We start from the raw sequence: 72,089 nt of genomic DNA on the forward strand, positions 1-72,089 counted from the left end.
CATATTTGTATGCTAAAACATGCACTCTGAATGAAGAGACTCCCCAAACAGGCTTTGTATGAGCAACATGGCTGTTTATTCACCTGGGTATGGGCTGAGTCCTAAAAGGGAGTCAGTGGGGGGCAGAGGGATAGGCGTTGATTTTATAGGGGTTTGGGGTAAACAGCAGAAAGTTACAGAAGTAACTTTAGGGTTTTCTTTCTTTTTTTTTTTTTGCAAGCTGGGAGGGGGTCATAAGTTGTGGAGTCATGAGGTTGACCAAGGTTAGTTACAAAGTCCAATGGCCTTGTCAATTGAGGCTGGAATAAGAAACAATTGAAGAATGTCTCATGTTAGGCTCTGCAGGGGTTGATCATTCTTCCTTCCAGCTACTCCAGGTTTCCTAATTTTGGAGGACCCTCCAGAGGTGTATGTGTGGGTCACAAGGTTCACTATGCCTTCCATGGTGCAGTGACATTCCTGTGTTTTTATATTAGTAATATAAGGGGAAAATAAATGAAGAGTGGAGGGTAGTAGAATATTAGGAAGGCTGGCACAGAGGGGTGATGGGGCAATGTTTCTCAGGGCTTCTTCCAGCAGGACTGGGGGCGGCACAGAAAACTAAAAATGGGAAAGAATTTAGACTGCTGGGAGATCATGGGGCAAGGGGTAATATTGCAGGGTTGTTAGGAGGAGGATTTGTTGTATTGACTGATGAGTTACTGCTTGTATACGATTTTGTAGGAATTGAAAGATCAATCGGAAAACACAGGATCCAAATAAGAGAAGGCGAAAGACAGGTATCAGAGAACTAAGGATTGGAAGAAGCCATGACTCCAGTTAGAGAGTGTGCAGCCAGTCCAGGCAGGAACAGAAGAACCATTTTCCTGATTAGCAAGCTTTTGGGCTCTTTTAATTTATTGACGGCATCATACATGAGGTCCGACTGGTTTACACAAAAACAACATTCTTTATTTAGAACCTTCTTTTTCAGAAGTCAGTAAATGAAGACCTCTGCAGTTTTGGAGGACAAGTGTGGCTAGGGGATTTACTTGAGCTTGAAGTAGGGGTAGTGATTGAGTTAATTCTGCAATGCTAGCAGGGAAATCATTAGAGAGGCTACAGAAGGTGACGATTGAAGTGGTAAGGCCTGCTATGTCTGTGCCGAGTGCAGTAGTAATTCCTAACCCTACAAGTAAGGGGATCAATGGAATGGCCCGCTTGTGTTGTGTTGGAACCACAAAGGTAACAGGGAGGCTTTCGTTTCTGTAGGCAAACTGAATTTTGGGAACAAGGAAAACTAAGGTACAAGTGCCTGTCTAGTTGGTAGGAAGGCAGACGTAAGAAGAAGAACCACAGAGGGGAAAACATCCTTGGCTTAGACAGAACTGGAAGTGTAAACTGACAATATGAGAAACTCTGGGGGGTTGGGGTCTCGTACCCAGATACTGATGGAACCAGCAAGGACTGTGGCTGGTAAAGGGTAGCAGGGTTTGATAGAGTTAACTGTGTGGAGAGAGCTTTTGTTTTCATGGTGTATAAGGAAGCACGTGGTATCTATAAGTAACCACTCTCTTTCATTAACAAGATTGGGTCTGAGCAGAGAACGGGAGTGAGATTAAGAGTGAAATATCAGCTGTAATTGCCTGGAGGAAAAGCTTAAATCAGCAACTTAAAAGCAGGGCAGGTAAAAGTAAATGAGTTCAGTGAATTTGAGCACAGACAGAAAGAAAATAATAGAAACAGAGACTATCTGAGGTGTGGTTTAAGTAGTAGGGGAGACTGCATAAAGCTAGAGAAGGTGAGGGACTGAGGGCAAGTGTGTGAAACATGAAGAGGAAACCCAACTTTGGAGGCTGTGCGAGCTATGGAGGGTAACTGGGGCATAACCTGTGATTTTAAGGGATTCTAAGAGTGTTAGGGCAGCAGCTGCTGCCATGCATAGGGATGAGGGCCAGCCCAGGGCTGTGAGGTTAAGTTGTTTGGATAAAAAGGCTACAGGCCATGGGCCTGGGTCCTGTGTAAGAATTTCGACGGCACAGCCTTTTATTTCTGCTGTGTAGGCAGAGAAGGGTTGAGAGGAATTGGAAAGCACTAAAGTAGGAGCAGTTTTAAGGCCTTTTTTACCGAACAGAAAAAAGAATGGGGGAAGGATTTTTTGGTCTATGGGGTCAGCTAAGTTTCCTTTTGTAAGTTTATAAAGTATCCAGAGGCGAAAGTATCCTACAGTGCCTAGGAAGGAGAGAAGCTGCTGTTTAGTGGATGGGGTTGGGGTTTGGGAAATTAACTGGATACGGTTGGCAGGGAGAGCACATGTATGCTGGTGAAGGATTATACCGAGACAGGTAACGGATAGGGAAGAAGTTTGAGCTTTGGAAAAAAAGCATTTTTGGACAGGTAGGATAGGAGATTTGTAAGGAGGCTTGTAGGAATTAAAAGGTCATGTTGCAATAGACGGGCGATATAAAGCCTGTTGTGGGATGTGGTACTGGCACTGGGTGGGGTAAGGGTGGTTAGGTTTTAAGGGGATGATGAGGGGTGAGTGACTTGTAGCAACAGATGAGAGGTGGTGCCCCACACCCTAGGGTTAAGGTAGGGGGACATAAGGGGAGCTATTGAGGGAGGTATGAGTTTGGGGAAGAGGGTGGCAATGAGATGTGGTCATAGCCTAGGAACAGTTAAGGAGGCAGACAATTTTGCTAGGATAGTTTGGCCTCACAGGGGAATTGAACAAGTGGGGATGATTAGGAAAGAATGTGGAAAGGAGTGCTGGCCTAAATGACACCAGACTTGGGGAGTTTTGAGAGGCCTGGAGGCCTTGCCATCAATTCCCACAATAGTTAAGGAGGCCAAGGAGACAGGGCCTTGAAAAGAAGGCAGCATGGAGTGGTTGCCCCTGTATTGATTAAGAAGGGGATAGGACTTACCCTCGACCATAAGAGTTATCCCAAGTTCAGCGTCCGTGATGGTCCAGGGGGCTCTGAGGTGTTTAGGCAGCGTTAGTCTTCAGCCACCAAGCCGAGGAGATCTGGGAAGAATTCACTTCTGGGAGCTTTGGGTTGGAGCTCCAGGAGCTCTGGAAGCAGTGACGTGAGTCAGACAGTTTGACTTTCCGTGGCGGCTCCGCACAGACAGGGCAGAGCTTAGGAGGAATCCCTGGCTGTGGGCATTCCTTGGTCCAGTGGCCAGGTTCTTGGCATTTGAAACAAGGCTTTGGCCAAGGAGGTACTAAAGAGAAGTCTGGATGCTGTGGGTCTGGCAGTCTGAAACTTCTTTGCGCTGAAGGAGTGGGGGTCTGACTTACAGCGGAGCCAAGCATTTGTAATTCTGAAACATGCTGCTGCTTGGCAGCCTCTTCTCAGTGATTAAACACCTTAAAGGTGAGGTTGATTAGCTCCCGTTGTGGGGTTTGAGGGCCAGCTTCTAATTTAGGTAGCTTTTTTATGTTAAGGGCTGATTGGATGATAAAATGCATATTAAATGTTCTTCAGGGGTGAGGGTAGAAGAAAGGATGACATTTAAATCACTCCAGGTCAGCTTATAGAACTGGGTTAAGCAGTGGAGGATCTGATGAAAAGGAGCCTGATCGTTGGCCGATTTGGAAAAGATTGGATAAAGAGAAGGAACATGCATCCTAACTATGCCTTGGCCTCCAGCCGCCTCTTGAAGCAGGAATTGCTGGGCAGGGGCGGAGGAGGTAGCTGCGGGACTAAACTACCAGCTGGACCAGGTGTGAGGTGGGGAGGTGACAGGAGGGGCATAAGGAGATGGGGTGTGGGCAGAGGAAGAGGAGGGAGGCTCTGGGGTGGGGTGTTGGGCCTAGATTGAGGCCTGATTTGGACAGGAGGGGAGAAAAATGGTCAGAAAGGTAGATGGGCAAGGAGGATTCTGGGTTAGTGGTGGAGGCAGGGGGGGTGGACGGAAGGGAGAGAAGGAGCAGAGATTAGGGAATAATTGGAGCGTAAAAAATGCCTGGACATAGGGAATTTCAGACCATTTGCACATTTTATGACAAATGTTGTCTAGATTCTGCAGGATAGAAAAATCAAAGGTACTGTTTTCTGGCCATTTAGAGCCATTATCCAATAGCCAAGAGATATTGCAGAAGAAAACAAGACACTTAGGTTTTAGGTCAGGTGATACCTGGAGTAGTTTGAAGTTTTTAGAGCACAGGCTAAGGGAGAGGAGGAGGAATGGAGGGTGGGAGATTGTCCATCGTTTAAGAAGAGCAGCAGAGACAAGGAAAGTGAATGTGCAACCAAGCAGCTTAGAAGGCATCCCAGACTAAACCTTGGCATGAACCTGGGGAGAATCAGTCAAAGGGAGTGTCCCCACATTGGTCGGTCTCCTATGAGTGTGAGTGAGTGACCAGAACAGACGTCTACGCAATGATCAGTCACTGAGGAAAGACTGTCTTCCCGGTTCTGTAGGATTTTTTCCAGTCATAACCCTCATGGAAAGTCCTGTCTTTTTTGTCTCTGCTGAAAGGGAGAGGAAAATGAAACTCAGAGGAGAAGGAAGCTGACAGGTAGTGAGGAGGGCTAAGGAGAAGAGTTGAGGGAAACCGCTTACCTGATCTGAGGATGGTGAGTGGGTCTGTGGGCTGCTCTGATGAGCCTAGGGCATAGGTAGGTCTCTTCACAGAGAAAGCACAAGGAGAACAGGGACGGGGGTTTGGTCTCCTGTAGGAGTTCCCCCTTCCAAGGTTTCTGGCACCAAATGTTAAAACACGCTCTCTGAATGAAGAGATCCCGCAAACAGGCTTTATGTGAGCAACATGGCTGTTATTCACCTGGGTGCTTGCAGGCTGAGTCTGAAAAGGGAGTCAGTGGAGGGCGAAGGGATCGGAGTTGGCTTTACAGGTTTGGAGTAAACAGTGAAAAGTTAGGAAATAAATTTAGGGTGGCTTTTTTGTAAGCTGGGAGGGGTTTGTAGGTTTGCAAGTTGGGAAGGGGTGTAGGGTATAGAGTCACAAGGTTGACCAAGGTTGACTACAAAGTCCAATGGCCTTGTCAATTGAGGCTGGAATAAGAAACAATAGAAGAATGTCTCAGGTTAATTAGGTGCCACAGGGGTTGATCATTGTTCCTTCCACCTACTTCAGGTTTTCTAATTCTGGAAGGCCCTCCAGAAGTGTACGTGCAGGTCACGGGGGCTGCCGTGCCGTCCATGGCGTGGTCAGACCTTATACTGATTGTAATTTCTAAAAAAATAAAATGTGTTTTTGATAAGGAAAGATAATAAATGTGAAAATGTGTTTTTATTAAAGAAAATACTTAAAGTTTGATTTAATATAAATAAAATAAATAAATTTCAAAGGATATAAAATGTTGAGAGAAGAAAGACAATGTAAATATTGTAAAAGGTTATAAAAGGTTTATAAAAATCTTATCTTGTGTGGTCAAAGTTGATTGAGATTGGATAGATTTATAAGGTTTTATTAAAATATACTTTAGCATCAATAATACACTAATTTAAAGGTAGAATGTGGTTCATTTTTTGAATACTATTTTCATATAGTGTTATTAAGAAATAGCAAAAGATTTTGTTTACCTTTTAAATAAACTGCAGACAATTAATAGCAGAGATTTTATCCAATGCTGTCTCCAATAGGTTGATTGTTTTGAAAATTGATACTCCTCTCTATTGAAGAGTAAAGGTTACTGCTTTTTTGAACTCTTCAAATTATCTCTTTAGCTAAATAAGTATTATTTTACTGTGACCTACTACTCTATTTTGGTAAAGTGTTTTAAATACTTGATATTTGACACATTTCCTAAAATCCATTTTAAAATTCTAAATTAAGATTTTTTGACCTTAAATTTAACTTTTGGACTCTGGTATATAAAAATCATGTGGAAAGCTATGTTAAATAATAAAGGAAGAAATGATGTTTAACTTTTTATGGTTATATTTGTATAAATGTGTTATCACTATGTCTTCCAAAATTATATGAGATTCCCAAAATTCAATTCATATACATATTGGTATATGTTATGAGTCATAATTATAATTATTATGTGAAATTGTTGTATACCACAAAAATAACTAAATGTCCTTGTCAGTTGCGTCTTTCGCGAAGGCTGTTCTAAGTCTTGTCTGCATACAACTGTTTTACTTTTATTCTTCTCACAAAGTAGTTTATAATTATCCACAATCCAAAATTTGCATCTTCTTCAAGGAAACTCTGGAAAAGACCCTGACAATTATTCCTGAGTACAGGCTTTTGATAACTTTATAGACCATACTGCGGGACTAGGTAGAAACTTTCAAAATTCTAATTAAAAAGCTTATGTGTTTATGGAAATTGCTAACTACATCAAGTAGAACTATAATTACATGAAGTTATATGAAGTTACACTGATAGAGAACTAAAATAATGTTTATGGCTCTTTTTGCTTGAAACATTGATCATTCTCTTTATGTTTGTTTTCCAGAGTCAAGAAACTTATCATTTGTTTGTTTGTTTGTTTTGTTTTAGCTATTAATAGTTACAGCAATTTGGACAAAGTATGCTTTTGTGAGCAAAACTAAAACATTTACCTTTGTCTCTCTACCTGAGTTCTCTAGAATGCAGAAACTATCAGAGAGTATCTTTATTTTACGGCAATATAGTTATCTGTATATGTTCAATAAGAATATGTTTTCTTTTGTAACAGAACACAACTGAAAATGCTGGTTATTTCACCAAGGCTTTGACTGAATGGCATATTTTCAGATATGAAAAAATTGCTTTGAGAAATTGAATTTGATTTACAGAGCTGATAAAAACCTCCTTTCAAAGACTGGCCTGGCACCTTGTCTACAGGGTTTCCTTACAAGCTTCCTGACCTTGTGATATGTAAAGAATGTCCCTTTTTAACACTTCCAAGATCCACAAGATATTTTAGAATCTTAAGATTTTTGTGACCTCAAGATAAATGGAATTCACCCAATTTGAACAGGTGTCACAGGCACAGTCTTGGGTTTTTAGCCTCAAGGGACTTTTAAAAGTCTAATCTGGTATTTCTTATAAAAAAAAGTTCTAGGAAAGACAGTTAAAAAGAGCTTACATGTTCAATTGCTATTTTTGATGTACTTTATTCCAAAAGGAAAAAACAAAAAACTAAAGTTTATTTCAAAAACAAATTGGTATTAATATGTGATGGAAAAAGGGAACTGGAGGGAGAAATAATATGCTTTGGAAAAAAAAATACAAAATCTAAACTACTGTACACCTTTTATTAGATTCTAACCCTAGTCATTGTTTTTGAGTTTATTGTTTGCCTATAATTCGTGCTAAATTCTTTCCAAAGTACAAATGTCCAAACTAATGTTTCAAAATTTCTTTTCATTTTTCTCATTTGAAATCACTAGAAATTAAAACTGCCTTTTTTTATTGAAGCCCTGAAAACTGAAGCTAGACAACTTAATATAAACTTAGCAGAGATCACTACAACTTATATATAAACAACCTTCATGCCTGTTGATGTATGGACTACTCAAGTTTACTTGAACATCTGATTCAAACTACAGTTCAGGCAAAATCTTTCAAATTACCACTGCAATCTGAAGAGATTTTAGAAACTCTACAAAAACTAGTTTGTAGACTAGTCCAAACATTAACTTTGTTTTCCTTCTGTTTCCATAGAATTGCCTCTTATAAAACATCTGTTTGCCTGCATGATATATAAAGGCTAGCCCATCTGCAGTGTCACCTCCTGGATGGGACACAGCTGTTTAGCCAAACTGATGCATTCTCAGCACTAGGAGACTGATTTAAGCAGATATGAGATAATACACTTAAATTTGTTCTTTTCTTTTCTCCCATGTTTTTTTCCTTCTTGTGCCTGTTTATTTTTCTAGTCTAACAACCTCTAATCCACATCTTTCCACAGTAATGGATTAAGCCTTTTATGTGTGAAACTTCTAGGAAAATTCTATATAGGGTGAATAAAGTAGTAGAGGGAACTTTAGCTTCAAATATAGCTCCATGGTAAAATGAGTGTTTGAAATTAAAAGCACTTAGAGATCAGCATACTTTGGCAGAGTCTGTTCCCCTAAGACCAGAAGAACTCACCAAGGAAGACATTTGTTTTTTCTTCCTTTCCCTGCTATTTCATTATCTGTTGCACAAAAGGCAGGAATAGAATGACACCTGGACAGATCTTCTCACAAGATAATATCTGCCTCAGATTCATTCAGTTTCTAAAGAGAACAATTTACAAGCTAATCTCCATTTCTAGATCGTTTGATTCTCTCTGGCAATTATTTATTTCCCCTCCACAGAATTGACTGTTTCCCAGTTCTTCCCTCCCCTCTGAAATAAGAATATATAAGTGTTTGGGCCCCACTGGGATATTGACTAATCACTCTATGAATCTCTCTCATGTATACATAAATAAATTTGTATGCCATTCTTCATTTTAACCTACCTTTGACAGTTGTTTTTTCAATGAACTTTAGGAGGATAAAGGAGTTTTTTTCCTTGGCCCCTACACAAGTGAAATGGATTGATCAAAATAATTTTTTAATAAACAGAAATCAAAGAATATAACAGTATGGTGATTATATTAGCTTTCACTTTAAGACAACTTTTATACACAGTAATATTTTTAGTAGTAATTACTGTTTCATTGTCAGATCATTGTTATTTCTGTATAGAATAAGTTTTCTCCTATGGAACTGATTTGGTGACCTACAGTGATAAACCTGCCTTAACTGATTTTGTTAGCAGTGATGAATCTGTGTGGGTCTGCAGCAACATAATTGTTGCCTCCTGGGATGAAATAATTCAGCTGAAGTGTGTAAGGCAGAGTGAGAGACCAAGGCGGATTTTGGAGCAGGAATGAAAATTTATCAAAAAGTTTTAGAGCAGGAACAAAAGGAAGTAAAACATACTTGGAGGTGGACTAAGAGGGCTACTTGAGAGACCCAGCTGCTCCATATGACCCTTGGCTTTGGGTTTTGTACATCGGTATGATCCCGGGGTTTGTGTTTCTCCTCCCTTGATTTTTCATTTAGCCAGGCTCTCCCCATGCACAGTGGCCTGCCAGCACTCGGGAGTGACCACATGCACACTGTGTTTACTAAAATTGTGTTTTTGCTGATTTGAGACATTTTTCTTTACCAATCAGTTGTTTCTAGAGGGAGGTCAACTACCAGTTAAACTCTGCCATTTTGCATCTTTGTGTACATGCTTGAGCCCACTCTCCGAACTTCTGAGATCTTATTGGGAAGCTGCTGATCAACAGCTTCAGATGTATTCTTTTTATTTCAGGGGGGACTGCCTTTCCTTGGCACCAGCTGTGACCAATTATGATCTTAGATAGTTTAACAACCACCTACCACCTGGGGTAGGGGACCCTCTCCTGCCTTGCTCATGTCTGCCTAGCTACCTATTCTAATAATTTCAGATTTCCAGTGAAGTATTTCAGAGTCATGTCTTCTTCTTGTTGCTTCCAATAATAATAATAATAATAACAACTTTATATAGAAATCCAATCTTCAAATTATGCTTTTCTCAAGATTTACTACTTTTATTTGCTTTATTTCTGCTTAGCAGTCATACATTAATCTAAGTTTACCAACCATACTGTTTTTCTTGGGACTGAGGAATCCTGGACACAGTTCTTTCAGTGATAAAATTAGGATACTCTTAGGCAAAAACCAGGATGAATGGTCACTCTATCCTTACCCTTTATCTAAATATAGCATGGATATCTACCACTTTCTATCTCTAATCTTAAATACATTAGTTAGCTTCTTTTAGCTTCTTTGAGTTTTAGTTCTTATGTATAAAATGAAAGTTAATAATTTTCCAGGTTCATCCATGTCCCCACAAAGGACCCAAACTCATCGTTTTTGATGGCTGCATAATATTCCATGGTGTATATGTGCCACATTTTCCCTATCCAGTCTATCGTCGATGGGCATTTGGGTTGGTTCCAGGTCCTCGCTATTGTAAACAGTGCTGCAATGAACATTCGTGTACACGTGTCCTTATAGTAGAACGATTTGTAATCCTTTGGATATATACCCAGTAATGGGATTGCTGGGTCAAATGGAATTTCTATTTCTATGTCCTTGAGGAATCGCCACACTGTCTTCCACAATGGTTGAACTAATTTACACTCCCACCAACAGTGTAAAAGTGTTCCTACTTCTCCACATCCTCTCCAGCATCTGCTGTCTCCAGATTTTTTAATGTTCGCCATTCTTACCGGCGTGAGATGGTATCTCAATGTAGTTTTGATTTGCATTTCTCTTATGACCAGTGATGATGAGCATTTTTTCATATGTTTGTTGGCCTCACGTATGTCTTCTTTTGTAAAGTGTCTGTTCATATCCTTTGCCCACTTTTGAATGGGCTTGTTAGTTTTTTTCTTGTAAATCTGCATCATTCTCAGCAAACTGACAGAGGAGCAGAAGATCAAACACCGCATGTTCTCACTCATAGGTGGGTGTTGAGCGATGAGAGCACATGGACAAAGGGAGGGGAGCACTACACACTGGGGTCAGTTGGGGGGAAACAGGGGAGGGACGGTGGGGGGTGGGGAGCTGGGGGGGGATAGCAGGGGGAGAAATGCCAGATGTAGGTGATGGGGAGGAAGGCAGCAAACCACACTGCCATGTGTGTTCCTATGCAACAATTTTGCATGTTCTTCATATGTACCCCAAAACCTAAAATACAATAAAATAAATAAATGGGAAAAAAAAAAGTTAATAATTTTACCTTCATAAAGTTGTTGAAAGAAATAAAAATAATTTGGTAAAGACTCTAGCACAAGTCTTTACTCATAATACATGGGCAATATGTGATATGTCTCTGGATATTCTGTCCTATTCTTGGGAAATGAAAAACATTATTAGATACATATAATACATGAGGAGTCTAGAAAATGTTTATGAAAACTGCATAATATGTGGAAACGATGGATGGATTTTATTTTATTTTTTTTTTGCAGCAAAATAAATTCTAATAAACTTGTCATAACATGTTGAAACATGATCTACATAACAGTATGATTGGTAATCCTAGATGAAGACATGACCTATACGTTGAAATCAAGCAAATCAAGGTGACAAATCTTGAGAAGAGCAAAATTTAATGATAGATTTTTAAATTATTTGAAATTACTTTTCTCACTAGAAGCAACACAAAGCATAAGACTTGATTCTGAAACACTTTACTGTAAGTGTTAAACCTGTTAAGGCAGGTTTATAATTATAGGCCACCAATTTTAAACCTCATATCCATTTGAGGTAATAAGAAAGATAAGATATCATCTTCTGCTAAAACTGAAGAAAGAACAAACATCAAACTTATGGTGAAGCTTGAGTGAAAGGAAAGTGAAATTATTGATGCTTTACAAAATATTTATGAAGATCATGCCTCAGAAAAATCAGCAGTTTAAAAATAGATAGTGTGTTTTACAGGATACAGCAATGTTGAAAATAAAGTCAATAGCAGGAGACTATCCACAACAATTTGTGAAAAATAAATTTATCTTGTTCATCCCCTCATTGAAGAAGAGCAACAATTAACAGCTCAAATAATAGCGAACAATATAGATGTCTTAATTGGTTTAGCTTATACCACTTAACTAAAAAATTACAGTTGAGCAAACTTTATACTTGATGGGTGCCAAAAACATGGTGCCCAGTCAGCTGTAGACCAGAGCAGAGCTTTCACTGGAAATTTTGAACAAGTGAGATAATGATCATAAAGCATTTAAAAAAAAAAAAAGGAACCAGTGATAAAACATGGCTTTACTCGGACTGTTCAGAAGGCAAAGCACAAGAAAAAAAAATGGTTACCAAGAATTGAAACTAGTCCAGGCAAAGAAAAAACAGACCAGTCAAGAACAAAGGTCATGACAGCAGTTTGAAAGGATACACAATACATTTTACTTGTTGATTTTCTGAAAAGCCAAAGAATAATAACATCTGTTTATTATGAGAGTGTTTTGAGAAAGTCAGCCATAGCTTCAGGAGAAAAGCAAACAGGAAAGATTCACCAGAGAACCCTTCTCTACCACGACAATGTTCCTGCTCACTCCTCTCATCAAACAAGGTTAATATTATGAGAATTTTCATTGGAAATCATTATACTTACACCTTAAAGTCCTGATTTGGCTCCTTTTGACTTCTTTTTGTTTCCTGATGTTTAAAAAAGAAATCTGTAAAGGAAACCCATTTTTCTTCAGTTAAAAATGTAATGAACCATTGACATGGTTAAATTCCCAGGACCCTCAATTCTTTTGAGATGGATGGATAAAATTACTGGTACCATCACCTAAAAAAGTGTCTTGAACTTGATGAAGCTTATATTGAGAAATAAAGTTTTCAGTATAAATTTTTATCTTTTAATTCAATTTTCCACAAAAGTTTTCAGTATAAATTTTTCTCTTTTAATTCGATTTTCCACAATTTTTGAGTCCTCTCGTGAATATCCTCCAAAATGAAAGCAAATAAAAATAGAAAATCTGTGCGATAAAGATAATGTCAGTTCTCAGGAGAAATAAGATAAATTATAAGCACATAAAGAAATAGAATTACCCCAGAAATAAAAATAGATATGTTCTAGAAGACAGATTTTATTTTTATTTAAGTGACCAAGAAAACTATAGCAATAAAAGTAATGTTCATGTATGGTATTGGTAAGAGTATTAGAAATCAATATTCTTTGATGGAGATATAAATTTACATCATCTTTATAAAGGCTAATAGATACTATATCAAAGTTTTCAACAAACACATCATTTGACCAATAATTTCAATAATAGCACTCTCCCACAGCATCACTTGCATATGTAGCCATAGATACGTAATCAACAATTTTTATTTCAGCACATTATCTAAAAGTAAAAAATTAGGAAACAACCCAAGAGTTAAATATATTATCATGACTCTAGTTGCCATACTTTGAAATACTACAAAATCATCAAAAACAGTGATATAAGTCTATGAGGAGAAAAAAAAAAAAGGAAGAAAAGGGGCCGGGCTCAGTGGCTCATGTCTGTAATCCTAGCACTTTAAGAGGCCTAGGCAGGTGGATCACCTGAGGTCAGGAATTCGAGACCAGTCTGGCCAACATGGCGAAACCCTGTCTCTATTAAAAATACAAAAATTAGCTGGGCATGGTGGTGGACACCTGTAATGCCAGCTATTCAGGAGGTTGGGGCAGGAGAATTGCCTGAACCCAGGAAGTGGAGGTTGCAGTGACCTACGATTGTGCCACTTCACTCCAGCCTGGGTGAAAAAGCAAAGCTCCGTTCCAAAAAAATAAATAAAGAAAGAAAGAAGAAAAGGAAAGAAAAATACTACATATAAATAAGTATATAATGAGATATAAGATTCACAAATAGAAAAATATTTCTTCTGAAAGATTGTATGCATATGAAAGACAAAGAAAGAAAGGAAGACAGAAACAGACTGACAGTTATCTAGCAATATGCACCATAACATTTGAAGTTAATTTGCATTGGAGAATGGGACTGTAAAACAGGAAAAATATTTAGTGTTGTACAATCCATCAGGTGCCACATAGCAACATTTCGGTCAGGCATAGACCATATATATGATGGTGGTCTCATATGATTGCAGTGTAGCTGAAAAATTCCTATTGCCTGTTGACAAAGTACGCATCATAATGTCATAGCACAATGCATTATCCACGTATTTGTGGTGAGACTGGTTAAACAAACCTACTTTACTATCAGTTATTAAGAATAATACTGTTATTGTATATAATAATTGATAATAAGGTAGACATGAATACATTATTAACTTGAAGCTAGCTTATAGCAGGAGAAAATGTTGTTAAGTATAGTACACAATACTTGATAATAAATTACTGTTATTTATCTGTGTATTTGCTATACTTTTAATCATTATTTCAGAGTATACTACTTTTACTTATAGATATAAAAAGTTAGCAATCAAATAGCCTCAGGCAGATTCTTCAGGACATATTCCAGAAGAATTCATTGTTATCATAGGAGATAACAGCTGCATGTATTTTATTGCCCCTGAAGACCTTCCACTGCAGCAAAATGTGGAGGTGTAAGATGGTAATATTGATGATCTTGACCTGTGTAGGCACAGGCTAATTAATATGTTTGTGTATGTTTGTGTCTTAACTGCTAACAAAAATGTTCAAAAAGTGAAGTTAAAAAAACTTTAAATAGCAAAAGGCTTACAGAATAAGAATATAAAAAAAGTATTTTTTACATCTATTCAATGTGTGTGAGCTTTAAGGTGGGTTATTACAAAAAAATGAAAAATTAAAAATTTCATGAAGTAAAAATGTTAAACTAAGCTTCCTTCATTATTAAAGAAAGAAAATATTTCAAATAAATTTAGTATAACCTAAGGGTACATTGTTGATAAGTCTACAGTACTGTACACTAATATTCAAGGACTTCACCTTCACTCACCACTCACTCACTGACTTACCCAGAGCAACTTTCAGTCCTGCAAAAGCTACTCATGGTAAGTGTTCTATACAAGTGTACCATTTTAAAAATCATTTATACTATATTTTTACTGTACCATTTTACATTTAGATATTATGGATACACCAATATCACTGTTTTAAAATTGTATACAATAGTATAGTAACATGCTGTATAGGTTTGTAGCCTAAGAACAATAGGCTCTACCATATGGCCTGGGTGTGTAGTAGGCTACACCAGCTAGGTTTGTGTAAGTACATTCTTTTGGGGTCTGACAGGCAGACCCTGACCCAACAATGGATGGATAAATTCACTCAGACACAGAATATAGTGAAAGGGTGGGCTGAAGTGTCTGGGGCATTCACCCTAAGGACTTAACAGCCACCAACTCTGACACTCTGGCTTTCCTGGCCTTTATTCAGCACACATTAAATGACAAAGGCTTTGAGTCAACACCACTACTGGGTAAAGATTAATGGCCACGTTGGAGGCCTAAAGCAAACACCATTGTGGGTAATGAACTTCTGCCAACCACCCTAGTAGGAGGCAGTCAAGCACAGATGGGCAAAGGTTGGTCTTAAGACAATAAGCCATTAGATAAACTCCTTTGCATTCCCCTGTTAACCGCCCTATTCTCCAAGCCTCAAGATAAGAGAACTAGCCACCTTCAGCCCATTCTTTCCTGAAGCTATGTAAACTGCCTGGCCTTCCAAAGGGGTTTTGTGACTATTTCGTATGGCTATGTCTAATATTTTTTCCCTTAATATTTTTGCCACCATCCTGACTGAACTACCACATGTTCTATGATGTTTATACAACAAAACCACCTAACAATGCATTTCTCAGAACATATCCCATTTGGTAAGTGACACATTACCATACTTAAATTCTTATATATTTAAATTTTTACCTTATGTATATATTACTACTATATTTAAAAGCAAAAATGATGTCCTTTCCAAGAAATGTTTTAAATGCAATTTGCCAGAAATTTGTCAGAGTTGGGCCTCAAAAAGTGGTGAGAAAATGAAGAGATATCCATTTTGTTAATTAGTTTACATGAAGGTGGGTCATGTGACAGCCTGTATAGGTTGTCAATGTATATCTTAAATACTTTGCTCCACTGGTCTGCCATGAAGTCCTGCCTTGATATCTGGAAGGTATGATATCTAGAAAAACAAAACTAAAACAAAACTGGAGCAGAAGTCCAAAGAATAGATAAGTTTTAAGCATTGGCATGAGCTTCAGAGGGTGAAGGTAGTGATGTGGACTAATGGAAAAGGGAAGAGTGTTTGGGCAAAGTTAATGGAGGATCATCAAGCGTGAGCAAGGCCTTCAGTTCCATGCGCATAAATCAGGTGACATGCCAGAGGGCAAAGTCAACGCTCTTTTATACATTTTTTCCCTAGAGAAAAGCCAGTTATATTCATCCTATTTCATAAATTCATTTTTTTAATTATGATTTTAATTTCTGTGAAAACAGAATATATCTTTCGGTTAATGATATCTTCCATTTCATCAGTCAGACATAGGGATGTTGTGTGAAAACTTATCTTTGACACCTCCTGTGAAGAAAAATCCTGCTTCAAAGAATCTTAGAATTAACTTATGAATTCAATGCTCACATTGTTATTGAAACCGTTATTTTAAGCGTAAAGGGTTCTTTCATTTTAAAACATGTAAATGGCAAATGCTACATTTTATGTTGAGGGTTTAAGGTTTGAAGAAAACCTAATCTGTTTTGAAACCTCTACATACGTCATCTCATTTTACTTTAATCACATCCCTGTGCAAGAGGTATTATTATCCAAACTTTCTTAAGAGGGAAGTTTTAAACTGAAAAATTGGGTGGTGAAGGTTAGATTTGAACCAAAGTGACTTGTCTTCAAACACCAAGTTCTTAACTGTAAACTCTACAAAATACTATTAATAAAATGTGTTTTGAAATAGCAGCAAGCAAACTATTCAATATTAAGCTCACTTTAACTTGAGTATCTGCCTTGAAGTGGGCACAGTGCTAGGGTATGGGCCTATAAGAAAGATAAAGACAAAATACTTAAAGATAGCAAATGGGTTATTTCCATTCATTGCAAAATATGCTTGTGAATGGCCTACATAAGAAATGAGCTAGCACTTAGCCTAGCCAATAATAAGTTGCAGTGATTGAGTTAATCTGTTAAGAGTTCTTCATAAAAATGTAATAAACATTTTGTGGTATATGTTTTTCTCACATGATCAAGCGGAATTTTTAACAGGAATGAATATCTTAACTATTAGCTTGAAGCTAGCTTTAACAGGAAAAAGTATTATCAAGTTCTGGTTGGTTTTAGGAATTAATAAACTGCTCTGGCATCACATCAAATACCTTCAAGTGAGTTAACTTGGTATCTCTTCCGCATGCATCCATGTCTGTAATCTAAGACTTTGTTTTTCACGTAACAGAGAATCTTACAATGATCCCCTGGTGATAAGCTTCATTATTAGGCAGACATGTTCATGTTGTGTATGTTATATGAAATTTTTATATGCCTTTTCTTTATTATAAGTCCACAATTACTACGCAACTGTGAGACATAAAACCTAGTATTATACTTGCAGAGTGATTTTGGCAATTATCTCAATCTACATGGAAAGGCAATATGAGGTAAAACACATTTACTTTGGCAAATGGAATGCTCCAGTAGATATTACAGTTATTTGTAAATGTCTGAGCAAATTTAAATTGTCCCTTTCAATTTATATACATATTGAAGAATCAAATCTGTTGATTCTTTTGCACTGTATCGCAGTAGTACAATGTCTCATAATTATGTTTTGGGCTCAGAACTACCAGGAAAAAATAAAGTATAAAGTGGCCTTAAATTTATAATAACCTGTGTTGGATATATGTAGAAAACCTCTCATACATTCTTAAGTTTTCAAAGGTAACTGCACATATGTATTGGATTCTTTCAAATTTTGAATTAAACTATATTTTAACAAAACGGAGAAACATCCTTGAGAAATCAAATTTATATTAACATCATATTTCAATTTTAAATGCTAAAACCTCTTCAATAAAGTTGAAATGATCAATTTAACATTTTAACTACATACCACATAAAAATATTTTAAATAGCTAAAATCAATCTAAAGCCAGAAATACTAAAACCCAGATCAGTTATTTCTGAGAGGAAATGTATTCATTTCTTAGCACTGCTGTGACAAGTTACCACAAACTTCATGGTTTAAATTGCAATGTATTCTCTAGCAGCTCCAAATGCTAAATTTCTAAAATAAAGATGATATCAGGACCACTCTTATTCTAGAAGGTCCAGAGGAGATGCTTTCCTACTTCTTCCTGAAACTGGTGGTTGTCATCATCCTTTTCCTTGGCTAATGGCATATTACTTAAATCTCTGCCCATGTCCTCATATTGTCTTTTCATTTTTGTGTCTTATTCTCTTCTATTTCTTATAAGGACACTTGTCATTGGATTTAGGACTTAAGTCCCACCTAGATCATCTCCTCCTCTCAAGGTCATTTGCATAATCATGTATTGCAATACATACAGTAATATTAACTGTTTCTCTACAGAAGACAGTATTCACATGTTCCATGGACTGGAAAATTAATATTTTCTGAGGAGTTATTTTTTTTGCTCACCACATTAAAGGATGCAAAATTGGCTCCCATTTTTCTCATTTCTTTTGTGAATTTTTGCACTAATCATTTATCCTCCTTTTTCACACAAAACATTACTACAAACAGTAACAGCTATATTTATGTTCTAATAATAAATAATTCTATGAATTGAATAATTTAAAAATTACTAATTACCAATTTCAATCTTTAAATTGCTCAAAGCTAAGTATCAACAGCTGCTACATTTAACCTTTCATCTTCAATCGTCCCAAAATATGGTTTATTTGAATTTAGTCTTGATTCGGTTCATTCTTCAAATAAATTATCCATGTAACTTGCTGAGAAATGTAAACAAATATGAGATAATAACAGCAAGGATTTATTGCATATGTATTAATGTATATGTGTGTTCCAAAGTCCAGCATATAAATGTAACATCAAAAGCCAATATCTGAATATTATCTAGATTAAAAGTGAACTACAAACTCCTTTAGTTTATAGGAATAAATTTAACAAAAGGAATGCATTTGGAAATTAGGAAATAAATTTAGCAATTCGGGATAAATTTAGCAAAAGAAATAAGTGCAAGACTTGTAGATAGTCTGAAAACTACAAAATGTTTGTGAAAAGAAGTAAAGACCCAAGTAAATGGTAAGAAATCCTTGTTCATCAATGAGAACACATGGACGCAGGGAGGGGAGCACTACACACTGGGGTCTGTTGGGGGGAAATAGGGGAGGGATGGTGGGGGGTGGAGAGTTGGGGAGAGATAGCAAGGGGAGAGATGGCAGATGTAGGTGATGGGGAGGAAGGCAGCAAATCACACTGCCACATGTGTATCTATGCAACAATCTTGCATGTTCTTCACATGTACCCCAAAACCTAAAATGCAATAAAATAAATAAATGGAAAAAAGAAGAAGAAGAAGAAAAAAAGAAATCCTTGTTCATTAAAAAGAAGACTTAGTATTGTTAACATAATACCTCCAAATTGATCTACAGAGTTAAAACAATCCCTATTAAATTTCCAGCTTTCTTTTTTGTAGTTACTGACAAGTTGATTTTAACATTTATGTGGAAATGCCAGGGATACAGAATAGCCAAAATTATAGTAAAATGAAGGACAAAATTGGAGGACTCATAATTCGTGACTTAAAATTTGATTGCAGTCCTGAAGCGGTGGCTCACACCTGTAATCCCAGCACTTTGGGAGGTCGAGGCAGGCAGATTACGAGGTCAGGTCTTTGAGACTAACTCGATCGACATGGTGAAGCCCCGTCTCTACTAAAAATACAAAAATTAGCTGCCTGTGATTATGCGTGCCTATAATCCCAGCTACTCGGGAGGCTGAGGCAAGAGAATCGCTTGAATCTGGGAGGTGGAGGTTGCAGTGAACAAGATTGTGCTACTGTTCTCCAGTCTAGGCAACAGAAAGAGATTCGGTCTCAAAAAAAAAAAAAAATTGACTGCAAAGCAGCAGTATGCATGTGAATATGGCACCAGCATGTGTAAACAGTGGAATAAAATGAAGAGTCCAAAAACAGTATCAGATGGAGAATATTATTGAATGGAATATATATCCTGTTGATATAGATTAATGATATAAAATGGAAAATCCAAAAATAAACCCTTATATTTCTGGTCAACTAATTTTAAAAGCAGTGTCAAGATAATTCAACAGGGGAAAGAATAGTTTTGTATCCACAAATGGTACTACATGGAGCAACTAGAGATCTACATGTAGAAGAATAAATTTGTCCCCTTACCTACTATATCAGAAAATAATTTTAAATGGATCATATACCTAAATATACAAGCTAAAACTGTAATAGTCTTTGAAGAAAACATAAAAGTAAATCATGACAATGTGTTAGTCAGTTGTTTCTTAGATCTGACACTAAAAGCACTAGTGACAAAATAAAATACTGATAAATTGAATTCTTCAAAATAAAAGCCTTTGTGCTTCAAGGTAGATCATCAATGAAGTGAAAGGAAAACCCACAGAAAGAGATAATGTTTGTAAATCATATATCTGATATTGGAATTTTATTCAGAATATATACAAATCATAACTCAGTAATAGAAAACAAAGTTCAATTAAAAATGGGCAAAAGTTGTCTCTCTCTGTCTTTTTTTAGTCTAGCTAAAGGTTTGTTGATTTTATCTCCAGTAAAGTATCTTCTTATTTTATTAATCTTCTGTATTTTTTGTCTCAATATCATTTATTTCTTCTCTTGTCTTTATTATTTCTTTCCTTCTACTAATTTTGAGGTAGGCTTGTTCTTGCTTTTCTAGTTCCTTGAGGTGCAGTGTTAGGTTGTTTATTTGAATCCTACTTTTTTGATATAAGTGTTTATTGAAATAAAAATCTCCCTTAGTACTGCTTTTACTATATCCCATAGATTTGGGTATGTTCTATTTCCATTTTAATTTGTTTAAATAAATTTTAGAATTATTTTTTCATTATTTATTGGCCCATTGATCCTTCAGAACATTTTGTTTAATTTTCATGTGCTTGTATATTTTGCACGGTCTCTCTTGGTATTGATTTCTAGTTTTATTCCAGTGTGCTCAGAGAAGATACTCGATATGATTTCTGTGTGTGTGTTTTTTAAAATTTGTATAGACATCTATCCTAAGATATAATCTGTTCTAGAAAATATTCTATGTGCTGTTCTGTAGCAGTTAAGTGAAATGTTCTGTAAATGTCATTTAGGTCTATGAAATCTAGCATGCAGTTTAACCTTATTTTGTTGTTGTTGATTTCCTTTCATTTCTGTTCATTACTGAGAATGAAGTATTAAAATTTTCTATTGTTATTTTATTGTAGTCTTCCTTTAATCTATTCATGTTTGTTTTATATATTTAGGAGCTTAAGTGTTGGTTGCATAGATATGTATTATTTTTATATCCTTTTGCTGAATTGACTCTTTATCATTATGTGGTGATCTTCCTTATCTTATTTTAGTCTTTGATTTGTAGTCTATTTTACTTGATATGACTATAGCTACTTCAGATCATTTTTAGTTTTTAATTGCATAAAATATCTTTTTTTAATCCTTCGCTTTCAGTCTAAATATGTAGAAGATATAACAACTGAGACCTAAGAAATACAAAGACTTATCAGGGACTATTACTATATGCCAACAAATTGGAAAACCTAGAAGAAATGGATAAATTCTTGGACATTACAACATATGAGACTCAACCATGAGGAAATAGAAAATCTTAACAAGCCAATAACTAATAACGTGATGGAAGCTGTAATTCAAACTCTCTAATCAAAGAGAACCCCAGGACCTGATGGACTGACTGCTGAATTCTAAGAGCTGATGCTAGTCTTATACAAAATATTCAAAAAAATGTAAAAATGTAGGAGGAGGGAATACTTCCAAACTCATTCCGTAAGGCCTGCATTACCCTGATACCAAAACCAGACAAAGAAGCAACAATTAAAACAATAACAAAACTACAGGGCAATATCATTGATGCAAAAATTCTTAATAAAATACTGACAAATGGAATGCAACAAAACATTAACAATATGATTCATCATGATCAAGTAGGAATCATCCCAGGGATGCAAGGATGGTTGAACATATACATATCAATAAATGCAAAACACTACATTAATAGAACAAAAATTATGTTATTCATTCAATAAATGCTGAAAAACATTTGATAAAAACCTCCCTTTATGATTAAAATTCTCATCAAAATAGGTATAGAAGGAAAATGCTTCAAAATAATGAAGGCTCTTTATAAAACACAGCCATCATGCTGAATGCGGATAAGTCAAATGCCTTTCTTTTAACTGCTAGAATAAGACAAGGGTGCACAATGTCACTGCTGTTATTATCATAACACTGGAAGTCCTGGCTGAAGAAATTAGGCAGAGCAAAGACATAAAGGGCATCCAAATTGGAAAAAAAGAAGTCAAATTAGCTTGGTTCACAGACAATGTGACCTTTATAGAGAGAAAACCCTAAAATATACATTAAGAAGCCATTAGAATTGATAAATGAAACCAGCAAAGTTGCAAGATATGAAATCAAGATGTGAAAATTGGTAGCATTTATATGCCAAGAGCTACCAATCTGAAAAAGAAATCAAGAAAGCAGTCCAATTTACAATATTTGCAAAAAGATGAAATCCTTAGGAAGCAATCTATCCAAAGAAATAAAATATCTATTAAGGAAAACTATAAAACTATGATAAAAGAAATTAAAGGAGACAGAAAAAATACTCTATGCTAATAGAAGAATTAATACTCTTAATATAGCAATATTACTCAAAGTAATTTATAGATTCAATGCTATCTTTTTCAATATGCCAATGACTTTTTTGCAGAAATATAAAACAAATTCTAAAATTTGTATGAAACCACAAAATGCTCCAAATAGCCAAATTAATTTTGAACAAAAAGGCAAAGTTTGATGCATAACACTACCCGATTATAAAATTTACTACAAAGATGTAGTAAACAGAATAGCATGGTACTGGCATGAAAACAGACACATAGGCCACTGAAACAGAATAGAGAACATAGATATAAATCTACACATTTACCACTGACTCATTTTAAAGAAAGGTACCAAGAACTTGCAACGGAGAAAGGAGAGTTTTTTCAATAGTGTTGAGAAAAATGGACATTCATATGCAGAAGAATGACACTAGGTCTTTATCTGTCACTGATATGATTTGACTGTGTCCCCACCTAACCTTATATTGAATTGTAGCTTTCATAACTGCTATGTGTTGTGGGAGGGACCCAGTGGAAGGTTATTGAATCATGGGGGTGGTTTTCCTCATACATGGTGGTAAATAAGTATCACAGGATCTGATGATTTTATAAGGGGTTTCCCCTTTTGCTCGGCTCTCATTCTTTCTTGTCTTCCATCTTATACGACATGCCTTTTGCCTTCCACCATGATTGTGTGGACTCTTGAGCCCTATGGAACTGTGAGTCCATTAAACCACTTTTTTACTTTTTGTAAATTACCCCGTCTTGTGTAGGTCCTTATCAGCAGTGTGAAAACAGACTAATATGCTCACCATAAACAAATCAAATAAAAATATATTAAAGCCTGAAACTATGAAACTACCAGAAAAAATATCAGTCTGGGCAAAGATTTCTCTTATGTGACCTCGAAAGCACAGGCAACCAAAGCAAAAATCGACAATTGGGATGCCATCAAGCTGAAAATCTTTTGTACAGCAAAGGAAACAAGAATAAAAGTTATTAGACAACTCATCACATTGAAGAAAATATTTACAACTGCCCATCTATATAAGGAGATCAAACAACTCAATAGCAAGAAAGAAAAAAAGAAGCTGATTAAAAAATGGACAAAAGATCAGGAGAGATATTTCTCAAAAGAAAACATACACATGGCAATGGGTGTATGAAAATAATTCTCAGCATCACTATTCATCAAGAGAAATGCAAATTAAAACCACAGTGTGATTTTATCTCACCGCAGCTAAAATAGCTTATATTAAAAGATAGGCAGTATCATATGCTAGAGAAGATGTGGAGAAAGGGGGAAGCCTCATACACTGTTGGAGGAATGTAAGTTAGTACAAACACTATGTAGAACAGTATGGAGGTTCCTTTAAAAAAACTAAAAATAGAACTTCCATTTGATCCAGCAATTGCGCTATTTGGTATATACTTAAAAACAAAAGGAAATTGATTTATCAAAGAGATATCTGCACTCCCATGTTTATTTCAGCATAGTCACAATAGCCAAAACATGGAATCAACCTCAGTGCCCAGCAGTGGATGAATGGATAAAGAAGCTCTGATATACATGCACAACGGAATACTATTCGGTCATAAAAAACAACAAATCACTGTTATTTTCAACAACATGGATGGAACTGGAAGTCCTTATGCTAAGCAAAATAAGCCAAGCACAAAAAGACAAATATTACATGTTCTCATTTATAGGCAGGAGCTAAAAAAATGGATCTCATGAGGATAGAGAGTAAAGTGGTAGCTACAGAGGCAGAGAAGCGGAATGGGGAACGGAGATAAAGCAAAAACAAAAAAGTATATACATGTTTTATTACCACTGGACTGTACGCATAAAGATGATAAATTACATATGTATATTTTTACCTCAAGAAAATGTTTTTTTAAATTGGGGAAAATACATGAATAGGTATTTGTTCAAAGACGATACATAAATGACCAATAAACCATGAAAAGATATTCAAAATCATTGACTATTAGAGAAATGCAAATCAAATCTGCAATAAGATATGGGTCCGTATTCACCAAGATGTCTATAATAGAAATAACTGGCAATGATAAGAGTTGATGAGAGTGTTAGTGCATTTTGCATTTCTGTAAAGGAAGAATTGAGACTACAAAATTCATAATGAAAAAAACGTTTATTGGCTCATATTTCTGCAGTTTGTACTAGAAGTATAGTGCCAGCATCTGCTTCTGGAGAGGCTTCAGGAAGCTTACAACAATGGCAAAAGGCAAAGGGGAAGCCACATGTGTATTGCATCGTGGGAGAGGGAGTAAGAGAGAAAGGTGGGGAGGTGTCACATTTTTAAATAACCAGTTCTCACATGAACTGATAGAATGAGAACTCACTAATTACAACAAAGACAACACCAAGCCATTCATAAGGGATCTACTCCCATGATCCAAACACCTCCCACCAGGCCCCACCTCTGACAATGGGGATCACATTTCAACATGAGATTTTGAGGGGACAAATATCTAAATGATATTAATGAGGATATGAAGAAATTGGAACCCTCATTCTCTCTCTCTCTCTCTGTTTGTGTGTGTGTGTGTGTGTGTGTGTGTGTGTGTGTGTGTGTGTGTGTGGCATACTTGCTTTGGAAAAAAACCCTGAGAGTTCTTTAAGCTGTTAAATATAGAGTTCTTAGCATACAGCGATTCCATGTCTACATTTATACCCAACAACAAAAAGGTATGACTGCATAAATATTGGTACAAAAATATTCATAGCAGAATTATGATGATGGCCAAAAAGTAGAAATAACCCAAATGTTTATCAACTGATAAGTGAGTCTTGAAAATATGGTATATTCACACAATGCTTTATTATTAGGCAATAACTAATAATGGAGTAATAATGTCCACTACACTATGGATGAACCTTGAAAACAGTGCTAAGCAAAAGGTACTAATTACAGAAAGAAAACATTATATGATTCTATTTGTATGAAATGTCCTGAATAGGCAAATGTATATAGACAATAAGTAGATTTGTGCCTGCTAATGCCTGAAGGCAAAGGTCGGGGGTCAGGAGATGGAAAGTGACTACTAATGACAGGGATTTTTTTTTTTTTTTTTTGAGGGGTGATAAAAATATCTTAAAATTTGATGGTGGCCATATGTTCACAACTCTGTAAGTGTTTTAAAGGTCATTGAATTGTAAACTTTACATAGAATAATTTTATGGAATGTGAATTATGCCTTAATATATCTATTAATACAAACCAATAAAAAAATTAAAGCTAAAAGACCTTCTTAGAAGAATTTTTTAAATATGAAGTTATTATATGGACTTTTTGTTTCTTCTTCTGTGTCTTGATTTTGTTTGTTGTTTCTTTTTTGTAGCATAGGCCAAATTGAGGAATAAGGAGCAGGATGGAAACTGATATTTTAAAAGTTCAGATAAGAAAGGTAATTTGAATTTTCCCCTGGGACGTACTGCTCAAAGTTGCATCATAAAACTCTGTCATTGTGCACCAGAGAATAGTTGGTGTGAGAAAGAATATTACAAATAATTTTAGTAATTTATGTTTAAATATGAAAATATGGCTTTTCTTGTTTAAAAGGTTACCTGTTACATGCAAGTCACCTGATATGGGAAACCTTGAGGACAGAATAGTGAGAATTGCATCCTTCATTGCAATGTATCCCAGGTTATGTGCACTTATATGTCACACCCCCAAACTTTAAGGAATTGAATCCACAAAGAGTATATGACACCTTAAAGTAATTATTATAAACAAATACTTCACATAAGCATACATAAATAAGAAGAGGATAGTTCTGGCAGTCTTAGTATAAGTTGTCTAATGGAACCATTATGAAATTAAAACAAGTATAATCTATTGAATAATAGTTATTTTTAACATTTTACCAAGAAAATTTGAAGTTTAAAAATGCTATGATGTATTATCTACTTTAATACAAAATAGAAAAATTGATGAACCTAAGAAGTGAATTAACTTCATAATGTAGAGCTAATTCAATGCAACACATAATTTAAAGTCAGAAGTTTTAAGGAGGTTGTCAATATAGTTAACTAAAGATGAAAAATGACTATTGCCATCCTTTATAATGCCTCTTAATAAGATGAGAATTTATCAGAAAGGTTTTTTACTTCACATAGGGATCCTGGTTAACTGTTCATGCAGTACTTTAGATGAGTTAGAAAAACTTGACTATTCCACATTTGTGGACTGTAACTGTGATAACAAGAGAGAAGCCAGGAGTATATAACAGAGATTTTGAAAAATAAATTGAATATGTAATCATTCCCTTTAAATCAAGGAAATCATTTTTAGAAAGATAAATCAAAAGCATATTTTTGAAAAAAAAATATGTTACATAGAAAGTATTTCTTAAAATGCATGTTTTTAAAATGTTTCCTTTGTTAGGCAGTCTACTACTTAAAATTATGCAGAACTTTAAAAATAAAAACCTAAATGCCCATGGAAGATAGATCGAATAAAAAAAATGTGTCACATGTACACTACGGAATACTATGCAGCCATAAAAAAGGATGAGTTCATGTCCTTTGCAGGGACATGTATGAATCTGAAAACCATCATTCTCAGCAAAATGGCACAAGAACAGAAAGCCAAACACCACATGCTCTCACTCATAAGTGACTGTTGAACAGCGAGAACACATGGACAGAGGGAGGGGAACATCACACACTGAGGTCTGTTGGGGGGTAAGGGGTAGGGAGGGATAGCAGGGGGTAGAGAGATTTGGTAGGGATAACATCAGGAGAAATACCTAATGTAGGTAACGGGGGGATGGAAGCAGCAAACCACCATGGCATGTGTATACCTGTATAACAATCCTGCAAGATCTGCATGTGTACCCCAGAATTTAAAGTAAAATAAATAGATCAAAAATAAATAAATAAATAAATAATATAAAATGTGCAAAATTAAAATTAAAAAACTAACAGATGTATTCTGTGGGGCAGGGAGCAGAAATTTTGGAAACAAATATTCTATTCTTTGTAAAAATATTTCAAATGAAAAGTTACAGTAGATTTTGAAAATGTTGTGAATAAAAAATCCAGATATTTGAGATAAATTTTTGCAATTTATCTCAAATGTGATATAAGACTGAAAAAGATATTAAGTTATTTAGAGTGCACAGTGAAGGACACGCTTCTTCCATTTGATATTCTGCTATATATCTTTTTCGTTTATGATAGTCAATATAACCAGATACGCAATTAATCGAAACTTGGACATTAAACATTTAAATGCAATATCACAAAATTATTATAGCAAAATTGTAATTAAAAATGTAGCATGTTCAATCAGAGAACTATGTGAATTTTTAGCATTAATAAATATCATTAATATATAATCTAGCTTTATCATATCCATTAATAGTTTGTGCATGTCAGATATTTATCACATATTAGTGCAAAAGTGCATGTTTACAATTTACATACCTAAAAAATACAAAACCTGAGTGTAGTACACTACATTATTATTCCTTAAAATGTAATGTTCTTCCCAGAGGGAATTACATATTGAGGACCTATTGTTACCAACTTTTATTATGTGATTTTGGACAATGAAATATGAGTGGTATTAAAAGACATTTAAAGACATGAAGTAAAATATGTGTATTAGGTTCCCTGACTGCCTTAACAAATTGCCACAAGTTTGCAGCTTAATATAAAAGAAATTTATTCTCTCATAGTTTTAGAAGCTAGGAATCTGAAATCTAGGCATCAGTGGGGTTGGTTCCTTCTTTGGAGACTCTGTGGAAGAAACTGTCCCATGCTTCTTAGATTCTGGTGGTTGAGGAAAATCCTTTTCATTACTTAAATTTCTGTATCGATCATTACATAACCTCTTACTCTGTGTGTGTCTCTGTCTTCTCTTCTTTTTATGAAGACAACTGTCTTTGAATTTAGGGCCATACCTAAATCCAGGATGATTATACCCTGAGATCCCTAACTATATCTGCCAAGACCTATTTCCAAATAAAGTCATATTCTGAGGTTTTCTGTAGACATTAATTCTGGGGGAATTCTATTCAATCTACTACACCAAGTAACTTGTATTAGATTTCTGGGGCTGCCATAGCAAAATACTGCAGACTGCATGGCTTACACAGCAGAAACTCACTCTCTCGCAATTCTGAAGTCTAGAAATTCAAGATGAAAGTGTCCGCAGGTTTGGTTTCTTCTGAGGTCTTTCTCGATGGCTTGCAGATACCTGGATCTCTGTGTCCTCACATGGTTGAACTACATCCCTGTTTGTGCCCTAATCTCCAATCCTTATAAGGTCATGAGTCTTAAGGGATTAAGGTTCACTTTCAGAACCTCATTTAACCTTAATTGCATTTTTAAAGACTCAATCCCTTTACACATTCATATTCTGAGTTACTAGGTATTAAACTTTAACATACAACTTTTTGGGAGGATGTAATTCAGCCATAACATAACCAAAGAATAATGAGCAAAGAAATTTGACAAAAGATAAACATATATGAATGACAAATAATTACATGAAAAAGTTTTCAATGTCAGTAGAATTAGAGAAATGTAAATTACATCAAAATAATAAGGACTTACTCTTCTAGATTTAATATATGAAGAGTTTTGAAAATGTCACTCCCGTCTGTATGACAAAAGAAAGCTGAACAAATGGAAAATTAACACCTTTTCTTGGACATGCTGGAGAACTGATGTTGTAGAACATACGATCATTGGGAAATATTGAGAGACAGATGAATCCTAACAGTTACAGCTGAGACTTGCTAGGGAAGCTCAATGACAGCAGGGGAGATAGAAACAAATACCCTAAAGGAATTTAAACCCACTTTCTTGAGAATTACCATAAACATTAAGTGGAATTCAACTCCTGGGTCAAATTAACATAAATCCTCAAACTAAAAGCTTGTCTACTTCAGTTCCTATTACTTACAAAATGTCACACTTTGCACAATAAAGTCTCTTCATGATATTTCATTTTGAATTACACATTGAATAACGAGAACAATTATAGAGAGAATCTCTACAGACCTTGGTGCTATAAACATTAGTCTTTGAGTATCTGAGGAATCACATTCTTAGAAACATAGAAAAGGTCATGCATATTATTTGAATCATACTGAATTAAAACCCTGATTCCACTACATGACCACATGCATTGAAACGATAAAAATAGTCACTGGTACCCTTATACCTATTAAACTTTAAGAAGATGTGTTAGCATTCCAGCACTTAAATTGTTTATAACTCAATGGTAAAAGGCCATGTAATTAATTGTTAGGATATCTCCATTATTTGATTGTTGCTTTTTTGTTTGATAATAGACAGTAAGATTTGACAAATATTTCCTAAAATTGTAATTGCTGGCTTTATAATGTCTGTCATTCTTCTCTCATAGTTTCAAAGTGTAGCATTTTAAAGATATACTAAACTGTATTCATTTGCTAAATAGCATATTTCTCCTCAAAGGTCTTTGTACGTTTCAGAAGATGATACTACCCCATTATGACAGAACCACTTGCAAACTGAGGCCTCTACTTAAATGTCAAACAATAAATATATACAGTGTGTATATTCCTAAGCCCTTAGCGTCAGCAAGAGAAACAACTGAAGTTTCTTCTCTCTGAAAGTGACAGAGTATTCCCCTGAACTTACTACTATATATATATACATTTTTTAAAATTTGAAATGGAATTTCAATCTTGTTGCCCAGCCTGAAGTGCAATGGTGCGATCTTGGCTTACTGCAACCTCCACCTCTTAGGTTCAAGTGATTCTTCTGCCTCAGCCTCCCAAGTAGCTGGGATTACAGGAGCCTGCCACGATGCCTAGAAAATTAGTATTATTTTTATTATTTTATTTTTAGTAGAGAACTGAGTTTCACCATTTTTAGTAGAGACAGAGTTGGCCATGTCTCGAACTCCTGACCTAAGGTGATCCACCTGCCTTGGCCTCCCATATTGTGTGCTCTTATATCTAGTCCAGACCTCACATCATGGCTTTGTAGTTTCTATATTCTTTAGAAGGAATTATCATTTGAACCTAGAAACTTCATTGCCAGAAGAGCAGGGTGGGTTCATTTTCACCAATTGGCAACCACAGAGGTGGAAGCTCAGAGTGCATGCTGTCAAAAGCCATTTATATTTTATATTTAAAAGAGTTCTAAATACAGCAGATTTAGCGAATAATTGCACTAAAATTTCAAAAATCACCACTACATATTTTTTAACCAAAACCCACCTGTACCCCAAAACCTATTGAAATTTAAAAAAAAGCAAAGACAAAAACAGCTACAAATTCCTGCAGAAACAGAATCACCATCTCCAAGGGACAGGTCTTATACTTTTGAGCCAAATGGAATTTTTGCACAGCCTGTCAAAGGATGAGCATTCAGAAACTCTGCTCTGTATCCACCCAGCGGTTTTCATTATTAGAAAGAAGATACTTTCCCCAAAGTGGTTCTGGAAATCTATGATAGACTGACTTTCTTCTCATGAGATAGTCAATTCCCTCACTCTCCTCTCTGATCTTTTTGTAAATTATGTATCCGTGAAATATTTCATCATGTATGAGTTTCTGATTGTTACTTATGCAGTTATGACAACTTTGCCCTGAATAAATGTGTATAGCACTCATAACATTTCTTCGTACTAGATAATTGGGCTAGATACAAATGTAACTAAATTTCAGAAAATCCCTATGGGGAAAAGTAGTTATATGCAATCTTTCAAAAAAAATTTCTAGAACAGTACTGTAATATCACAGTGCAAAATAAAAGGGGGAATTTAGAAGAAATAAAAGCATTTAAACTTAACTACATGCTTTGCCTATGGCCTCAGGAAAAAAAAATAATGTGTTTGAAATTAAATAGACTTTTAATCCTGTATTTTTTCACTTTTTCCCACCAGAAAGAATTTATTAGAGATAATAATACCTTACGCCTGTATAGTATATTTCACCTTTCAATGTGCTTTCCCATGAATTATTTAATTTTCCAAAGGTCAGTGGACATCACATCTATATTGAACTTTGTTATCAGTATGTGCTTGGCCTTTGCCTTTGCTATTCCCAATGTTTGAAAGGGTCTTTGCTTCTTTATACCCTCTGTGCTTGGCTATTACTCTTTTTTCAGTTCCTAACCTAGAAATTGTCCCTTCTGGGAAGTCTTTATCTACCTTGGCCTCTGGTTAAAAGCTTTTCTTATTTATATATACAGAATGGTGAATTATATTGCCCAGAAATTCATTTTCACACAATATTGGGATTTCAGTTCTTGATGTGTCTTTTCCAATGTAATATAACTTTCTGATAAACTGAAGACAGCCCTGTTCATCATCTTTTCTATTATTGGGAGACATTTAGAAGATACTCTTATAAAAATCTGTTGAATAAATGAATGAATAAATATTAGTGAATGAACATCTTTTAATATCCCTTTTGGAACTACATATAAACTTATATGGTTTGGCTCTGTCCCCATCCAAATCTCATTTCTCTTGCCTGCTGCCATGTCAGATGTGACTTTGCTCCTCATTCACCTTCCACTATGATTGTGAGGCCTTTCCAGCAATGTCGAACTGCGAGTCCATTAAACCTCTTTCTTTCATAAATTACCTGGTCTTGGGTGTCTTTATTAGCAGTGTGAGAACAGACTAATACAGTAAATTGGTACCAGTAGAATGGATCACTACTCTAAGGGTACCTGAAAATATCATAGTGACTTTGGAACTGGGTAACAGGCAGAGGTTGGAACAGTTAGGAGGGTTCAGAAAAAGGAAAATGTGGAAAAGGTTGGAACCTCCTAGAGACTTGTTGAATGGCTTTGACAAAAATGCTGATAATGACATAGGCAATAAAATTCTTGCTAAGGCGGTCTCCGATGGAGATGAGAAACTTGTTGGGAAGTGGCATAGTTGACTCTTGCTATGCTGTAGCAAAGTTACTGACAGCATTTTGCCCTGCTCTAAAGATCTGTGAAACTTTGAACATGAGAGAGATTATTTAGGATATCTGATAAAAGAAATTTCTAAGCAGGAATGCATTCAGGATGTGACATGGGTGCTGTTAAAGGCATTCAGTTTTTAAAGGATACAGAACATAAAAGTTCAGAAAATTTACAGCCTGATAATTTGATAGAAATGAAATCCCATTTTCTGACAAATCAAGCTGGCTGCAGAAATTTTTGTAAGTAATGAGGGCTGAATGTCAGTCAACAAAACAATGGGAAAAATGCCTCCAGGACATGTAAGAGGTCTTCATGGCAGCCCCTCCCATTACAGGCATGGAGACCTAGGAGGAAAAAATGGTTTTGTGGGCCGGGCCCAGGGTTCCTCTGCTGCAGGCAGTCTAGGGACTTGGTACCCTGCACCCCAGCCTCTCCAGGCCCATGTACACTTGGGTCATGAATTCAGAGTGCAAGACACAAATTTTGGAAGCTTCTAAGTTGTATTGAACTTGCAGGTGCACAGAAGTCAAGAATTAAGGTTTAGGAACTTCTGCCTAGATTTCAGAAGATGTATGGAAACACTGGATATCCAGGCAGAAGTTTGCCACAGCGGTGAGGCACTCATGGATAATCTCTGCTAGGGCAGTGTGGAAGGGAAATGTGAGGTGGGCACCCACAAAATAGTTCCCATTGGGGCACTGCCTAGTGGAGCTATAAGAAGAGGGCCACTATCCTGCAGACCCCAGAATGGTAGATCCACTGACAGCTTGCACTGTGCACCTGGAAAAGGCACAGACACTCAACAGCAGCCCATGAAAGTCGCATAAGGGAGGCTTCTACTCTGCAAAGCCACATGGGTAGACCTGCCCGAGACCATGGGAATCCACCCATTGCATCAGCATTATGTGGATGTGAGACATGGAAACAAAGGAGATCATTTTGGAGCTCTAAGATTTGACTACCCTGTTGGATTTTGGACTTGCATTGGACCTGTAGCCCCTTTCATTTAGGCCAATTTCTTGCATTTGGATGGCTGTATTTACCCAATGCCTGTAGTCTTACTGTATCTAGGAAGTAACTTACTTGCTTTTCATTTTACAGACTCATAGGCAGAAGACTTGCTTTGTCTAAGATGAGACTTTAGACTGTGGACTTTTGAGTTAATGCTGAATGAGTTAAGACTTTGGGGGACTGTTGGGAAGACAAGATTGATTTTGAAATGTGAGGATACGAGACTTGGGAGGGGCCATGGCAAAATGATACGTGTTGGCTTTGTCCCCACCCAAATCTTATTTTGAATTGCACTTCTCATAATTCCCACATGTTGTGGGAAGGATCCAGTGGAACATAATTGAATCATGGGAGTGAAAATTTCCCATGCTATTTTCATGATAGTGAATAAATCTCATAAGGTCTGATAGTTTTATAAAGCAGAGTTGCCCTGCACAAGTTCTCTTCTCTTGTCTTCCACCATGTGAAATGTGCCTTTCACCTTCTGCCATGATTTTGAGTTCCCCCTAGCCATGTAGAACTGTGAGTCCATTAAAGCTTTTTCTTTTATAAATTGCCCAGACTCAGATATATCTTTATCAGCAGCATAAAATCAGACTAAATATATAAACCAACACTGAGTAAAGTAAAAATGGTAGTATGTAAAACTGTAGATTTATAAAGCCAAAACAGAATTTCTTTTGAGGTTTTCCAAAGTAGAGAGATATCACTTTATTCAAGGTATGCATAGACATACCTTCATATAAAGACGGTATATATATACCTGGTGTTGAGTGTCTGCAGCTTTTCCAGGTGCACAGTGCAATATATGATATGTATATGTCATATATATATATGTATATATTAGACCCAGTTTTGCTCTGCTTACCCAGGCTGGAGTACAATGGCACAATCCAGGCTCACCACAACCTCCTCCTCCTGGGTTCAAGTGATTCTTCTGCCTCACCCTCCTGAGTAACTGGGATTACAGGCATGTGACACCATGCCTAGATAATTTTGTATATTTTAATATACAATTTTATATAGTTTATAAAATGTATAAATATAAAGAACAATTGTGTGTTTTTCCCAACAACTATCCAAATAATTTTAAACATAGTTACTATTATTTACCAGTGGCTGGTTTAAGAAGTTTTCATAATGAAAGTGTCACTTTTTATATCATAGCAAAGTACATACAAATTGAAAAACCAACTACCAATACATTGCTAATGGGTTAAGAGAAATTTAAACTTATGTATGTTGCAAGGGAATATTGCTCTAAGTGGTCACTTGATTAGCTGGCGCTCTTTCAATAACCTTTGTAAAGCTCCCAGCAATTTTCAGTCAATGAATTTATCCGTCAAGGTAGATATGTCTTTGAAGTGTTCAATCTGGCCATTACATAAAAGGAAGCAGCAATTATTAGAACCTGATTGTTTGGACATGTGATTCAGAGCCTGATCAAAGCTGTTCATTACTCTAGGGTATGTGAGCATTCAAAAGCTCTTCATTACTCGGGAAAAACCTTCTTTGGCTTTGAAGTTTAACTTTTTTACCTTGTAGCCCATGTTGCACCAGGCATACATTCATGTAGAAAAATCAATTCCACCATCATCCTACAGTGATAGAAGGCTAACCAAAATACTATTTAATGGGTACCTATGATATTTCAGTGATGCATGTGAAAATAACCTTTTGTATTTCTGCGGCCTCATTTCTCCAAGGAGCTCAAAACACTTAATAGAGCTATTAAATTCTCCCAACCTTACCTTTGAGGGAGAAGGGGAGATCCCTAACAACATAATTCACATGCTGTTATGTATACTGCAGATTAAGTCTTGCGTCTTATAAATTTACTGTATATTTTTAAAGACCCCTAAAATAGTATTGGCTGTTAATACAGGTATTGATAGATCTGCTCAATTTGCTCAATATCTATTTGTTGAAAGCCCAGACTGAGACACTGTTTGACATATTTAATCTCTATGCTCTGACCCTATGATAATAGTTGACACTTACTGACTACCTATCATGAATGATTTATTGGGCTAAATATTTTTATGCATTCCTTGTAATTTCCCACAATTAACATCTGATATAAATTTATGTATGAGAACCCTCACGTTTATGGAGTAGGCTGCCTGAATTATCATAGCTGAAAAGTGTTGTGAGTGCTGGAAGTTAAATCCAGTTATAGCCAGTTCTAGGATTGTTGCTTTTTCATTATCTCAAGCAGATATCATTTTTGTGAAAAATATCACCTCCTTAAATGAAGATTTTAATTCCCACTGACAAAACTGATTTTTCTCAAACTCCTTCATCAAATAATACTAAGCAAATTATTGAACATTAAAGTTGCAAAACATATTGAAGTCATTGAATTATTTCAGAGATGAGATTTTTAAAAAGATTAAAAAATAAATCAAAAAGTACTACCTCTGGCATAAATATATTAGCTTTATATTGATATAACAACAATATAATAATCAATATAATGACATCATCTGCCTATCTACCTGTCTAGCTAGATTTATTAAAGTTAATATTATTTACTCTCCTGGGACTCTTCCATGAGTCACAAGCTTGGAATACTCCACTGGTGTAAGAGGATAGAAGGTGTGATTTTGACTTTAGTATCCTCAGTGAGGTAAATAAGGACGATAGAAATTACTAGTCTTCTTTTAAGTTACTAATTATGAATACAAATTGTAAAGACCCTCGACTTTCCCTATTAGAGTGAATTCACTTCCATCTTAATGCAGGTAATCTCTGCTTCAACTGACATCAAACAAATTTAAATATTTGAGTCAAATGAATATATTTAAGTCAAAACTACATGCATAGGCTTTGTGAGTAATTCTCTACAATTATCATGCGCACAGTATAGGGACACAGTATCATGTGTGCAGTAAATATCAGTACAACAATTGCTTCAAAAACCTAGTGATATTCAGACACTTAAAAGCTTTCAAAGTCAAGGTGTTATTCAGTTTATGTTGACATTTAAATGTGAGATCGATTTTGAAAATATATGAGAACTTTCAGTAGGCTTATTAAGTAAATATTACCATCATTTAAATGATGGTAAAATACAAACCTGTTTTTCTAACACTATGAAATATTAGTAATTATACATTATGGCAAATATTCAAATTTTGGTAAGAATATAATCATCTTGCATCCTGCCAGGCATCGTGGCTCATGCCTGTAGTCCCAGCACTTTGAGAAGCTGAGGTAGGTGGATCACCAGAGATCAGGAGTTCAAGACCAGCCTGGCCAACATGGTGAAACCCCAATTCTACTAAACATACAAAAAATTAGCATGGCATGGTGGCGTGTACCTGTAGTCCCAGCTGCTAGGGAGACAGAGGCAAGAAGTCACTTGAAGCTTGGAGACGGAGGTTGCAGTGATCTGAGATCACACTACTGCACTCCAGCTGGGTGACAGAGCAAGATTCTGTCTAAATAAATAAATATAACCATCTTGCATCAAAATTACTTGACATTTAAAATAAAACTCACATTTATTTGTATTTTTATATATCTATCTGAATACTGACCTATTTACTTATCCACATTTATATATATTTTCTATTATTTTAAGATATTATAAATGTGACAATTTTATAAATTATCATTTTCACATTCTTTGGAACTATAATTTTTTTTAGTGTTAATTGCATCTTTGTTATTATTTGTATGGAGATGTTTATATCCATATTGATGAGTATCAAATATAAAGAAAGATTATTATTCTACAAAATCATTAAATTTCTATCTAAAGTGTCTAATCAACTTGATGGCAGAAAATACCATCTTTGTTGATTTCACAATATCTTAGTCAATTCAGAATTTCCTTCCCTCTTTTTTTCTTATTTTAGATTGGCATCTAAATTTCAGGTGTTATGAAATTAAAGCCAGGAGTGTAGCATAACTTTTAAATGATTCCAAACACTTACATAATTTGCTACATGAGGAACACAAATTTTGCCATGATAAAACTATGGATTGTGATCCCTCTTTTCACGAGAATATATGTCACACCTTGACAGAACACATGTGTTTGTTATTGGCCTGAGCTACTGAACACCAAAACACATACAAGCCCAAGATTTGACAGACATATTGAGCTCGTAGGCTGTATTAAGGCTACATACTGCCAGCCTTTGAGCTATTTGCTGAAGACTTGCTTGCCAAACCTGGCACCATTCATTAGTCTCAAGGAACCTTGTGTATCCTTGAAGATGTCGATTTTGTTCATCAAACCGTGTCTTCCAAGACCTTTCATAGAAAGATACTTCTCAGATCTATCAGACTTTATATCCACAGGGGTCTGCCTCCATCCTAATTGAGCAAACAGGCTTTAATTATTTGCCTCTAAGAAAAATTGAAACTTGAACAACTAGACCTTGATAATTTGACTCTAAAGAAAATTAGAGCTCATGTACTATTTGGCTAATATATATTCCCTGTGAGATTTGTTCTGATTATTCTCCATCTCTTAGAGCATGTTGAGCATTGTTTAAAAAACAAACAAACAAACAAACAAAAAAACCAAAACTCTTTTTATGGGAAATAACTGTGACTTTTTTTGAAATCCAATCACAAATAAGATAGGATTTTACAAATTTTATTATCTCCTCATTTTAACCATACAAAACAAGGAGTCATCCATCATTGGTTGATGTCTGTCTAAGTGGGCGTTTGTTAAAAATTATTCATACCGTTCATTCTATCTTTGGGTTCTCCTTTACTTCTTAATAATTGTGTAAATATTTCTTTAAAAAGGAGAAGAATTTAGCTATTTTCTAGAGTTAGGGGACGCAGAAAATACTTAATGGGATGCTTCAAATACAATTTACAGCCAAATCTAATCTGCTGATAATACACCGCATTGATTGGAGGGAGATAGGAAATTATCTTCCTTGTCAAGTCCCATCTGAGAAATAAGGCACAGGTTTGTTCAATTTCTCAGTACCCAAACTTATCCATGGTTTTATCAATACCACCTTCACATTTTTGTTCTGAGAAGACTAGGGTGTTAGGATTGTTCTGAGGCTCATTTCAGAACTAAAGTCTTCAGGTTTATTTCCAATTTTATTCCTTTCTCAACTCACAGGAAAGAAAAAGAAAATCAACAAGACGAGGTTAGGCAAGTGTTCTATCAAAACTGCTATTTAATGGAGGCCCTTGACTTTGGAAGCTAGAAAGCCACAGTACAGCTTGATTTTTTTTTTGTTTGCTTGCCTCTGGGTTTATTTTGAGTTATGCCCTAACCTCTCTGCAGAATGTAGCCCAAGCTGTAGTTGGAATGTTGGAAGACAGCACAATATATAAAGGGAGAAGTAAAAGATAACACAGACAAGACAATACATAGATCCACATTAGTTAATGCTGCAAAATTGTATCTTACCATATAATTCTTGAATTAAATATGTATTTTTATATTTATAGCTACTCTTAATACATTTCTCACCTTCACAGTAACTCTTTTAGAAACATAAGACATGATCAAGTTGTTCCATTTTACATATAAGAAAATTTATTTTTGAAATTTGAGTGATGCATTTATGTTCATTTAGCTAGTTTGTGCCCCTGAAAACAAATACCATTGCTATTCCAATATTACAAACTTAAAAAAAAAATTTACATTAGCATTTAGAACACTGATAGTCAACTAAATAGCTTTGAATAAATCCATGATCATGAATAATTACTTGTATAAATGCCACTAGATACCAATTATATGTTCATATCACATCATATCTATTAGAAAATATAGTTTCTTTAATATTAAAATCTTCTGAAACTTACTGTTTTGAGCATCGAGATACAGTTTTCTGATTCAATTGAATTTTTTAACACAATTTTTTTACTTAATAGAATTTCAGCTGCTACAAAATAGCATTTAATCATTAAAATATTCTGTGTGATACATTTTGTGGCTCAAATTTACTATTTTTACTTTCATTTATATTTGCGTATATGGATAACTATGTTAGAAAAGTTATGTAATACTTTAACTAAAGTTTTACTGTGCTATTAGTTATACTGTGCTTTTACTATTTTCAGAATTATTATATGACTGTCTTCTGATACCACTATGTCTATGCCCTCCACTTTTTGAATAAACAATTAATATTAATGTGTCAATTCTATTAATGTGTCAATAAAATGAATACAGTTGGACAAACTTCACTATTTTCATCTCTTAAAATCTTGTTATGAAAAATAAAAATTTATAATCTTTTTTGTGTACGAAAAGATCATAAGATTGTATCAGCATTTGGTGAGCCAAAATATATATGCTTTCTACGTAATAGAAAGCATGTATGTAAAAGTCAAAGTACAAAGTCAGTTGATCCTTTAATCAATTGTATTCTTATATGCCAGTAATGAACAACTAAAATTGAAATTAAAAAGGTATTAGCACTAAATGAATAAAAAATAAATTTAAAAATTATTTTCATTTAAAATTCAAAACTGAAATTATAGATCTAACAAAAAGCACACAATCTGTATGCTGTAAATGACAAAACACTAATGAATGATATCAGATTATTGAAATAAATTTAAACTTGTACATGGATTGGAAGACTCCATATTTTTTAAATGCCAATTCTGGCCAGGCACAGTGGCTCACACCTGTAATCCCAGCACTTTGGGAGGCTGAGGCAGGAAGATCACCTGAGGTCAGGAGTTTGAGACCAGCCTGGCCAACATGGTGAAAACTCATCTCTACTAAAAATACAAAAATTAGTCACATGTGGTGGCAGGCGCCTGTAATCTCAGCTACTCAGGAGGCTGAGGCAGGAGAATTGCTTGAACCTGGGAGTCAGAGGTTGCAGTGAGCCAAGATGGCACCACTGCATTCCAGCCTGGAGCCTGGGTGACAGAGCGAGACTCCATCTGTGAAAAAAAAAAAAAAAAAAGCCAATTTTTTCCAAATTTATCTACATATTAAATGCAATCATAATGAAAATCTTGGAAAGATGGTCAAATTAATACTAAAATGTACATGGTCAGAATACTGTAATAATTAGTACAATTCTGAAAACAAAAGGATAAAATCAGAGAAATTATATTGCCTAATTTTAAGAATTACCATAAAGCGGCAATAAACAACACAGCATAGTACTGGTAAATGATAGGTATAGGTCAATGAAATGGAATAGATAGCTCCAAAATAAACACATACAAATATGGTCAATTCATTATTCACAAAAATGCAAAGTTGTTTCAAGTAGAGAATGAGTATTTTCTCAATAAATTCAACAAATAGTGCTGGAACAATTGTACATTTCCATATATTACAAAAAATGGAAAATGAATCTTAACAAAATTAATCTAAGATTTTATCTGAAATCATTTTAGATTCATTACAGAAACATTACATCTATTTTGCTAAAAGAAAGATGAAAGGCCCAAAGGGCTATATGTTACAGTTATTAATTCATATGACATTACTAAAAGGGTAAAATTATATATATAGGAAAAAAATCAATGGTTACCAGAGAGAATTGTAAAGTGTAGCTGACTAAGAGGACATACACACTAATTTTGGGGATAATGAAACTATTCCCTAATGGTTCTGAGGTGGTGAACCTTTAACTCTATTACTATGGAAAAATCTGTAGAACTGTATATTATAAGGCAGAAACTTCAATGTATACAACTTACAAGCACACACACACACATTCACACACACACACATGCGCACACACACACACACAACCAGAGGTTGTTCAAAGACCTCAGCAAAGAATGCAGACTTACAGACTTAGACAAAAGCTTCTGATTCTATTACAAATAACTTCACTGATGAGATGCGTAAAATCAGGAACTGATTCAAGTACCTTTGAATTATATTTTCACTGCAAACTGTACAATTAAAGACAAAACAAGCTGTAAATAAACACTATCCTGGTTGCTAAAACTATTTCTTAAAGTGACATGGGTTAATAACTCTGAAACTCTTTTCCATGTATAATGGGGTTGAACTAACAAGTAAATGCGTGGTGGATGGTGAACGGCTAAAGCCAAGTTTCTCACTGTTGAACAGTGAAGTTACAGAGAAGAAAGGAGAAGACTGGAATAAATTGTATTCTATTGAATTAGCATTGGGGCTATCAGTAGGGGTTGTTTTTAGCTTAAATACATACATACATACACAATTTGTATATATGGACAGAAAAATAATAGTAGATATATAATAATACATAAATTTGAATAGACACAGTGATTAGAATATATTATATTAGAATATATTATATCAAATTTTATTTTATATTTATATTATATATATGTATATTTTTATCATATATATTACATTAGGATATATATATATAGAGAGAGAGGGAGAGATAGAGCTGACACCACTAGAAGTGGTGACATCCCAGTAACTACAATTGCCAGCACTTCTCTTCTATTGCCATTTTCCAATAACCAAAACAAAAACTTCTTGAAGGAATGATAATTCTTAGGATTGGGATAGCGCAACTACAAAATGAGCTTTGAGTTTCTTTAATTATATTTCACAAATGATTCTTTAAATTTGTTTAGGGTTTGAATTCATACCCTAGAAACATTTTTAGAGTGATTAATTGGATGTCTGAAGTACATTAATTATTTCTTGAGATACTAGTATGGTTGAAAGCTTTGAACTGATTCATGGTTTGTTTGGTTGTTTTTATTCTGATAGTTAAGAGTTTTAGCATCACTAGCATAATGTTGCCCACAGGAGTATTAACTACATAGATAATAGTTCACTCAGCTATTTTTCTCTTGTGTATTAGAAATCACCTTACATTATGTCTTAGGGAATATTGTTATGACTCTGTAAACTTGAGTTTTATTTGCTTTCAGAATATCTATATGTAACGGATTACTCTGTACTGTCATTGATATGTCTTCTTCAACAGACTGTAAATTTTGCTACATGAAAAAGGATTCATGTCTGTCAATAGATTCCTAGTGAGCAGCTCAGTTCGGAGTACATAACTTGCATCACAAATATATCTTTAATGAATTAATCCTTAATAGTTCAAATATGCATGTTTTTATATCCAGAATGTAGCACTACTCATTCCGATTGCGTTAGATATCAAGCCAATTAATTTCTCAAATGATGAGAAATTAGCAAACCGAATTTAAAACTGTATTGATGGAAAATATTTCAAAACCACAAAATTGTTATCTAAATGTCCTTTAGAACATTTCTATAAATTGGGGCCCATATGGTATTAAAATAGATATTCCCTCTGAGAACACAAGGCATATTCTAGCAACAATGGCTTTCTGTGCTATTAAGTCAGGGACATGACACTCTTGTGAAATATCCAGCTACCTTCATTCTCTTTTATGTTAGTAATTCACAACAAACTATTTTCTTTTCACTTAAAAAAATTCCAGAGTGCTTTAGTAAATACAATGTATTTTTCCAATTGAATTTATTAGATTTATTAGGTATAGATTTATTACGGCTTTAGTAAACAAAAGGAAAAAAGAAAAAGGTACAGGCCATGTAAAGGAATGGAAAGAAGTCTCAAAATTTATGAACACATAAATGTGGACATTTTATACATAGCTATTTTTAGTAAGTTTGACTCCACAAATACGTTTTCAGGTGTGGTGAGCAAAACCCAGAAAATCTATAGTTGGGACTTTAGAAGGATAATGGAGCTTCAGAAATAATTCCAAGAATGATTACTATTAATAATATCTGCAATAATAATGAGAGTTAATATTCACCATGAATGCACTATGTATACCAGAATCTGTGCAATGAACATTATCTACAGAATTTCATTTACTGGGCATCACTTTTTTGAGTTACAGGTAATTGCATTTATTTTACAGTTTAACAAGAAAGAGGATCCCTGAAAAGAAAATATGAAGGCTAGGAAAAGAACTTTGGGAATCTCAATGATGTTAAACAATCTAAGACTCTCAGATGTTATGAGTACAGATTCCTGAAGATTTGTCTAAAGTATCAAATGATACCAAGAATTAAAGAGGGTGTGAGGATGTGGAAAAGAAAGTATTTAAGACTGTGTCAGGAATTTATGAGTGTGATTTTAAAGGGAGTCACAGGTAAGAAAACGTTAAAACTGTAAAAAAGGGAACTCATCTCTGGATCTGCCCCAAAATAGGTTCACCTATGATTTGTTAAATGCAAACCTATGTGAAACTGATTCAGAAAGATCCCTGGGAAAACACACAAATAAAAGATTTTAAAAAAATGGGTGAGAAGGCTAACCTTGAAAACATGTAGATGCAGTTTTTATTTTCTATAACTTATGTTTTAAAAAATCTGCTAAGAGCTAGTAAAAACAGCCACTTGGAGAGGACAAAGTAAACAGAAAATTGAGGAAGTTCATTACTGATGAGTCTTGCATCTTGGGAAAGTAGGTGGCTAAGGCTGAGAGAATTAGAGCTGTAACAACAGGAGGAGGGCTTGACAAGAGGGAAGGATTTGCCTTGGTAAGGTGGCACTCTGGAAAATGGAATAGGCAGGCAATAAAAGATAAAGTATTCATGAAAAGTGCATGGCATATGGGAATATCTTAAGCAAATTAGACGCCAGAAATTAGCAAGTGCACTAGAGGTGACTGAAATAATACTAGAAGGAGAGCTGGGGCTAAGTCTGTGTGTACCAGAAAATAGTCTGGAGAATATTTTCCTAAAATATCATCATGGCTAACTGGATTAAAATCACCTGAGGGGCTTGTTAAAAATGAAAATTCTTAGGCCACAAGGCAGTCTTTCTGAATTAGAAACTCTGCAGGTGGGCCCCATAATCTGTAATTTAACAACTCCTGGAGTAAAATTTATGCACATTAAGGCGATATACTACCTTAGGAGAAAAGAGAGCATGAAAGAGCCCATGGGAGGGAGGGAGAGAGAAAGAGAGTGAGATTATGTATGTGACAGAGAGAAAGAAGACACTGTAAAAGAATAGGTGTTTTTCTGTGGTTACAGTGAGCTAGGAAATTTAACATAAAGTGGTAGGTAGAAAATATTCTACCCATGTTAACCATTGTAATGGTCAGAAGACACAGTTTTGATATAGCAGAACAACTGAAGCTTAAATTACTTTAGGCTTAGTTGGAAATACAAGTCTAATTTTGTCACATATGGGGGACATACAGTTATCAGAAGGGTTGTGTTAATGTCAAATTTTTAGAAAATTCTTCTTCCACAGAAACCTGAAACTTCTTGTCCCTCTATGTAAATATTTTCTTTCTTAAGGAAATAAATTTTTTAGTAATTCTTATTATTTTATTTCTCAAAGAAGCATGACAGACATCACTTTTACTTTGATATGTGTGTTGGCCTATGTTTTCACTTACGTAGTGATAAATAAGTTTACATATTTGAATATACATATTTTTGTATTTCCTTCCTTTGATTTTTGGTTCAGAAGCCCGTAACTTTATTATAGTTAATATATAATTCCATATCTATTTAGCAAAAGTGTGGTATTTTCGTTACACCTAGGAATTTATTACCAGTATTAATGACATTAATCAATGGTCTAAATAAAACCCACCATCAGGAAAGAATCACTTTCCCCATCAGCCCATCAACCTCAGGAAAGTTTATTCATAGAGCTGAGGGCATTACCTATAACTCTCAGACACTATGACCTATCATTTCCTGTAGAGGGTTATCTGTAGACTTTGCCATTGTGTATTTCTTTACCATCATTATTTGTCTATCTCCAAAACAAGTGAGCAGTGCAACCTCAGGACCCAGAGATACTGACACCAGTGCTGCTCCCCACATGAAATCATAAGATTAAAAAAAAAAAACAAATAAAATCTTCATGTTGTTGGAGAGTTATTTTAACATGGAAAAATGGCATGGAGAACACTTCAGTTGATCCCTCTCTCTTATTTTTATTTTAATTTTATTTTACTCTTTTTTTTTTTTCTTTTTTTGGGTTGAAGTCTAGCTCTGTTGCCCAGGCTGGAGTACAGTGGCACAATCTCAGCTCACTGCAACCTTCGCCTCCTGGGTTCAAGGGATTTTCCTGACTCAGCCTTCCAAGTATCTGAGACCACAGAGACCCACCACCACGTCTGGCTAATTTTTGTATTTTTAGTAGAGATGGGGTTTTGCCATGTTGGACAGTTTTGAACTCCTGACTTAAGATGATCTGCCTGCCTTGGCCTTCCGAACTGCTGGGATTACAGGCAGGAGCCACCACAACTGGCTCTGCTCTTCTAATTTTCTAAAATCTCCTGTTCATTGAAATTAAAAGAGTTGAATTGTGAGCATTTGAATATGGGAATTTCCATTCAGAAATTATGTAGACTATAAAACAAAGTGGCATTCAATATTAAATAGTGACAGTAGTAATTCATTGTAGTTTAAATCAAAATAATTAGATAGAATATAGGTTTTCAGCACTAGTAGAAATAATAATAAATCAAACAATAAAACCGTATCATATACTTTTTAATATGGCATTTTAATCCTCAAATTCAGCCTAAGGGGAGCTTTTAGATTGTTTGCACTTAGAATCAGTAGGAGGAGACCAGTGATAAAAAGTCTCTTCTCTGCTGAGAAGAACGTAGCACCTTTAGTGGGCATAGTATTTAACCAGGAGGGGTTGGGAGAGAGAAAGTACATGGTCAGACCTATCATGTCTAATTCAAAGTTGAAAGGAATCTGTGCTATATAACACAAATTCAAAACCCTTAATAATTTTAGTTATATTTATGTAAATACATGCTATTATATATATATATATACTCACTTGTAGATATGCATACTTACAATTATAATGAGTATAACATGTTTACTTTGACAAGTTTTATTCAAAATTGAAAAATTTGTAATTGGATTATTGAATTTAATTATTTAAAATATTTATTGTGATGCTTTTTCTCAACCAGTAACATTAGGTAATAGTAAAAACAGTGGAGTCATATAAGCTTGTCTGTGTATTTCTTTCTGCTTGTGAATATTTGGTAGCTTTTAATGTGAATTACCAATTGTATCTACTAAACAGGAGCTAGACGAATAGCACCATGGAAAGAAACAAGACAAAAACAAATACAACAGTGTGAAATATTTTCTAAAAACATGTGTTTTTTTTTTTGTTATTATGATGAAATTAATTGTTAAAAGTAGACATTTCTATTTCCTTTGGTCATTTTTTCTCGCTCATTTCATAATTAAATTCTGCCGAAGTCTTCATTGTCAAACATTTATTCAGATATTCAGATGATTAGAGACTCTAGCTATCCAACAATTTCATTGCGTTTTCACTTACTGAATTAATAACTAATAATATAACTGTCTTTTTATAAACACATCTAGCAGTTTATTGTGAACTAACAGAATTTCAATTTAAGTTGTCCGGTATCTTTACTGTTTATAATAATTTTTAAAGAATATTTGTTATGAGTCAGGTTGTGAACTACATACTGAATGTGCATATAAGCCTGACAACAATTTCATCAGGTAGGACTTACGTCTTTCTCTATTGCACGGATGTGGCATCAGAGGCAGAGGAATATTAGTAATAATTGAGAATTCATACAACTTGTTTAGAACCATAAATCTACCTACCTTAGAGAACAGTTTGGGTTTTTTTTTAAAGCCCACATTCAGAATTACGGCGTAACTCAGAAAATTTGATGGAAATAGTAAATTGGATCTTGATTAAGAGAGTATGCAAGAGATAAGGAATTGTAAGCAGCTCAATCATTAAGTAACATAGAATTGAAAATGCTTGGAAACTCAGCATGGTTACATTCCTGATCATCACTGCCATTTAGATGCCAAGATGAAGAAAAACAATTAGATATTCATAATGATAATGAGAAGCACTATTAGTTTTATGTATTGAATTAAGTCAATCAACCAGTGGAACATTACTAGATTTTATGTAATTATACTATTTTAAAAATGCAGATTAATAATTTGCTATTCAATGATTATAGCTCACTGATGGTTATTATGCTCAATACACAAAGAAGCAATGTAAAAATCCAACCACTATATTCTAGCTAATGTTACAAATAAAAATATGTAAATGTTAGAACATGAGATGGTTTTAAAATTAATCACCTTTAAAAATTTGTCTGAAATTTAAATAAGCAATAGATAGCTGAACATAATTTTTTCAGTATTTTTCATTTTATCAGATTATTATACAAAAGTAGCTGCATATTTATTTTCAATTGCAAATCAGGTTGTAAATCCTTCTAAAGACAAAAAAATTATATCTCTTCATATTAAATAAATAATATATTCAAAACTACTCAAATATTAAAATGATCTCTATTGTTACCCTTCTCCTCAAATGAAAACTAAAAACTAAGATTATCTGATTGGTTTATGGAAAAGGGATCAATTGAAGTAAAACTCCTCAATTGACTTCAGTATTCACAATTCTGAAAACAATCAATGGATCACTACAAAAGTGAAGATCTATTACACAATGTGAAAGCATTATGTGGCTAAAAATATACATGTTATATCACCTGTACTGTGCTAGGTTTGATGACCGAAAGATTTCTGACCACTGAAATTAAGATAAAGCATGCATTCACTCATTTAACTTGTATCTGTTGCTCAGCTAGAGTGAGTTACATGCTGTGATGGATATTAGTTACATATTCTGAACATAATACCAATTGACCCTATCAATATGAAGCTTTTAGAAGTGACTTCTATATAGTTTTTCCCCTCATTTTTTATTGACTTGAAAAAATATTCTCACTGTGTTCCTAAGTCACAAGAAAATATTAAATGTATAGAAAGTAATGATTTACACAATAAAGTCTATTGCTAAGTATGAAATCAAAAGTGCCAAGAAAATTATTAAAGAAACTACCAAATAATATGATTAAAATATTGATGAGGTAAAACATTTAACATTACTTTTAAAGATAAAATGTATACATAAACAAAAATTAGAGCAAAGAAGGCCCAAGGCTAAATGTGAAGTGACGAATAAGATTTTTGCCACCTACATGCGAAAATACAGACAATGAATGATAGCTAAGAAAATACTTGTAAAATAGTAGACCTTGCCAAGTGGCAACTGATTGTCTATAAAAACTGGCACATTTATAACAGTAAAATAACAACATAGTACTAAGTACCTATTCAATCACTGACGCTATTGTCATATTTACTCTTACACTCTAACTACAGAAACAAAATGTCTTACAGTGGCTTTTTAAAAGGTAGGGTAGGAGAGAAGAATGTATCAAATTCAATGACAAATCATTCTGTTTTGAGAAAAAAAAATCTGAAATATAATGAATTCAGTTTTTAAAAAATAAGTGCTTCATCACCTTACTCTCTAAATTTTTTAGGTCTTTCTCTCTCTCTAGGAATCTCCCAGTATGTTTAAGCTCCTTTAAAGGGAAGTATTTTACAAGTGTAACATACTACACAGTAACTCTCAAAACTCAACATACAATGCGAAGTTTAGGATGACACTAAACATTTCTATAACCACAAATCACATAAGTACGTAAAAAATCTACATTTTTCTCAGGCATATGTTTATATTGTTGAATAAATCTCATGTGTACTTACTATGTATGCCAGATTTCTTCAAAGTTTTATGTAAGTAAGCTAGCTGATAATTAAAATTTATTTTAAAGTACATTTCTATTCCTAGGACAGATCAGCATTTAGTGGAATCTTATTAATTGGCTTTTCGTATGTTTCTTTTTGTACCATCCCATTAAAAAGACCATAATTTGAAGGTAAAGATGAGCGTTAACATTATTCACTGTTTTTTCCCCAGCACATAGCAATTTTTGAGGTATACAATAGATATTACATGAATAGTTACGGATTTGATTGATGTATGAATTAATCTCTTAAAATGCTTTTAAATTCTGAAAATGTCATATCGATGACATACATTGATTGATTAATTTTGAAATTGATTCTTTAAGATACACACAGTAAGCTTCAAGGCTGTTATATAAGAAGAGTGATGTTCCTTTTAGAATAGTGTGGACAAATTTGCTGTTTAACTAATATCTTTAGGAAGTTAATTTTATGTGTTGGGATATTCCCTCTGAGATACTGTCTGGCAAAAAAGTTAAAGTTTAGCCTCGAAGGGCATAAAAATCTCCTCTTGAAGTATCATTCCTCATATCATACCACCAGAAGGAAAAACTCAGAAGCAGGAGGAAGGCATTTGCCTTTGAGGAAGAGGGATATAATGAATTGATCCTGGACTCCAATTGTACTATAAAGCAAGATGAAGTTTCTAACTGAAGTAGCTCCCTTCTTTACAGAAGCCTAAGGAGGTAAGAGGTGGCCTTCAGGCTTCAATCTCCTAAGCAAGTGCTTGACTGTCTCCCACACTGGGACTCTTCTTTCCCTCGCCAATTTCTAGCATTCATACCCTTTATATAAACTCTCGTTTCTCACAGTGATAAACCAGGCTAGGTAGAACACTCTTCAAAGCTTCTCCTTCTTCTAGAACTTAGTGTTTTACCTTTTACGCTGATATGGCATATAGAGACAATCCCCATACCTTAAAAATCTACTTTTCATCATGGATTACAAAGTACATAAACCAAGCAACTAATTATGTTTGGAATCAGGGTTGGGGATAGGATGGGTCAGCATCAATTTGACAGAGTTCAATTCTACATTCTCAAGGATATCTATGGAAAGCTGCAGAAGTAACCCATATCAGGATATAATTTTTCATTTTTCATCTAGGCCTAGTTCCTCCCATAAGCGTACTTAATGTAAAATGAAATGAACTTTCAGTGTTCTGAGGATATTATTGGGGTTGCTATCAGGGAGTACATTTTGTAATATATACCCATTTCTTCAAGTTCAGCTTTATTCATAAGTGAGATGAAAATCTACAAAAAATTATAAGTATCTAATCAATTTTAAAAAGATATATTATTAAATAACTAATCTGATATTCTGGGAGAAGTCTGTGAGTTTCTTCCAAAAATTGCTGAGGAATCCTTTAAGTAAGCTCCTCCACCATGAGAATATATTGCCAATATTAACATAGCCTATTTTCTTTGAATTTTGAAATTTACATAGCCAATAACAAAGCTAACTTAATATGACATTTACAAATGATGCAAAGTGGAAATTTATGGAACAGAAAAAAAGAATGACCAGGAAACATACTAAACTCTCTACCTTATAGGCAATGTCATGGTAAAATATCATTCAACATCTCTTACATAGGTAAGCATTTTAGATGAGATTAGTATTGGGAGACAAAGATGCAGCAGCACTTACCCTGTTGGAAATGCAGCCTGTCATGCCAGCTCTACTGAGAACTTTGTCAATATCCAACAGAATTCAAGATTCATATGCCCTATAGATTTCCTTTACCTATATAGCCTCACAAATGTGAACTGTGTAATTATACTTAAACATACACGAATTACCCTGAATAACGAAACTGAGTTGACCTTCCTATTGGTTATTTGCTTTATTTCTCTTTAGCACAGAAGATGAAGGAGGAAAAGTATTGAAATCCTCAAGAAGGCAAATGAAAGCTAGCTTATTGAAAGCAATAATAATATTGCTTATTATTTTGTGTTGTTTTAGAAGCAGATATTTCACATTCCTATTTATGTTACTTGATCTACCATGGTATAAACAATCTTTTAAAAATCTAATCCATTAATAAATTTTTCACAAATAATGGTTATGTATGTGTGTGTGTACACACTTGTTTCAAGATAAAGAGGCAAAGAAAAAGCTTAAGTTTATATTGAAACATGTGCAGAGAAGAAGAGGGACAGAGTGTTTGGGAGAGGAGAGGGTTCATGAGAAGAACCAGCTCAGAAGGAACAGGCTCAGAGTCAGGGATCAACATGCAAGTGTAAGACACTCAGGAATTCTTTCAACACATCATAGCTTGATGCAAGACATTGATTTTACATTTTAGCCAAACATTCATATCAGGGATAGGCTGACTCTACTTGCCACTTTGGTTATATACGCAAAACATTTTTCAAGTAACATTTTATTGTGAGAAACTAATTTGTTCATAAAACTCTATGCCACATATGCTCATAAATCAACTGTTTATTTCCTGCCAAAATACAATGCATTTGGTTATATGTTGTGTAAACCCATGCTTAAGGCTCAAAAACGAATCTTGAAAACACCAAACAACAAAAACTGATATTTTAAGTCTTATACAGGTAACTGTATATAATAAAGCAAAGCATTGAAACAAGGTCTTCTACTCCTATGGGTCCACTTTTCACCTCTGAGAAATCACTAGATAGTAAACTCTATTGATTGAAACCAAAAAGTATTCCCTTGGTGGAAAATCTTCCCAAAGGGAGGGAGATGAATGTTATTTCTGCTGAGGACTCCACAGCATTAAATACAAATAGCTTTGTGCTCCTAGTTTGGCAAGATAGTAAGAAATGTTATAGAAAATGACAAGAAAGACACTGTATAGAGATATGTTGCTAAGTGTTTAAACTGGGACCTGTATTCAATATAGAACATAATTTATTTTTGTTTTTTTAATTATTCTTTTTAGAGACAGAGTCTTCCTATGTTGCCCAGGGTGGTCTCAAACACCTGGTCTCAATCAATCCTCCCATATCAGCCTTGTTAGTAGCTGAGATTACAGGTGAAAGCCACTAAACTGGGCTGGAACACATTTTCAATGGAAGTGTATCATATTTGTGGGGGTCATCCAAACTAATAAAGGTGTATTTGAATTATCAGTGAGGTTAAGCCTGATGACAAATAAATTAGGGCAGCCTGTGCAAGAAAAGGATTTAAGCCCAGGTTTTAAATATGTCGAGAGAAGAGTTTAAAATATTCCTATACTGATACAAAGCCACTGAATGAATAAATTCATGAATCGACAGGTACAAGGGTAGAGATCATTTCTCCTGATGTGAGTAGAATAAATGACACACACTTTCTTTTGGACCTTGATCATCACTTTTTTCAATAGCAATATTTTATTCACAGTATAAGAGGTGCAACTGAGAAATTAAATGTTTAATTTAATTTATATTAAATTAAAATAATCACACACACAAAAGATACTCAGCATCGTAGCTCATTAGGGAAGTGAAAAATAAAATTAACCTCCTTAAAGAAAAGAACTTTCAACCCAGAATTTTATATCCAGCTAAACTAAGCTTCATAAGTGAAGGAAAAATAAAATCCTTTGTGAACAAGCAAGTACTCAGAGATTTCATCACCACAAGGCATGCTATACAAGAGCTCCTGAGGGAAGCACTACACATGGAGGGGAGCAACCAGTGCCAACCAGTCTAGAAGCATGACAAAAGATAAAGAGCATCAGCATAATGAGGAATCTGCATCAACTAATGGGCAAAACAGCCAACTAGCTTTAAGTGGCAGTAACAAATTCACACATATCAATATTGACCCTGGATGTAAATGGACAAGATGCCCCAATCAAGAGACACAGACTGGCAAATTGGATAGAAAGTGGCCCCATTCTTAAAAGGCTTCCAGCTTAGTTGGGGAGATAGCAAATATGGTCAGGTAATTGTTAAATCAAAACTAGAGAAATTTTAGCTGTAACATGGAATGAGAAAATTGGACTTTGAATGCTTTCGGACTAAATGTTATAGCCTTATAAAATTCCTCTATTCCTACTGAAGATTAGCCATGAATTCTGAGGTGAAAGAACTCATGACTTTAGCTAAGGCATCCTATTGTCTAGCAGAAGTTTCAGCAATAAAGGAAATGTTTGATAATCTGTGCCGTCCAATAAGATAGCCACTAACTACATGTGGCCTTTGAGTCTCTGAAACATGATTAGTGCAACTGAGAAATTAAATGTTTAATTTAATTTATATTAAACTAAAATAATCACAAAAAAAGAAAAGATACTCAGCATCATAGCTCATTAGGGAAGTGCAACATAAAATTAAATTAAGACACTACTATACACCTTTTAGAATTGCTAAAATAAAACCACTGATAATACAACATGCTGGTGAATATGTGGGACAGCTGGAGCAAAATTCATATGTTTCTGGTGGAAATACAAAACAAGATAGTCATTTTAGAAAACAGTTTTCAAAAGAAAAAAAGAAGAAAATGAAATTTTTATTTTAAATTAGCCTGGCACAGAGGTGCATGCCTGTAGTCTCAGATACTTGGTAGGGTAGCCTGAGGTGGAAGGGTGGCTTGAGCTGAGGAGTTGGAGGCAGCACTGAGCTATGATTACATCACTGCACTCCAGCCTGGGCAACAGAGCAAGACTCCCGTTCTCTCTTCCTCTTTCTCTCCCTCTTTCTCTCTCTCTTTCTTTATTTCACTCTTTTCTTTTCTTTCATTCTTTCTTTCTTACACACACACACACACACACACACACACACACACACACACGCACACACAAGCAAAAAGAACAGACAGCAGACAGGAGGACCCTCAAAAAAAAAAAAGTGATAACAGGTTGAAAGGTAGAAGTTACAATCTGAGTGAAAAGGCAGATAATTAACCTGTAAAAATTATCTTTGTAGGTACCCTTTGGGCCTTATTGTTCTCTCAGTTTGAGAAATATTTAACTGGTGCAAGTTCCACATAAATCGTATAGTTCTTGACCTCCTCAGCAAATTTCTCATTTTCTCAGTATAATCCACTGTAAACTGACAGCTTTCTCTGATGCAATAAAATAATAGTTGTATTTATTTAATGAAAAATGTGACAAGTCGTGAGTATTTAGTGGTCATACTTTTTTCATACTCTCTACAGCCTCAGAGACACATACTTCCAAAGTTCCCTCAGGTGTTAACACTGCTGCTTGTTTATGTTGCTAGGGAGGGCAGCTAAGGTTTTGGATTTTGGATCACCTGAAATCAGTGAAAGGGGAATGAATACTTAAGATCTGTCTGTGAAGGTGCTTAAAGTTAGTAACATAAATATAAAATAGAGTCTATGTAAAAGTTAATGAAGACAAGCAGTGACAACAATAAGAATGTCTTGTTTATTTAAAATGTACAATTTCTCTAGATAAAAATGAAGAGGCCAGACATAGTGGCTCACACCTGTAATCCCATTACGTTGTGAGGCTGAGGCATGGTAGTGGGTGCCTGTAATCTCAGCTACTCAGAAGGCTGAGGCAGGAGAATCGCTTGAACCCAGGAGGTGGAGGTTGCAGTGAGCTGAGATTGTGCCACTGCACTCCAGCCTGGCAACAAGAGCAAAACCCAGTCTCAAAAAATAAAGAAAGAAAGAACGCTTTTTATTTAAAGTTCATAAGATGAGCATTACAAGATAATATTTATGTCTTAAGTTAATGAAACAACAAAATTTTTATTCATCAGAAGTGTACGTTGTCCTAAAGTTTCCTTTAATATATTAACAAAATTTTTTTGTTGTAATTATATATACCAATCTGTAAGTTTGGTAAATATATAGAAAAACCTTAGAGGACTATATTCACATAAAACCTAAAGTTCATATTAATTCAGACAATCTTTTTCTTATATAAAATGATACAATCATTCTACCCCGCTCTCACAATGAAGCATGATACAGTAGTTCCAATTAAATTAGAAATGGAGTAAACTTGCAGCTAAATGAATCATAAATCAATAACTACCTCAGCCTGCTGCCTCATGGTTTATTGATTCACAAGCTGTTTATCCCACACTCATTGTGCTTGAGTGCAATTATCATTTAATTACATTTTCTGTATGTACCAAATTGTATTTTACATGTCTTCCTAGACCAAACAATTTAAAGCTTATATCTACTCACTAGCCATGGGTTTTGTTTATCCTTTCTTGTTCAGTATGCTCATCTTGATTTCTGCTTGTACACAAGACACATCTCACAATAGAACCTCATTAAAGCACATTTAACAAACTCTTCCTACTTATAATCATGCTTATTGTTCTCATTTTTTTACACCAAGCTTGATTGAAATGTAACTAATGAGGTATGTTAGAGAAAACATAGCATAGTTTGAATCACATAAAACTCAGGAGGTTTTTGAATTTAACTCATAAAATGTACTTTTATTAAACCTATCAAATGCTCTACAACTGTAATATGTTTATCAATTGACTTTATATGAATCATTTAAGACATTCCTTTTTAAAAATGATTGAGTACTAAATATTCTTAATTTTATATTATTTTGTATTAAAAATATAATCCTTAATAAGCAACTCGGAGATACCAGATACTTTTTTACATTTATAATCTGAGGCATAAAGTAAATTTTTAATTTTTTTCTAACTAAAAATATGTATAAGTTGGGCACAGTGGCTCATGACTGTAATCCCAGCACTTTAGGAGTTCAAGGTGGGAGAATCGTTTAAGGCCAGGAGTTCAAGACCAGCCTGGGGAACATAGCAAGATCCTGTTTCTACAATAAAATACAAAATAAAAAATTAGCTGGGCATGTTGAGATGCACCTGTGTTCCCTGGTACTCGGAAGGCTGAGACAGGAGGATCACGTGAGCCCAGGAGTTCGAAACTTCAGTGAGCCATAATCATGCCAATGCACTCCAGCCTGGGTGACAGAATGAGACACTGTCAAAAAACAAATAAGTTTATAAACTAAAAACTCATGATATAATATCCCAGATGGAGTTCTCTAAAATATTTTTAAGGAACAATAACATATGGTACATGATAGCTTAAAAAAAATAATTTGAAAGAAGATACAAACTACACCTGATTTTGCAAAACAGGAACAGATTTAAAGGTTAGATTGGAGATGTAGCATCATTTATATTATCCTTTGAAATATATAATCCATATGTTATTTTTATCTTTACTGTGAGACCAAGGTCAACACTGACGCTTGTCACCAGAGGTTAGATCTGTTTCATATAAGACAAAAAGCATGAAGTTTGCCATTGGCTCAATAAAAAGTCATTATTGACAGAGAAAGCCACATGAAAGAATTATTCATCTGTGATTCTAAACCCTAAAGTTAGAGTGTATTTTGGATTTCAGAAAATCTTAGAAATTATTTAGTTGTCAATATCTCACTTGGATCAGGTACCACCACTCAGATCATGATAAGTAAGAAATATCCTGTTCATACCTCATGAATATACAAATGAAGAATTTTAACATGGGTATTTTGCCATAGTCAGTAGATGCTTATTTTATGACATAATTAATAAATGAATAAAAATACAATAATCTGGGAATCTATCCATGAGAATAAAAAATATTTTATATGATATTTCACTGATTCTAATTTAATTACAAGGCAAGCAACAGTAGGAACTGAATCAAAAACAAGTTGCTCTTTTCTAATAATTCTTCTCACAGATTGAAATGCTAGAGTGTGTGTGTGTGTGTGTGTGTGTGTGTGTGTGTGTGTGTGTGTGAAGTAGAAAGGAGTGTTTTCTCATTATTTGTCCAGCTCTATTGGAACTCTTTCTGCCTTCCATAATAGGACAAAACTTTAAGGCAGTATATGAAATAAAACATGTATCTAGGAGAGCTATAACTTTCTGCCCAGCAAAAACCACATTAAACAACCATGTTTCTACACATAGATAAATGTAAAGTTATTGTGAACCCTACTGTATTTCCAAGCAGTAGACAATGTTTCAGAAATTAACATTGATACACATGCATTGTAAACAAGTCTAAGATATAACCTTGTCTACAAAATAAATATTAATCACTGAATGAATGTCAACATACAAAGTATCTGTCTGTACTTAGTACATCCAGAATTAGACATGAGAATTAGGTAACAACTTCTCTGCCATTCCAAAGTGTCATTCTATACTTCTAAGCAGCATTTGAAAGAATGTTGTCGACTCTGCTGTATTTGTGGTAGTGGTGGTTTCTCACAATTTCAATATATTCTCTGCATCACCGGTGATATGGTGGTAGCCTATATTTCAAAAGATGTTAGCCTGGTCATGCCGCTCTATCAATAATATTTTTAACTCTTATAGCGTGTTATTGAACACTATTCACGTGAAAGTCTTTGGGTAGTTGGGTAGCAGATAGAGTTAGATAGGAGGAAAAAGCTCTATCTAATAAAAATCTATAGAAGATTTTATCTGCTATATTATATTCTGGGAAATATCAAAGCCTATAGATGATTCTTAAAAATCCTAAAATTATTGGAACCCCATTAACGATGGACTGCATAAAGAAAATGTGGCACATATACACCATGGAACACTATGCATCCATTAAAATAAGGATGAGTTCATGTCCTCCGCAGGGACGTGGATGAAGCTGGAAACTATCATTCTCAGCAAACTAACACAAGAACAGAAAACTAAACACTGCATGTTCTCATGCGTAAGTGGGAGTTTAACAATAAGAACACATGGATACAGGGAGGGGAACAACACACATTGGGGCTTGTCAAGGGGTAGGGGGCTAGGGGAAGGATAGCAGGGGCTAGTGGAATTGGGGAGGGATAATATTAAGAGAAATATGTAATGTATATAACATTGATGGGTGCAACAAACTACCATGGCATGTGTATACCTATGAAATAAACCTGCACGCTCTGCACATGTACCACAGAACTTAAAGTACTAAAAAACCAGAAAATAGCTGGGTGTGGTGATGCACACCTGTAATCCCAGCTACTCAAGAGGCTGAGGCAAGAGAATCACTTGAACCCTGGAGGTGGAGGTTGCAGTGAGCAAAATCGTGCCTCTGCACTTCAGCCTGGGCAACAGAGAGGCTCTGTCTTAAAAAAAAATTCTAAAAATTAGAAAACTAGTATTAGTTATTCTAACTATTTCACAAATATATTTGCTGAAGAAATATTGTTATTTGTAAAACATAAGCTCTGTAAAATAAATGTGCTTATATCATATTTTCACATTTTACAGATAATTTTTTGAGGAACTTTATTTCTGGGATACAAAATGTTATGCATTTTAAAAGGCAAACTTTAAATTTTAAAATCATGTAAAATGACTGTAATAAGTTACCCATTAAGTTATTTTCTGTGTTTTTCATAAAACATTCCTCCATTAAGCTTTGTGAATTAGAAACAAAATGATCTACACTGGGGGAAAAGTAGTGACAAAATCACATTTAACTTTTCTGATTTTATTTTCTCTCTTCTCCATTTTCAACTTCTACATATAGTCTAGATTTATTAGTTTTGCGTTATTAGTATTGAAAGTAATGGCAAAATACACAATTACTTTTGCAATAAATAACCTAATACATTTTAAAATCCATGTAATAGTAATACAGAATGCTTTTTATGCTATTTCTCACAGTTCTTTTTTTACTCACCTCTATTTTGCAATAAAATAAGAGGTTTTTTCCTTTCTTCAAGAGCACATTTTTGTTTAATACAAACATTCTGAATTTACTCTCATTTACTTATTTGTCTTATTCTAAAAATGCTATTCTGGAGCAAATGATGCTGAAGACAAAATACTTTATAGAAAATAGTTTCACTTGGTGTTGTGCTTGGGCCTCTGAGCTGGTCCTAGGTACCAGCTCCCCAGGGCTGACTATTCTCTTTTGGTCTGATTTATACTGTCAAAGACGAATCTCAGACACTGGATGCTCTTCAAGCAGTTTATTCTGGTCGTGCTGGCATGAAGTGGAGTTCAGGAGCAGGCTGGTGTTGCTACCAGGAGACTGTCTGGAGATCATTCTCAGAGTTTGGGGCATCCCCCTTTCTTGGATCTCATACCAGGTCAGTTATCAGATGTTTCTTTTATAAAAGGAGTTTAAGCTGTTCTTGTAAGAGTAGCTTCTTTTTAAGATTTATAAGAGTTTTATCTGTGCTGAGATGGTCTTTTCTCCTGGAAATCTGCTGGCCAGGTTGCATCATACTGCTGAGTTACACATAGTATAGGCCCTGTGAGATATTTGAGTGGGCCTTATGGCTATCATGAATCTTACAGTCACAGTATCTTTTATAGTGTACTGTACTTTGTCAGTGCTAAGATTTCTCTTTCTCCTTGAAAGTCTTGGGAATTACTAGTCTTTAAATGTTTTTCCAAATTGAGAACATTGTCTCTAAAACCATTATGCTATAATTTATTTTTCATTAAACTAAATTGATGCAATGTTTGCTAATTATCTCCTTTTTCCTGTTCAATTAATGAGTGCAAGATTGACCTGTTTTCTATGTGGACTGTTTCAGCAGTGGTACTTTAAAAGGAAACATAGAAGAAAAGAATTACCTTACTCAGATATGATTTGTCTTTATGCCTATATATTTATCCTGAAATTAGTGTTTTATTCTTCAAATATTATGGTAATTACAATAAGTTAATTACAAAAAAATGACCTTAGTTGGTGTGTATATAGACATGTCAGTTTATTTTGATCAGTAAAATTATTTGGAGTTGAGAAGGTCTCAAGGCAAATAAGGTTAAAAAATTTAAATTTAAAGGAACTTGACAATGGAAACTATCTTTCTTTAATAAAGGATATAGCTAAGAATTAGTCACCCAATGAGAACCCCAAAACTTGGCAAAGACGTATCTGTGGACTTGTAGTAAAATTGAAATCAAAAAGGAAATATGGATATATTTTAAGACAGATCGGTGGTAATTTAGAAGTGATATAAAATTACTTCAGCAAAGTTTAAAGAATTAATTACAATGGAGCCATGTTAAAACTTTAATGTGCATATTTACCCCGTGTGGCTTATTGGCCTATGTCCATACCACTTCATGATATAATTAAACCGAATTTCGCAAATGAGGTCGCAGGGGTCAGCACAAGAGGAGAAAGCATCCGAGAGACTTGCCTGCTGCATGCTCATTAGTTAGGCTGCTAATTTCTTTCACATTCATCTCCTTTCTGCTACTGCTAAACTGATATTTGCATAGGATATTTGTAGTATGCCATCATTTGTGCATAGATGGTCACTTCATGTAATAACATGGAATTATTAACATTAAAATACAGTATACTTAGGACAATCCATTAACATTCTAGCTGATAAACTTCAGATTTTATTAGACTTATACTATTATGTTTATAAAACAGACTTCTCAGAATGTCTGATCATGTACACCCTTAGTAGAAAATGGAAAAGTATTGGAGAGTAAATAATATGTTTGGGAATTAATTCCCAAATGCTGAAATGGCAGTCAGAAGTGAGATAAGGAAGGGAAGGCAGTAGGAATTTTGTGTTCTCGGACAAGTAACCACTGTGAGCAGTTAGAGCTTACTACTACTGAGGAACTCTGAGAGTCAATCTGAAGAATGTATCCTAGTTTTATCCCACCCAACAGACAAAATAGCTGGGGCTTTTATACACTAAAATCCAAGAGTCATTAGTTGAGGGCTGCTTGTTGGGTACAATAAATCTTCAATACTTGGCATTTGGGAAGAACAAGTTCTAGTAACCAGAGAAGACCCTCATACTAAAATTAAAAAAATAAAATAAAATAAAAATACATGTATAGTAACCGGAGGTCTTCTGACGTGCATTAGACTAGGAAAACCCAAAGAAATATGGTCAGGACACCGTAGAATCTATTACACAAATGAATATACTAATCTTATGGTTATCATTAGACATCAGTTTAGTCATATATTTATATAAACATTTTTGTTCTTGCTGCTTTCTTTTCACCTTTCTTGGTATTTAGAGATACTTTTAGTAATTATCCAAAAATAAATTTTCTAAGTTATGACATAAAGTCATATTTATCATTTTGCTACGGTTTTTGTCAGTGCAAAGGAATACATTATTAAACAGTATTCTCTGGAGGGTCCTACTCTATTACCTGAGAAAAAAATGACTTTGACAACAGACTGCACCAACAGGTTAGGGAAGCAAACTGTGGTCAGGATGAATGATAATTGTGGTTTAAAACAGGGTAGCAGCAATGCAGTTGTTGAAATATTTGGGTTCGAATATTTTTAATATGGAACTGGCAGGATACACTAACAAATTGGAGAAAGAGCATGAACAAACGAGGAGTTCAGGAGGACACCAAGTTATTGGATCTGAATAACTAAAAAGATGGGACAATTATTGAGATGTAGAGTAATATAATCACATCATATTTGAAGGGGAAGACTGGAAGTTCACTTCTCAATACCTGCTGAAGCTCCTATTAAATATCCAAGTTTCAATGTCAAATATTGAGATGTATGTTTATTTCTGAATTTCAGAAGAGTAGCTTTGGATGACAATATATGAATGTGAAAGGCATAAGAATGGATGAGGTCATTAATAAGTAGACTGAAAACTAGACATCCAAGAAATAAACCAGGAAGCACTATAACATTAATGAAATGAGGTCAAAGAAATGCACAAAGAACTAGAAAGGGAAATGGTAGGGAGCAGCGAATGAGGAAAAAGTAAAGCCAGAGAATGTAGAACCATGAAAGCAAAGACTTTACTTTTTTATTTTTATTTATTTATTTATTTTAAGATGGAGTTTCACTCTTGTTGCCCAGGCTGGAGTGCAATGGCGCAGTCTCGGGTCACTGCAATCTCCACCTCTTGGGTTCAAGCTATTCTGTCTCAGTGTCCCAAGTAGCTGGGAATACAGGTGCATGCCACCATGCCCAGAAAACCTTTTTGTATTTTTAGTAAATACGGGGTTTCATCATCTTGGTTAGGCTGGTCTGAAAGTCCTGACCTCAGGTGATCCGCTTGGAGAGGCCAAGGCAAAGACTTTATGACTGAAGAAGAGATAAATGTAGTCAAATGCTGCTAACAGGTTAAATAAAACGTCAAATGAAATTTAATTGTGGAATTGAATAAAGTAGAGGTCATCGCTAACTTTGACAAAAACTCTTTGAAGCAGAAAAGTGAGGATGAAAGCCCAATAGGAGTTTATTGAGAAGACGACAGGAAGAGTGAAATCAAAGACAGTGAATCAATATAGTTCTTCTTCTATGAAAGAAAGAAGGATAGAATAGAAGCAGTGACTACACAGGCAATTAGGGCACACACACGCAGAGCTAATCATCAGCTGTTTATTATGGAATGGGGGACCATGATGTCTCAAGTTTGTTGCTGAGAAAGTAGCTGTGGACAAAATTTAAACAGAGCACAGAAGTACTGTCTGCCCACATTATTTTTTGTTTTATATCTTTTTTTTTTATTGCATTTTAGGTTTTGGGGTACATGTGAAGAACATGCAAGACTGTTGCATAGGTACACACATGGCAATGTGATTTGCTGCCTTCCTCCCCTTCACCTATATCTGGCATTTCTCCCCATGCTACCTCTCCCCAACTCCCCACCCCCTGCTGTCCCTCCCCTATTTTCCCCCAACAGACCCCAGTGTGTGGTGCTCCCCTCCCTGGGTCCATGTGTTCTCATTTTTCAACACCCGCCTATGAGTGAGAATATTTGGTGTTTGATTTTCTGTTCTTGTGTCAGTTTGCTGAGAATGATGGTTTCTAAGTTCATCCATATCCCTACAAAGGACAAGAACTGATCGTTTTTGATGGCTGCATAATATTCCATGGTGTATATGTGCCACATTTTCCCTGTCCAGTCTATCATTGATGGGCATTTGGGTTGGTTCCAGGTCTTTGCTATTGTAAACTGTGCTGCAATGAACATTCGTGTGCATGCATCCTTGTAGTAGAATAATTTATAATCCTTTGGATATATACCCAGTAATGGGATTGCTGGGTCAAATGGAATTTCTACTTCTAGGTCCTTGAGGAATCACCACACTGTCTTCCACAATGGTTGAACTAATTTACACTCCCACCAACAGTGTAAAAGTGTTCCTATTTCTCCACATCCTCTCCAGCATCTGTTGTCTCCATATTTTTTAATGATCACCATTCTAACTGGCGTGAGATGGTATCTCAATGTAGTTTTGATTTGCATTTCCCTAATGACTAGTGATGATGAGCATATTTTCATACATTTGTGGGCCTCATGTATGTCTTCTTTTGTAAAGTGTCTATTCATATCCTTTGCCCACTTTTGAATGGGCTTGTTTGTTTTTTTCACGTAAATCTGTTTTAGTTCTTTGCAAATTCTGGATATCAGCCCTTTGTCAGATGGGTAAACTGCAAAAATTTTTTCCCATTCTGTTGGTTGCTGAGTCACTCTAATGACAGCTTCTTTTGCCGTGTAGAAGCTGTGGAGTTTGATAGGTCCCATTTGTCTATTTTGACTTTTGTTGCCAATGTTTTTGGTGTTTTGGTCATGAAGTCCTTATCTATGCCTATGTCCTGAATGGTTTTGCCTAGATTTTCTTCTAGGGTTTTTATGGTGTTAGGTCTTATGCTTAAGTCTTTAATCCATCTGGAGTTAATTTCAGTGTAAGGTGTCAGGAAGGGGTCCAGTTTCTGCTTTCTGCACATGGCTAGCCAGTTTTCCCAACATCATTTATTAAACAGGGAATCCTTTTCCCATTGCTTGTTTTTGTCAGGTTTGTCAAAGATCAGATGGTTGTAGATATGTTGTGTTGCCTCCGAGGCCTCTGTTTTGTTCCATTGGTCTATATCCCTGTTTTGGTACCAGTACCATGCTGTTTTGATTACTGTAGGCTTGTAGTATAGTTTGAAGTCTGGTAGTGTGGTGCCTCCCGCTTTGTTCCTTTTGCTTAGAATTGCCTTGGCAATGCAGGCTCCCTTTTGGTTCCATATGAAGTTTAAGGTGTTTTTTTTTTTTCCAGTTCTGTGAAGAAGGTCATTGGTGGCTTGATAGGGGTAGCGTTGCATCTGTAAATTACTTTGGGCAGTATGGCCATTTTCATGATATTGATTCTTCCTAACCATGAACATGGAATGTTTCTCCATCTGTTTGTGTCCTCTCTTATTTCGTTGAGCAGTGGTTTGTAGCTCTCCTTGAAGAGGTCCTTTACATTCCTTGTTAATAGTATTCCTAGGTATTTTATTCTCTTTGTAGCAATTGTACATGGCAGTTCGTTCTTGATTTGGCTCTCTTTAAGTCTGTTATTGGTGTATAGGAATGCATGTGATTTTTGCACAATGATTTTGTATCCTGAGACTTTGCTGAACTTATCAGTTTCAGGAGATTTGGGGCTAAGAAAATGGGGTCTTATAGATATACAATCATGTCGTCTGCAAATAGAGACAATTTGACTTCCACTTTTTTTTATCAGCATCTTGTCCCAGAGGGAAGTTTGTTTCCACCAACATAAATCTAAGGAAATGTTTTCTTAATCTGAAATAATTACTCTGTGTCTATTATCTTTTTCTATCTTCCTAAGAATAGATCCCATCTCTTATCTTGCTCTTCTTAATTCAAACACAACTTCTCTTTGTTACTACCTCCTAATTCACAGATATGGAGAGTTATATGCAACACCTCAGAATATTTATTTTAAAGATTACTTTTCTCTGTTTGAAATGGAGTTGCTGGACATTTTTTATTTTTATTTTATTTTATTTTATTTTTTGTGATGGATCCTACTCTGTCCCCAGGCTGCAGTGCAGTGGCGTGATCTCAGCTCACTGCCAACTCTGTCTCCCTGGTTCAAGCAATTTTCCTGCCTCAGCCTCCTGAGTAGTTGGGATTACAGGCACCGGCTCTCACGCCCAGCTACTTTTTGTACTTTTGGTAGAGACAGGATTTCACTGTGTTGGCCAAAATTGTCTAGATCTCCTAACATCGTGATCCGCCCTCCTAGGCTTCCCAAAGTGCTAGGGATTACCGGCGTGAGCCACTGCACCAGGCCGGCATTATTTTTTTTAAACACATTATACTCCTGGCTTTCTGGTTCAGGTTGCAGAGCAGAAGACATAAATAGGCAATTCAAGTAAATTGAATAAACCTCAAATGAAAACCACAGAAAAACAGCTGCTGAAGTTCATGCGCTTTCTCTGATCCAGATCCAGTTGTTGGATCAACTTAGTGTGGAATTCACATTATCTCTCCTTACAAAACCATGTTTAAAAGGTTAAGCTAACAAAACAAATGGAAATAGTCCTTTTGATGTAGCCTCATCCAACAATGCTGTTGTATCTGACCTGTTTTCCACTCCCCTTCATTTGTATGTACACCTATTGTAATATTGCTTCTACCACCTATCCTTGTGTTTCTGGAAAAAAATAATTATATTGTGTTTATACATCCTTTGTTTTTAACCGTTAGTCAACCTAGTATAGAATATAAATTGATACTGTTTTTTTATTATCTATATTTTATTACCTACAAATGTCTACATTTGAAGAAAGTATAAAAGACAGAAATTGTTGCAGGTTCAACTGAGTTAAAAAAAAAAATGGTTTGTGGCATACCATGCTATTGTAGCCTGACCTGTGAACCCTCAATGTTCATGAGAATTCATTAGCATCAGACTATTTTATCTTCTTTGCTTCTTCATTTTTTTTTTTTTTTTTCTGATCTACTGGCTTTAGGCCAAGGATAAATTTTTCTACAGAAAACCTTATTTAATTAGCTCTCCACCCTTCTGATAGATTTAGAATAATTGATATAAAATGAAAACTTCAAATCACAGTTCAGTTTATGAAAAAAAAATCATGGAGAGCTGGAGATTTCCAACAGTGCTACTATCTGAAAAGTTTTAATTTCATTACTTTTTTGTGGAAGCAATAGGCAAAGATAATTTTTTTTAAAAAAATCTCATTTCTGAGACTTAAGCAACTTAGAAACTCCGTTTTCTCATGTAATAAAAATAATGACCATGTTTTGAGTTCTCACTGTGTGCCAGGCATTAGGGTGATCCCATAAAACGGGTTATTTTATTTAATCCTCAGAACAATCACATATGGTTCCTAACACACATGGTTTCTAACTTACGGTGATTGGTCTTAAGATTTTTTTTTTTTTTTTTTTTTTTTTTTTACTTTACCATGGTGTAAATGCAATGCACATTCAGTAAAAGCTGTACTTCAAGTTCTTATACAACCACTATGTTTTTCGTTTTTAATAAATTTTTACTAAATTATATGAGATATGTGAAGCTTTATTATACAGTAGGCCTTTTGTTAGATTATTCTGTCCAGCTGTAGACTAAAATAAGTGTTCTGAGCATGTTTAAAATGGGTGAGGTGATCTATGACATTCCATTGCTTAGGTTAATTAAATGCTTTTGACTTCCAATATTTCCAACTTACAATGGATTTGTTGAGATGTAATCCTGTCCTAAGTCAATGAGCACCTGTACTCTTGTACTCTTTTTATAGATATGAACACTTAAGATATACAAGGCTAAGTGACTTATCCAAAGCCATATAGCTAGTATATTTAAGAATCTACATGTCAAAATAGTTGGTGTTATTCCAGAGCAGGAATCTTAAATATTGATGATATTGTATAATATCTTGTAATGGATACATAGTTTATTTGTATTTATTTAAATAGTAGTCATAAATATATCCTTATACCCATTAATGTATAATCCATGAAAAGTAGTTTAATGTCAATGAAAATGTGTTGATATTTTATAAGTAAGGAAAGAAGTCTATTCGTGTATTTCATGAGCTTGTGTGTAGCAAGGTGTATAGACAGGGAAGAAAGGGGTGTGGGTGTTAGTTCAAATACAATAGGACTGTAGTTCTCCCAGTTTTCTTTTTTTTTTTTTTTTTTTTTTTTTTTTCAGAATTACAAGCCACTGTATATCTGTGATTTCTAGAATAAGCCTTATCTCAATGTTTACTTTTGGAATCACTGTATTCTTTTCCAACTATACCGACAAGGTGGGCAAAAAGGAACAACCAGCTGACAAGCTGGTTTACCAGGAAAATCTAGTTTGTTTCTTTACTCCTTTCATTCAACATATGAGAGGACCTCCTCTTTGCTAAGATGCTGCTTCTCACGAGCCTGTCGTTTGCGTGAAGCTCAATCAGCCAGCTATTCATTAGTTCATATCATCTATCTGTTACATTTTTGGCTTTTGTTGTCATTGCGTTTTTGTGACATTTTAAATGTTCATAACATTATTAAAGGATAACATTATTGACAAAGAAGAAAGAGGACACCGAAGGGCTTGTTTCATGAGTGTCTTTGTGTGTGTGGTGGGTTGCAGGAGGTGACAGAGGTAAAAACTTAAGATAGTTTTTCAGCCAGCACCTGGCTGGTGGAAGATTGCAGCCCAAGAGTTGTTTTAAAGTCTTGGATATAGACTTGTTTTACTCCATGTTCTGTGTCTCTTTGTCCTCTCAACCTTCATTGACAAATTCACGTGTGCAATCTATTTTCTCTGCAATGTTTGTTCTTCCCCTACTCCCAACTACACTGGGTAACAGATCCATCCCTTCAGAGACACTAAACAATAAATAGGATGGTTATATTATTGATTTGATCCATGCCATAAACTGAGTGTTGTCTCAAATAAATTGGGTTTATACTTTCATTCAGTAATAACTGACAATCAATTGCATGTATTTAAAGTACATAGCTTGTTAGGTTTGAACACCTGTGCATACCTGCAAAAGTTTCCTCTGGCTTTCTCATGTTTATGTCCTTTCTTCTGCCCCTTACCCACAGGAAAAAACTAAGCTACCTTTTATGACTGTATGTCTTCATACCAGTAGAGTTATGAAATTATCCATCATTTTACATAAATGGAACTCTGTTTGTTACACTCGGCATAATTATTTTGATTTTCATCTCTTTGTATTACTTCTCAGTATTCTATTTTATGGATATATGAAAATGACTTTATTTACTTACCTATTCATTAACATTTGGGTTACTTCTAGTTTTTAGCTATTGCTAGTAAGATTGCTTTATATATTTATGTATAAATATTTTGCTTTTCAGTTTTAGTAATAAATAGTTTTCCAGGGCCATGAATTTAGGGACAAAGTCTGCTTTCAAACATTATTGTTAGTTTTTTTTCTGAGTTCGTCTCTATTAATAGCTTGCAAAACACAGCCAATAACAATGAACCTACAGTATTGATATTCTGTATTATTAGATATAGCCTCAAGGCTTTAAGATTACTAAACATTATCCGAATTTCAAATGGTCAAAAACAAGATTTGCCAGGAGTTTTACTATTGTAAAATGAGAATCACTAAGATGATGTGGCTTCAAGTTTTCAGAGCAGAAACTTATGTAATTGGAAGTCCTCTTTAAAAAGACAATACTAAATTATAAATATAAAATTAGGCACAAAATCAGATATTTATAATGAGAAAATAAATTACAAAATAATTACAAATAAAAAAATACCAGAAGCTTTAGACATTTTAAGAAACATATTTACCTGCTATGCCTATAAAATTATTTGTCTGTCTTTTTTGCTATGGAATCTTTGATTACATTTAATAATACATTAATTTTGTAATATTATATCTCAGAGGGTAGAAAAGTAATTCTGTCCTTTCTTAGTGTAATAAAGCCTTTCTTAAAAAATTGTTGACAAGCTGGACACAAAATACATGATTTCATGCATAGAATTACCCACTGCTGGGAGTATAAGTCATAACGTTCATGAAAGAGACAAAAATATGTTGTGTTTATATATACATCTCATTATTTTACTATGTTACAGACAGGAGAGAGTTTCAGTTTTGATTAGGCTTCTATGAAGAAATAAGTTCTCTACTTGTACTTTTACATTTGATAATTGGAAAATAAAATTTTATATACTTATTTCTAAATTCATGAAATACCAGTTTTGTTACTTCTCCATAACCCATATTCTTCTGGAGCCAGTTGCTACAGCACATATTTCGGCTGCATAACCCTGGGTTAATTGGCACAGAGGGCTGTAGAAATATTCTGGGAAGCATTTCTGCACTGGCATGGCTAACAGCAACTTAGCTATAAATTGAGAGCTACATTGTTATATTTCATTAAGCTTAAAATAAATGTGTCTCCAACTCAACTTTCCCTTAGCCAAATGCCAGAAATGGTGTGGTATTCTAATTTTACTTAACACGAATATAAAATGTGATGAAAAGGAAGTTATTGAAGATGGTTATCTTACTAAAGTGAGTATGCAACATCCTATGTTTGCATATGTTGTGAATATATCTATTTGTAAAATCCATATGAACACATTACTAGGTTCCCTCCTAAGGGCTTTGAAATGAACTCTGTGCTAGTGGGGGAAACTGAAGCCTAAGTTTGACTAGCTTTATATTAAACCTTCCCCAATCCCTGTCTTTCTAGCTGTTGGTGGCATTTACTTTAGTATACTCCTCTGAATATTTAATCCAATGCTACTTATTTTAGCCTTTCATTTATGTCAAAATCTCACATACATGGACCATATTCTCTATCAGTCCTGGTAAACTCGGTTATGCTGTGGAATTGAACCCTCCCCAAATTTCTGTGGCTTCAGGCAACAAAAGTTCACTTTATGTTGGTTGATAGAGTTGAGGAGGTGTTAGTTTATTTATTTTCTCATCCTGTTTTGTGAGGGACATAGATGATAAAGCTCTATCTCAACATGTGCCTCCACAATCATTGTGGCACGGGAAAGAGCATCCTGGAGTTTATCACACTGGAAATTAAATGTTATATCTTGGAAATAACGTTATTTCCCCTTTTATCTCAATAACTAGTGCTAGAAACACCCATACTCAAGAGACTCAGCAGGCTCAGTCTTCCATATGTCTAGAAAGAGTAAAAACTGCTTATCGGTGAACAGTACAAGCCCCACACGTAATATAACAAGCATCGCCAATTTACTAAGTCAATACCTGATCACCTGGGATACCCCTGATACCCATGCTGTTGTCTAAGCACATTATTGTCTACCATATTTTATTATGAAAGATAATAAAAACTAAATTTTTAAGTAACTGCATTATTGTTTATGAAACATTATTTGTAACACATCTTGCTACTTATGATGCAGTAAAAATTAATGCACATTCTAACTGAAATATGGCATAAACACAAATACTATATAATGAAGAAAAAGAGGTAGGGATTTTTTTTTTTTTTTACAAAATGGCACAGATGATATGTTGTCCTCCACATCAGAGAATCAGTTAACAGCAGATATTTAGTATATTTAGTATACTTACTCTCAACTGAATGCTTTTAAAAATGTGTGTACTTTTGTTCTAGTTTTTTCACTAAGAACTTGACCAAATAGTGATAAATACTCCAACAAATATATATATTTTTATTTTTAGCTTACAATGCATTACTTCTTAAATTGAATTAATCCTGTTTTATATCTATTGGCATATTTTTAACCTCTCTCATACTCTGCATTTTTCTCATTCAACTATTTTAAAAGGACCCTTGTATTTTTTATTAGTTGATTTATTTACACTTCCCAATATGACCTGTTTCTTTGAAAATATAAAAAGAAATAAAGTATAAATCCTGCTGCTAAGAACATTACTGGTAGAATTGAATAAACAGAATGGAAGGTGGATATTTAAGGAAGAGAATATTAATGTATAGTGCCACAATTGAGAATACATTATTGAAGGACCATTGCCAATACACTGCATTTTAATAAAATTGGAGTTTGGAATACATATGCTTTGTCAGGGAGATTAGTCTCATAGCAGGGTGAGGTGGCTGCTGATCGACAAAATAGAAAAAGTGGGCAGTGGCCAAACTATGAATAATTATTTTTACCAGGAGGAAGTAATCAACTCTATCCTGTATATGATGGGAACTGTCAAAAGAAGTACTACTTTTGAATTTTCTCTTTCTTGTATTGTAATGCATTTATATTCTATGTTCTATTTTTAACATTCCATGAATGCCTAAGTAATTTTGTGACTTTTATACTAATACGATATTTTTTATAATAGTCCTCATGTTTTTCCCGATTTAATCCCATTTCTATAATTATTTTCCCCTTATGGTTACTTCGTTAACCTGCTTTTACTTTTATTTTTTACAATCAATAGTTCACAAAGCAATAATGTTACACTTTGTTTTTAGATGAATTAATACAGCAGTAATTCAGTAACTACCATATTAATAATGTATATATTATGTAAAATAGAGCCTCTACAAAGAATTCAATACAGAAGTTAGTTCATAATTCTTAAAAGAGAAACATACGGTGCTGAACACATTAGCATTTGCTACATTTAAATGGAGTCCCTACATTGTATAACATAGCTAGCTAGGCACTACAATTCAGGAAAAAATATAAGTAAGACTGTCTATAATTTCCGTGAATATTCGGAATCATATCTTTAGTATGTCAAATTGATTAGATAATTTAATGTGTTATACTTTTATTTGTAATAACTATTTTTATTTTTCACTTCAACCATTCTACTTTTATGCTTTATTTTCTTATTATAAAAAAGTGGAGCCTTGTTCATAAAACTGATAAGAAACACAGTTTCGCAGAGCTATGCAATTGATTCAAGTTCACTACACGTGCTATACTAACTGTGAATGTTTGCCGTGTTAATAGTGGTTCTGTTCAGCTTACCTATTTTCACAGAAAAAAGAAAAAAAAAACAACTTTAGTGTGACAATGGCTTTAACGACAAGTACAAAAATCGAATCCTTAATATCAATCTTTACCTTAGGAATTTAAAAATTACACTAGAATAAAATAGGAGCTATTAATGTTTATTCCAATACATTTGTGCTTATTAAGACTTTGCCAATATCATAGCATAAAATTTGGGACCAGAAAAATCTACCTGATTGACAGGTTCTGCCTGCTAGAAATGAAGATAGGTAGAATAAGCTATTCCTGTTTTCTAGCTTCATTTTTCTCATACACTGATATAGTTTGAATATTCATCTCTACCACAATGTCACTTTTAATTATAATTCCCAGTGCTGGAGATGGGTCCTGGTGGAAGGTGATTGGAAAATGGGGGCATATCTCTTATGTCTTAATGCTTTTTGTGATAGTGAGTTTTAGTGAAATTTGGTCATTTAAAACTGTGTACACCTTCCCCCGACGATTCCTCTTCCTTGTGCCTGATTTTATCAAGTAACCTATCTGCTTCCCCTTTGCCTTCTGCCATGAGTGTAAACTTTCTGAGGCCTCGCTAAAAGCCAAGCAGATGCCAGCATCATGCTTCCT

The 72,089-nt window shown here is 34.7% G+C and overlaps 1 long non-coding RNA gene across 1 annotated transcript; it reads right to left on the minus strand.

Annotated features, from left to right (window-relative positions):
- Window positions 1-37,419: 37,419 nt before the first annotated feature.
- Window positions 37,420-52,638, minus strand: LOC116546198. Its single transcript, XR_004266624.1, has 3 exons — window positions 52,522-52,638; window positions 40,779-40,785; window positions 37,420-37,430 (listed from the first exon to the last, which is right to left on the minus strand). It is a non-coding gene; the product is annotated as an uncharacterized LOC116546198 (long non-coding RNA).
- Window positions 52,639-72,089: the final 19,451 nt, after the last annotated feature.

Source organism: Sapajus apella, unplaced genomic scaffold (assembly GCF_009761245.1).
Source record: "Sapajus apella isolate SASKATOON/1434 unplaced genomic scaffold, GSC_monkey_1.0 scaffold5, whole genome shotgun sequence".
Lineage (NCBI taxonomy): Eukaryota > Metazoa > Chordata > Mammalia > Primates > Cebidae > Sapajus > Sapajus apella.